Here is a 61,588-nt window from a genome sequence, read left to right as displayed (position 1 = left end):
ATATTATATTTGTGTATATATATAATATACACAAATATAATATCACGGTACCTGCATGTCGCAATTAAGATGAGTTCGCACATTACAGATATGCAATGGCCTGAACAAATGCATATAAGTTTGGTTGCTTCCTAGACGCACGCAATACACTGCAGCAAAGAGCCACTGTCTTTGTCGTTAAAAAGTCGAAGTGTCGTCGATCGAAATCTTTTATCGGAGTTGCTCTTTTGAAGTCGATTAGACCTCACTATGGTTAAAGCACATCTACGAAGTGAATATGAGAGCTCGCAGCACAGCTAGTACTTTAAGGATATGTTGCGCACTATGCGCAACTTGAGTATGCGTTATTATTATTATTAGAACGTATCTCCGTAAGCAAGATGTATCATAAATCGTTCGAAGCCACAGAGGTCGTTTACCGATTTCAAGTTAAGTTAACTTCTCTGGACAGGGGAAGCCTTACTCGGGGAATCTGAACTACAAGAAAACGAATCTTTCTTCTTCTTTGTACTTGATGCAGCTTTCTGGATAGAGACTATATTTGCATTTTTCAGATGTCGTCGCTTAACTATGTTAGAGGTCGATTCTATAATAGTAAAACCTCTCCCAGCGAGACGAGAAACGAGCGAAAACTCCTGCGTTCCAATGTTATCTATAAAGGTCGCCACTTTGTCGTCACCGCTTCTCTGGTCTCAATTTTGTAGCTACTGCTGCTGTGACGAAGAGCTCTAACCGTTACAAGTGGAACGAAAACTTCAAGAGTCAGTGATGAAAGCTACTGCTGAATGGAAGACAGACGCGTATTGTTAAATCAGCCGCTGTATGTTTTATCTGTTTCGTTGCTGATTTTCCTGCAGTTCCAGTGAACAGGAATTATCTCTGATTTGAGGCAGTACTGAAGCCGTTGCTACTGCTATTGCCTTTCTGGTCGCTATCGCCAACTTCGTCCTCCTGCATCTCGTGTATCTGCCTCACGAATCCTTGACTCAAGACCGCAGACGAGTGCTTACCTTGTGGCTAGAGATTACACCAAGATGTAAATGTGTCGATTTGTAGAAACCACAAGAGTCAGAGTTGTGGCCTCGTAGGCTATTTACCTACAAAGTAGATAGATAGCCAGATGTAGCAAACAGACGTGCTGAACCAGATGCCTTTGGTAGATTATACTGTATACTGAGCGATCAGAAAAAACACTGTACAGGCATTATTACATCTTGAACCGTGAACAGAAGCGGTTTTCGGTGCGAGCACGAGGGCCAACCACTATAGCGAATTATAGTTTCCTTCCATTGTTGCGAACTAGCTACTACTGACCGTAGCGATTGCTACCTTCAAGGCGGCGCAACGTACTAAACATACAAAGACTCACTTACAGACAAAGACACATACAAACATGGTCTCAAGTGTATACAAATACTGGCGGCGAGACACGCAAAGAGACCTGCTGAGAGCATAGAAATTCAAGCTGGCCGTAATAACCATAGCTGCTGTTGTAGTTGCAAAATCCTAGCAGAATCAAAAGTAAGAGCAGTCCCGTGGCGAGAGAACAATGCTTGCCTGATTTGTTCGAGTATAAGCTGCTCCGTCGCCCCGGCTGCGAGCAATCGTGATGGCGGGCCGATAAAAGGACTTTGTCGTCTACTTCATTGTAGTGCATATAGCCGTATCTGTCCTTTGCAACTGTGCGTATGTATGACTTGTTAAAAGCAAGCCTAACACCCACATTAATCGTACGAGATTGCAAATGTCGTTTTCTTATGACTGGTCACTGTGGAATCGTGTCGTATGTGCTACATGATTATTTTACACATGACGGGAGAAGTGACTAGCAAAATCTGCAGGGTCTTCTAGCTGATCGGCAGCAATTCGAGCAAGCCTATAAATGTGTGTATAGACAAAAAGTAACGAGCGATATGACAGAATAGAAGACAGGACGAGAAAACTGGCAGGATACAGATGGCCAGTTGAAAATTGTTTAATTCATTTTTAATTTGAAGTTATTTGTCGTCGCCTTGGGATCTTGCAATGAAAGGGGAACAAGGCTCGATTCTCTGCTGTCTTCAAGATACAGAACCCACGGTAATAGCTGACAGCAGACCCAGATGGTGAACCCTGTGAGCACCTTTCGAATCTGTCGAACATGTCGGCAAATGAAGCAGTTCGCTGTTCACTGGAAAAGGATTGCTAGTCAATTTAGGACCTACCTCTATTCGGGCTTCCGGTACTGCTCGAATAGGTCCAAAGCTTTAAAGGATGCTCCGCAAAAACAGTCAAGCTCACGATTGATTATATCCGTATCAATAGATTCTTGCGCCCTGTGCCTAAAGCCAAACAAAGACGTTGGTCTTGATGTGGACTAGACTTTAGGCCAAGAAGCAGAGATGATCGCGGCTTACGGCTATGAATAGAATGTTATTCAATGCCGATCAACAATCGCTTTTACGATAGAACGAATTAGGTCAAGTAGTCAAATTTGGCTCTGCGTCATAATCCATCCTTGGTTTAATTATCTGTGTCGCGTCGCACGCCGCGATCAATATCAATACTGAATTTTTCCATAAGTTTTGTACAATAAGCACAAATATACGATCGCGACCTGATTTAGACAATGTTGTAGGCCGTAATGCAGTTTAATAACAATTATTAGTAATAGCAATAAACTTGTACTGTGATCAAGCGACCGGCGGATATAGCATCATTGCGTGCCCTGACCAATACAATCCACGTAGTCTGTCTCTTGCGCCTTTCTAATTGTTGTGACCACATAATCGATATCGGCTTCTATTGTAGGTGGCTAACGTGAGGCTATAAACTCATCATCTATAAGTTTGCAAATGTAATAGCTTGCCATTAGGTAGCAACCCTGTGAAGGGCCTAGACCGAAATTGTTGCGTACGACGCAAGCCGCCAGTTAAAATTTATTTCTATAGCTGTGAGCCCTCGCTCGATGACTCGCAAATGATTAAATTCGTAGCTTTCATGGGATTCGAACATACCACGCGCATTACGTGCCGTGCTGCAAAAGAATCAGAGATCTCTAACCTCAAGGGATCCACTTCACAGAAGTCTTTGAAGTTATTTATGCAGCGAATTCTTTGAATAATCCACAAACGGGTAAAAGTAAACAGAGAAAGGTATGAGGAACGTCTCATAGGGCAAACCTGGACGGCGTTTATAGCCATGGTTATTTGTAGCAGTTTCAATTATTTCTAATAAATGGATCTTGTAACAAATGCAGCTAGAACACATAAACCTATACAGAGAGAACATGTACATATCATGTAGCGTAGTAGTATGTTTTTATTTTATAATTATGTATACGATATATCATTGAAGTATGAATTCGAACAAGTGCGTTGCACCGTTCCACAAATCTCTGTTTTCTATTTTCGACGGTACTTTAAACAAACTATACAATTGTAAGTTACCACATCGCTCTATGATAGCTGGTTCTTGGGGGATCTGCATGCGCTCACCTTTCTGAATAACTACAAAGCGGGAGTCGTCGTGCCGGCCATCGAACGCGGGGTTGCTATTGAGGGCTGTCTGCAGATTCATCTATTTTCAGTTTTGCTTCTGTTCTGTATTCTGCTCCTGCAACGATTGTGCTGACAATAACATTAAGATTGTATGGTGTTACTGGAGTCGGCATAAAGTCAACGGCTGCAGCCAGCTCTAAAGCCGGCAGATAAAGCGCTCAAGATGTTTACACCTTAAGTGGAATGGCTTGAAAACTTTTAGAAGCCACAGTGTTTCGCCAAATCGATGGCAGCAGCTAAGGGGCAGGCTCTGTCGTTGCCTCTACAGCCGGTCCAAGAGAGCAACAATCTTTGCATGAAAGAAAAGAAAAAGCCTCAATCGCGCTTGTACCGCTCATTTCTCTCAGAGCAGTCACGCAATCACTAGTGATGTTGGCACACACGGCACTATTCTTAGTTGGGCTGGAATCTTCGAGTGCTTCGCTGCGTCGGCTGGGGCTGTTCTGCAATCTATATCTGATGAAAAAAAGCTAGAAAACCCTTTACGCGAAACAGTAGCTCTTCCTACGCTGCCAAGCATCCCCTTATGTGCACGGCATAAGATGACGCTGCAGCTTCTACGACAGCTAAGAAGACTCGCGTTTTGGATGTTTGAAGCTTGGAATCAGGAATTATGGCTGAAATGGGACCAGTGAAAAAAGGGTGAAGCGAGGTGAATAAGGTGCGCAGCCGTTGAAATAGCCAAGAAAAGGTGAAAGCTAGGAAAGGGCCTAACGACATAGCAGACGTCAGGAAAAAAGTAGAACTAAGGATAGAGGCAAAGTGACTGAAACGATAGGTCTGCCGTCTGATTTATTGGAATTTGAACGCAGGTCTCCGTATAGCGTTCTCCTTGTTTACTTGCTACTGGCGAAAGCAAAGCCACAAAAAACGTAACGTATGGAGAAAATACTGCCGCCGCTATTACCGCTTCTGACTGAAAGGCCGTCACCGTCTTGACGCAGACGAAAACGAGGAGAGAAAAGGAGTCGTCGGCAACGGCGCCGCGCAAATAAGGGTGAATAGAACGAAGCTCGGAAAGGCAAAAACGAAACTAGAAAAATAGAGAGAACCTGTTATACGCAACACGGGCAAAGGGAGGTGGCAGATAGGTATAGATGAACTGGAGCGACGTGTACAGAACGAACGAGAAATATGAAGAAACGTGGGGCAGAGAGAGCGCGCGTCATTTTTAAAAGATCGCGCTGGCAACTACGCTAGACAAATTCCACCAAACAAACGAAGAGCGAAGGGAATTACTCCCTGAGCACTGGATAGGGAATTGGTAGGCAGTGAAAGGGGAACAATTGGGTACAACAGGCACGGATTAAGGGACTACAAATGGACTTATTTGAAACGGTACCAAGCCGAGGTGGAGCTGACTGACGGAGCTGGAAGCGATTACTAGATGTGGTCTTGCTACTGGTATTTAGGTTCGGACGACGACAAAGATGGCGGAAAGTATTAGACGGTACTACCTCTCATTATCCTGCTGCTTCTAAACGATGCAGACGAGCGACCGCATTTGTGACTATATTTGGTGCGGCGACGTGCAGGACGGCGAAATGGCTGAGCAAGGTCGGCATTGGAACTGGAGTAGAACAACAGAAAGAACTGAAAGAACTGTGCATTTTCATACGTTTGTTATATGGCTGTATGCTGCCAGCGGAAGGGCGCTGGTAGAGGGAATCAGGGACATTGGGAAGGATAGAACGCAGCCATTACTTCCCCGCTCTCTATGGGTAGAGAGTTTTGCTTTCACGGTAGATGAACTAGTGCCAGGAGTTACTTGGGAGTAACGTAACGTAGGACGAACTACAAACGCCACTGGATTGGCAGTCGGCTGCTGTTGCTGCCCGCTTGCCAGCAGTAGCAATACGGCGCGGAAGAGGCGGCAGTTATGGCGGCGACAATAGAAACAAAGGCGTAGCTGAGCACCAAGAGTACACGGTAACCATTGAGCGCAGCTTGACGCTATTTTTGCTGTTGCTGTTACTGTTGATGCCGGTTGTGGCGTCGAATGGGACTGAAGGCAGTGAACAGCTTGAACCGCTAGACGCGGTGGTGCACAACAGAAAGAAACAGAGCAGGAAAAGAAGAGAGGAAGCAACGTGGGGAGAAGAGACAGGGCGGGCGGGTGGGTGTCGCTAAGGGAGCGGGGCTACAGGGTGGGCATGACGGGCAGTATCGTAGACTGGAAGAGAGTGATTAACGGATTCTCCCGAGGGACCACCTAAGCACACGACACGAAACGGCAAGTGACGGGGTTAAGTTACCGTTAGTGCTGTCGGATAGGAACGCGACTGAACCGTGACTTCCGCCCCTGCCGGTTAAGAGCCAACTAGGTTGGGGTTGCCAGGGTTAGGCGAGGCAGGAAAGGGGCCATGCGTAGGCGTACTGGTAGCAGCAGCAGCAACTCGCTAGGAGTGCTGCTATTGCTAGCGCTATTGCTGCTAAACCTATGAGGCTGTCTCCTCCTTCCAGGATACGCCAGTGGTATCCTAGACTTGCATTACACTCGGGACGGCGGCTTGGTTCGTCGTTTGCTTTATCGTTGTACTATCGTGTGGCGCCCGCTGCTTGTCGGTCTCTGAAGAGCGGTATCGGTTACAAAGGGGCTGCTCTGTTGGGCTGCAGAGCATCTCTCAGCTGCTGCCGAGGGCCAATGGACCGAGAGCGACAGGAACAACGACGACTACAGACGTTGCACGCTGATAGTGCAAGTTGCCGCCGGGTTGCGGGCTGATTTGAGCACTTCATCGAAGTGGCTTCATGTTTTCGTAGTCCGACTCGAGGTGAAGCCCGACTGGCTTCAACTGAGCACGGCCCAACCGGTCGAAGCCGGGGACAGGCACCATTTGTCCGCGACAGCGGCCGGCCAAATGGACTACATTAACTAACGTAGTAACGTGGCGTAGTCTGCCTTACCGTTGCCCGGCATCACTCAGCAGCCATTCAGGCCCAAGGCAAGGTCTTTAAGACCTTTAGTGTTGTAGCTTGGGAGCTTTTACGTGATGCTCCTGCTGCTGCTCGCCACTGTAGGCCCAAAGGTCTACGTTTCGAATGATTAAGCTGGAAGTGAGTATTAAATGGTCATTACGGAATACTGCGTACCGCATCATGGGTGCTGCATGTGTGTGAATAATATGTGCCCAATATATAATCAGTTCGTTCAATTTTTTAGTATAAAAGGAAACAGTTACTTACGAATCTATGGAAATGTCAGCCTATTCTCGATCAAACATTTTAAGCAAAAACACTTTACGCTGACGATACGAAGGCGTAGGTTCCTCTGGTAAGCTAAAAAAGGAACTGCTTTAAATAGAGTAGGTACTTATTAGTATTACTGATTTATTCCGTGTTCAAAAATTCATCTAATAATCGCATATATAATTCCCTAAATACGATTGTTTAGGTTGAAGATGGCAAAAATTTATCGATACTGTAGTCTGGACGGGTGTGCTCACAACATTTCATTATTCTAAGTTAGGTAGAGTGTTACGTTCGTATGTCTCTATTTGGCGTAATAGTAAATGCCAACCGTAAACGAAATAGTTTTTTTGTTATGTGATTATAACAACGGTATATCGGGCATGGATGGGATAAAACGGGCTGCATACAGGTTCGAGGAGCCAGTACTATAGAGAGAAATATATTCAGAGGGAGCGTATTTCTTTAGTATTGCTATAGCAAGCAGAAATTTTCTTACGGTAAGCCTAGATACAGCAAGTTTTTCATAGATAAGGCTAACACCAAATGACAGAATGAACGACGTCGCATCTGATGATAAAATGTTCAGGATACACTTTCTCTGTGAATCTACGGGTCAGTGTACTTGGGTAGTATTTAGTATGAAGAGTATCTAAGAAAAAGTAGCACGATAGAGTGGCGGGAGTTTCGAACGTTTGTTAACGGTGCATTGTGCCCGCTGTATACTTTGTTTTGCTCATACTTTCAAGAAGCTTTGCCTAGGAAGTAATTGCGTTCGAAAAGGTTACTGGTCGAGAAGCCTTTTTTTTTCCTGTTAAGAATAGTAGCAGGGTCATAATTGTTTCAATGATGGGCTATTTTACACGTTTCAGCATGTGTGGGCTTCCTCGGCAGTGAGTCGGCTCCGACATGGTCATCGCCTTTACATCACCCCCTACAAATTCAAAATTTTCATCCGCCAAACAATATAAGGATAGAGAACATTTCTTCGAGAGTATCATATATACGCTATGCATCTATTTTTGAATATTTTTTATTATTTGAATAGCCCCCACAGGATGGCCACTCGTTCGACACTAGAATTTCGGTAGTATCAGAAACGTAGTCCGTATCGTGTACAGTACATCACCGTTAACCATTATACTGTCACGGCCTAATAGGGAGAGCAGCTAGTCCTGCTACTATTTCAAACTACGGGTATACGAATGTTGGTCTCGATCTATTACTATATTACTTGACGCCAGACACGTTATATGATCGACAAATCAACGATCCGCCGTAAGACCCACTTGTTCATTGCCTGATAGTTATTAAATAATAGAACCATTACTAATCGTGCCCTCTTCCCTAAAACGCGGAACCATACAATAATCGTAAAGATAATGCATTTCGACCGGTGGTCGTAACACCCGAAAGCGAGCGCGGGGAATAGAGGCAAATAAAGCATTACAAATAACACGATGATAATGGCCGCAACCACTACTGTGCGTACCCGACAGCCGCTGGGCATCGCTTGCACAGAAGGGCTAAGCTGTAGCTAGCAACAGATCTAAATGAATGATGCCCAACGACTGCTGGATTCGGTTGGCTGAACGCTGAATACTAAGTAACGCAGTGACGAACGAGCGCGTCCTAGGGCTGGTGCCGCTCAAAACAACTAGCTTGCTCTATAAATCGATGGATAGACAAAAGACAAAGGCCGATGGCAGGGTAACGCTACTGGTGGCAAAGCCGGAAGCAGCTGTTAGAGATGAATCAGAGGAGGAGAAAGGTAGAGGATAAGAAATAAAGGGCAGAGATTCATCGACGGATAGACAGGCGGAGTGAAATGGTTCTAAAATTGAAATCCAGCTGCGTCGCTCACCGTTAAATCGTTGACAAACTGTGGTTAAGCATAGCGGGCGAGCGGTGAGCCACGGCATGGACAAGAGCCTGGCAGGCTCGCAGGAGTCGCCTTTGTTCCACTGACGTGAAGAATAGGAGCGCAATGAAAGAAAGTGAATACGATGGGGTTGCCGCGGCTGGTATTGCCGTCTCTGCGGCGTATTGAAAATATAAAATAGGCTGATTCTTTGGCTCTGATGAAGTCGAAAAGTTTTCAAACAAAAGGCGAGATTGAAGGGAGAGTGAGGAAAATATATGAAGCTGAAGGATGCGCCGAACATGCGTTGTCGTTGCTCATGGGCAGGTACAGCCGGTAGCGATGGCTGGCCTTCAACAACGGGATTGCAGCTTTGCCGTTCGGCTTCCAGGCGAAAAGCGGGCGAGAAGACCATGTTGATAATGAAAACGGAGTCCTGTTCCTAAAGCGATTTCTTCTAAAACGGCTTCTTGTAATGGCAAACGATTGTCAACTTGCTTCAAATCGAGAACTAGCATAGAAACGGCATTGAATGCAGATGGACGGCATCTACCGCTGACCATGCGCTCCCCAATCCATGTGAGTGACATTCAATGGTAGCACAAAGACTCAATTTGAAATAAATACAAGAACAGATAAGTACAACCACAAGCGTTATTCACCGATATGGAAAGTCTGCATGGACATATTTCTTGGCCGGCTAGTTGGATACACAGGGCGGGTCAATACGGCCAGCGGACGTAGCAACGGTCAGTGAAGTTAGACAATCAACCAGCCAAGCAAACGACTTCTTAATCTCTTACGCGTTCGACATTTCCCCTAGGTGCTTTTATAATGCCTATTATATGTCACTGCTAGACAATGATCGGTCCCTGGACAAAGTTCCAAAAAGCGTGACGCTGCATCGTAAAACGGTAGTTAGAAAAAGCTGTAAAGGCCGTTACTAGCGGCGGCGCCATGCGTCGCGACAGAGCTCTCATTTCGTTCGTGATTTTACCGACAGCCACATCGTGCGGTTTCTTGTTCACACATATCCACGACGCTGATTCGTTTCGAGACGAAGAAACCTTAATAACGACTGAGATCGTGCTGGTTACGCCAAAAGGTCTTCGGCGATTGTGCCTTCATCGTACACACAATACTTCACACGACTACGACCATATTAACTATCAGACGTTGGATATTGCACTCAAGGGACAGCGCAGTGCAGACGAGCTGCTGCCGCTGCCCCTGCCCCTGCCGCCACCGCTGCTGCTACCAGTAGATTTGTGAAGGTATACGAACGGGGCGCTCCTATAGCTACTATTGTATAGCAAATGCACTTGGCAGTCAATCAGATGCAAAGGTGACACCATATTTGTATGCGGCAAGTTATACATATACTTATCTCTTTCCGCCTTATTTTCTCCCCCGCCCCCTTCCTTTCCTCCTCTGCAAATAGCTTTAATGAAGATGGATCGGCTATCGGTTGGTTAGGTTCACATTAGCGCACCAGAGGCTGATGGCGAAATGGGTGACGACATGGTGACTAGCTTCGAATATTTCGAGCTGTGCGCAGCCGACTGTGAAGAACAGAAGGTTCAGGCTAGAGGCCCTGGCAACCGAAGCTAGTTCTAGTTTGGCGGCAGACTGAAGATCCGACTTAGCTGAACTTAACAGAAAAACGATAGTGACTATAGAGCGGAACCAAAGGCTAAATGAAATGGTGACACAGTTGCCGAAATCAAGCTGCAGATACACTAGTACGCTTGGAATGAAAAACAGGCAGGGTGACAGCAAGAATGAAAGAGGCTGAGGTTATCGAGATGCGGCCAAAAGCTGCTGGCGATTGGCGTATCATCGGTCAATGAAACGCGCTCGACTGGAAGGACCAGATACTGGTGAGATAGGCTGGTAGACAAGCAATGCATTCTGACCACTTCGTTTCGAACATTCTGCCCGGAGATAGACCAGTAGTAATCTAGATAGAGTTTGCGCTGTGAAGTACAACAATTCTCATAGAAGAGCGTACTCTTGTTTGCTGTTAGAACGTGTAGGGTCCGTCCGTTTGCTGATAGAGCTATCTGGCTTTTAACATTAGCTTAAGGTGAAGATTACGTATGCGAGTTAAATCTATGTTGGTACGCTTATTGTAAAAATGCTGTAAGATTTTTCTTATATATTTAAGAAGAGTTTGTAACCAAATGTGTCGAGTGAGATGCTCGCTTTTTCGAACACAATCGTCGTATACAAAGGACACAGAACTTATAGAGTTTCAAGAAAGACCCCCTTACAGAAGAAAAGTAGGACAGTTACAGGGGGTAGTGTCACCTTATCTGAAGTGCAAAGCCGTACAGAAGTGAAACTACTAGGCAGAAGACGCTGGGCGTGGTTGCGCACGACGAGATGATGGCAGACTTTGTGGTTGTGATAATGGGGCCGCGTAACAATGCTATCCTATAGGCTATAAGCTACAACCTAGAAAGTACTAACAATACCTCCGAAAATATCGACAGGCGCTAAAAACCTCGGCAGCTGTAACTGCCACAAAACATTGCAGTGGTTGCCCTGCTTAGCGGTTACGATCACGAGAGAAAATTGAGTTACTTTTCAAATTGCATAGTTGGTAGTGGCTACCGCGTCAGTTGAGCTGACGTATGTGATGGATACTTTTATTATAAATAGTTACTCGGATACCGGCGTAGACCAAGTAAAAGGCGGAATGTAACTATTTGCGTCTTTATATCAATCTTTTGTCGACTTGTGACTAGACAGTAAGCGTTTAGAGGTTCGAACAGTTTAAAAAAAACACAGGTGGGGAAATCGTAATGCTTAACCAAGGCGAAATTGTTCCAAGCTGATACCTCCCAGCTTCTGGTTGTTGTTCAGTTTATATTCTAAGGACAAGATAAACGTTTTGGAGCTGAATGATAATTGATAGGATGTTATGACCCGGAACTTCCCTGTTGGCCGATTTCAAGCTGGGCTCGTCGACGCATGCGGTTGCTCGGCATACTTGTACAATCACTTCTGCTTTTTCTAAATCGAGTAAAATACGATCTATCCTTTCAATAATGGCAAATATACGCAGATGAAACAAGTACTATCAATGGACAATGGAACCCATCAATCGTTCCAGCGCACAGCTATCTGTCTCAATGAATATAAAACAGATTTCTCCTAGTTTCATGAAATAGAATCGAGCATTGAATATGCTAGTCCACCACTGTTCCGTTAACTGCGCGTCCACATCAGTCGTCCCGCAATCAGCTAACCGCCGTTGGTTTACAAACTGGTCGGCAGAAAACTAGCAGGCCTTTTGAAAAAAGAAGAAGAGAGAAAGAGGACTGTACATTGCGAAAACGGCTTTCATAGGGTCTTCCTATCGTGCCGTTGGCGGTTCTTTTGAATCTTAATCATAATCCTAGTGGGGACAAGATTGCTGCAGTCTAGGTAATTGTTTCTTTCGGACCACGATGGCTGTTGTCGCTGATAATATCTGCTTGATGATACGCTCGAATGATGTCGCGTTCTTTCCGCCATAACTCTTCTTAGCTCGAGCCACGTAAGGACGAATTGACGCCACTTTCTGATCTATGCGATATAGAAAAGTATGATATAATGAAGTACACACAACAAGACGTTCAGGGCTCAACCGGACAGCTTCATTATGATACGTTAATCACTATATTTCGTGTATATTATGCCAATATACTTCATATTGCTTCACAGTGTTGTACGACTACACACGACATTCGGAAGCTCTGATGAGAAACGTGAAAGATGTGATTGTTATTCTATTTCTAGTCAAAGGAGCTTCCTGTAGTGCAGGGCGAGGATAATCTTCGTCGTTATGAGAATCCTAATTGAGGAGAACATAGTTGGGAAAAAACCTCAGAAAAAATCGATAATATGCTTGTGACAGTCAGAGAAAGACTGAATTCAACAGAGTAGCAGATTTAATGGGAAACATTAGCTTATTTTTTTCTATATTTATGTGCTCTTCTATACTTATGAAGCCGCAATCAAATCGTAGCAGGGTGTTAGTGCTGAACAGATTCGTATTTGACGCAAATATAAAGATAAAAAAGGGACCAGAGACGTACTGGTCGTCATCGTCAGTTGCATCAGTCGTATTTAGGTAGCTCCAATATATATCTGTCCCATACGATAAGGAGGCCTCGTTTGCTCTAAAACCAGTATAGACAGGGGAACATGGATTCAACAAGTTTTACCTTAATATTCATCAGATGTATTTACATCTGTGGTATCCAAACACAAACCCCTTACGGCGAGACTATTTATTTACTGTGGACGCTTAAGTGGTACCAGGTTATAGCTCGGAAACAAACACCAATATCACCCTAGGCTCACAGTCGGGTTATGTACGCAAAACATCGTAGCCATATTTCCTGCTACAAGATATGGCGGCCTTGAAGATTATATTATACGTAATGCTATGTCCCTGTATATGTACCTTTGGAAATTGTAAGAAAATTGTAAAAAAAAAAAAAAAAAATGTTAAATAGAATATCTTGCAATTATAATACGACAGGTTATAACCACCTATAAAAAATTTTCCTATTCTGACGAGAAATGATTACTCCCGACCAGCATATAATATATGGATAGTTTGAAAAGGACAATCTAGATAATAATTTAATCAAGCAACTCACAGATTCAGTGCAAATTCAAACGAGTGAAGGTCCAGTTTTACTTTTCGCAAATATAAATATACGAGTAGCAAATTCTCTCCTGAGTATGTGGCATAAGGTCATGACGTTGACAGGACCCAGCTCTGTATTTATATTTTTTTCTCTCTTGGCGTAACTTCGAATCATCCACGATCCTATCTTCGAATACGTAAAAAGGTACGTGATATTGATACGCTTTGACAAACGGCTCTTTGAAACATCCAAAGCACTTTGCTATCAGCTGTCGCTGTTTTTTCAGTGGCAAACACAATCAACCAGGATGACCACAGCAATTCCATTCCGCTAACGTACGTCAGATGCTGATAAAAAGATCAGCATTTTGATTTTTCAACGTAAACCTAACTGTAATCCCGACTGTGCTTGATTTTATCGCTGTATTGTTAATAGACTGTATTTTTACCATAATCCCTTTCATAGAAAAAAAAAACTAGCATAGCGTATATTCGAGAACTATCTAATTCTATTTATCTATGACTATGATAGAATTTCATATGCCCAAGAGGTTATTTCCGCCCTGTGAGACTATGTTTATTCTGCCTTTTCGCACATGTTTCATTGACGTATATATATATACATATATCTTTATATAAATTTTTTTACATGTTGTTCTACAAACCGCTTAAACGAAAAAAGAATTGATATATATATCAGCGAATTTTTTTACTGCTCTGAAAAGTCATTCCTAAATATCATGGTTAATAATTCACCGTGATTTCGTCTTCGTTTCAGGACCTAAACCATCATCGTCATCGATAGTAATTTTTATTTGTTCCCTGATCCGCAACCCTTTAGTAACAACCCAGCGTCAGTGATATTGGTAAGTGATCCACTGTTTGTGTCGTTTAATGAAATCTCCGGATGACAGTAGAGCGAAGGTTTTTAAAAAATGCGCGGAAAATCTTCAAAAGAGTCACTGTTGGAGCTTGTCTAGATGACCCAATTAGAAATGAGTATTTTGCTCCTTGAAAGTGCCGTTAATATCAATATAAAAAACTTCAGGGGGGTCAAAAATGGCGTTTGGGGGCATTGTGGTAAATTTTCAAGCCCTTTAAATGTAGACTCTTCCTGCATTTTTCGTTTTCCCTCTTTAGAGACGTCCTTCAGATCCTCCAGAAGCCGCATAAAAACTGATATACATTTCGGAAATAAAGGGAAGTTTATAACTTCGGTGTGGGGGGGGGGGGTACACGTTACGCTGCGTAATGACAGATGATTCGCACTGAAACTTCAAAAAAAATGCGCCGCGTTTGCGAAAAACTGACTTCACTCTGACACCAAGAATGGCATGTTCGCTGCGTTTTAACGGTCAGCCAAATGAATCTATTATTGCGAAAAGTAATGCTGTTACCAGTGAACCAATTCAATCGGGTTCACGCAGCGTTTTATACACTTCATTTACCTAGAAGTTATTAATATTCCCATCGCGCATTTCAACATTAAGCATAGCCATCGGAATATGTTTCTCAAGATACTCCGATATACCTTTATCGTTCACGGTAAACTGCCGGCTGCGATTCAGTTTCAGATCACTCGGCTCATGATAGTAAATGATCCGTGGTAACGCAGCTGCAACTTCTTGGAAAATCACGGTGTTGCCCGTCCTTGATTTCCTGCGGGGCAGACGCGCCCTACTCGAACTGTGCTTTCATGTAACATTGTCGATTCCTGGGCTCTCGGTGCGCACTTCTGCGCGCTCTACGGCATACCGTCCTCGGCGTTTTTACAGCCGGAAAACTCCTCGGCCCGTACAATCTAATAGACTAAGAATAACCCGAATGGTGTCCTCCCCGGGTTTTCGCTTGCGAATGTATTGTGCGAAAACGCTATCCAAGGCAGCAACCACTGGAGTAAGCTGCGTCCTTCTATAGCGAAAACTCAGCCGCTTCGTGACCGCTTGAATCGTACGCTTGACCATCGCGTTGCATGGAGAGTATCTGACAGCCATCTGAATGTGTCCGATGTGGTTTCGCCCAGAGTAGTCTAGTAGGGTGCACTGCCGTCACGACGGCGCCAAAACTTTGGAAGGAGCATTGTGCAGCTTCCAACGTCCGGATCGAGGCATTTGACCGTAATCCCAATGTTTGATCGGCTGGCGAAGTTCATGATTTCCAGTTCTTCTTGCTGGTGCGTCGTGCAAGTGTTGAAATCAGATGAGTAGACTAACCTTATCGAGAAGGACGAGCGCCATCTGGTACTTCGGAGCATCAACGGCTTTGTTTGTCAATTTCTGAAATGTTGCGGGGGCATTAGCGAAGCCGAATAGCATGCAAAGCAGAATGCCGTCCTCTCTTCGCCGTGTGGTAGCATACTGATCTGGCAATACCTGCTGATCAGGTCTAGGATGTTAGTAGTAGCAGACGGCGGCGGGGGCGTCCATAACATCATCAAGTCAATTGATCGGATATATAAATTGTTTGCAAAGGCGTTAAGGCTAAGAATAAAATGAAAACATTACGAATAATCCACTGCAACAGTACGGCTTGTGCTGTCCTAATTGCTAAAAACTGTTCGTTTCGCGTTCGACTAACATAGCTAGCACATATATACCACTCATATTTTGTCTCTACTGAACGCTTTATAAAGTTTTCTTATATGAGCTGCTTGTATGAGAATTAAACAAACCGCCTTTTATGAACAGCGAAACTGATTAGCTATGATAGGCCGACATTTTTTCGTTAGTGCTCTAGCAGGCCCTGAGATGAGCAAACAAAATCCTAAGCTAACAATATAAGCTTAGAGTTATGAATACCAGCGCAAACAGCGAAGTTGGACCTGCTTTTACATGCTTTGTATGTCGCGGCTTGTTCGACGTAATAATGGCACTCAAAACCAATGATCATCATAGTAGCTATAGGCGTCACTTGTGTGGTTAGTTAGGCTGGCTAAGCCGACTAAGTCCTGGTTAGCGCCTGATCGTGCTCTCTGAGGATGGTCTTTGGTGTCGAGAAGCTACGAGATACAGGCACGTCCTTCATATCGAGGGTCAAAGCGTAGCCTGATTTCGCTCGCTCGCTACCCTCTGAGCTTTCTGAATCGGAGGACATTATGGACAAGGTGCTACCGACTTCTAGCTCCTCATGATGTCACGCGGAATCGCACCATCCAATGAATAGCCGCGTTTGCTTGCTGAGACTTTAATCCAAATGAATGGCCGGCCTTCCGGCATCTGGCACCTTTATATCGTATGTAGTCGGCCCGGTCTGCTTGTTCCTAGGTCTCAGGTATTGAAGTAAACCAACATAGCCATCGTTCGTGGCGTACCGTTCAGCGGTGTAGCAATCTACATCCATGAGACAGTGAGATGACGTAGACAACCAGATGAAACGGACATGAAAAGGGCGATCATCGGCAAGACAGCCGATCAAAATCGCCGTCACTACTATTGTAATACTTACACTTCGGCAGATATTTGAAGTTGAATATATATGGTATCGGTTGAGAGAGGCGCTGTCCTGTAAATGCGATTGGACACGCTTAGGCTGCGTGAAACAGCACTACCGGACAAGCCAATATACGACAGACGACCCATCGTTATGGAGAAGATGTTCCGACCGAGATTTCATGCTCTTCTGTACGGCCTCGATTACACAGTGGTATTCAGTAGGATTCACTCAGCATTTGAGTGAGACTGGCCTCGATTTGCTAGGCAAAAGCACATTCTGAATCAGCAGATATAACAAGCATATCAGTAGTTGAAGGGGTCGTCTAGAACAAAGCGCATGCGATATGATGTTAAAGACTGCATACCCCATCTGGCTACTAAATTTCTATTTATTGAAAACGTGAAAGAATGACAGATATTCGTAACCTTTACAATGCAGCCGAGTGTCAACTGGGAAAGCCTGCAGAAACACTGTTTCTACTTCTATTTCAGACAGCGCGGTGCAGACTATTATACATGCCATCGCCATGCTCTCGTATCGAGCCTTGAAACGAACAAAATTGCCTTCTGTCATGCAATAATTCTTTTTGCTGTATTTAGTTGGTTAGGGGTAAGGCACCCGATACGCGCTGTCCATTCGTGTTTCCCGGCTGGACGTTCCTAGATGATATGGGGATCGCTCTGTAAACTAATTTCTCCCGCTGTCACACCACAGCAGTGCCCAGAAAGGCAGTTAAACGCAGGCCGTCTGTGCGCAACACTGGATAGCACCCGCCGTCGTTGCCGAAGCCAACAACGAGGCGCTGAGCCAGCCACAAACGCCTACTGCTATTATTACTGGCAGCAGTCCTACAAGATTAAGACGCAAGTAAAAGTGAGGAAAACGAGGTCGGTCATCGTGTCGAAAACTTTTCATACATTCAACTCAGATATGCAAATTTGCTGAGTCGAGAAATTGACGTCTCACGTCGGCCTGAGTTTCTACTTGCCCTGTCAGTATTTAGCCAATAGACGTGCCGCCAGCAAATTTTGCCAGCAGAGTGGCCTCGAAGGAAAACTAAAACGGGAAAGCCATTGGGGGGACTAGGTCTGCGTATGGTTCGAGGCAGAGAAACACGGAGAAAATGTAGCCAGTGGCTAAGCAATCCATGATCTTCAGAAGCAGCAGAAAAGAAAGAAGACCATAATGGTAATAAATACATACGACTAAGAGTAGAACGAGGCTGGCACATACGAAAGGAGGCGAATAAATGTGAAGGTATCGTCATTTTACTGTGCTATCAGCGATATCTAGCGTATCCTATGTTTTTGGTGTGGTTTATCACAGGTTTTTATATTTATTTATTGTACATTGTGTTTTTTGAACGAATAGTATATTTATGATATTCACTAATAAAATTGCTCTCAGGTCTATACATAATAGATGGTCAAGTGAAAATAGTGTTTGTGAGCTGTAGCGTACTTTTGTCGAAATTATTGATATTGTATTAAAAGCATATTAGAAAAACGTAGCTTTTACTATAAACCTTTCCTACCTTCCGCCAAGTACACTTCTAAATTGTCCGCTAGATACCTCAGCCCAATTCAGCGTTAGTTGAACCAGTAATTTTATCTATATCTAAAAGGACTTGTGCTTATCGCATGAGAATAGACTAAGCAGGGCGAAAGATAAAGCGAACCAGGGTTACAGCAAATTTTTATATGAAATTATACTTCAAACCTTTCCCTGTAGGTGTCGTGCCCAAAATTTTTCCAACTGGCCAAATTGCATTCGGTCTTTTACATCGACGTAGCCAGTAAAAATGGAAAAAAAAACGAAAAAAAAAAAAACGAAAAGACATAATCCTTACCCAGTTTACGTAACATGCATTTCTATTGCTCTCATACACATAAAATTTTAGAAAACATCAATACGGCCTGTTTTTTGCTGCTCACTACATCACTTTGGTACCTTATAGAGATGTGTGTATGCTCAATCGTTTTCAAGGTCTCTGATATTGATATCTTTCGTTATTGGACTAAATAGTTCGCTCTGCGTTTATTCCCGTTACCCGTAATAATATTTTCGTGTTTTATGTCGGGTGCTACCGCTAAGGATTCTTCCAGTTGGCTGACACCTTCCAGCGTTAAGCTAATCATGTGCTCATACCCGATTTCAAATCTAAACCGCCACGGATGTGCCTAAATTTCGTTATCAATGCGCTACTGCCCTACTGCTAGTACGCTGTCTGCTTTGCCAGACGCGACCACTGGACCAACAGGAAAAAGCTTCGTTTGTTTTTTTGCAATGCTTTTCCCCTTGTTTGCAACTAACGTGCCCTTTCTATTGGCAATTATCTCAAGCGATTAACTAAATAGAATGTGGTGACCCTGCCTTGAAACTAATACTTCGGCGAGTAACGTTACTGTTATCCTTATTATATGTATATTGTAAGCGCGTAGGCTGGTTGACAGTACGCAGTCCTCTACGAAAGCTCCTTCTGCTCCATATCAGCCTAACTCCTCTACTCTTCGACATTTGCATTAATAATACTTGATTCAGGTTATGGCTGTTATTGCTTCTGCTACTGCGACCAGCAAGTCGAGTGGCCAGTGCGTTTTTCAGTAGCGTTATACCATTCTCTATATTATCACCTCGACTGATGCCAATTCACCCGTCCATCACGGTCGTAATACTCAACCACACGAAGACCCATCAGTAGATATATCTATAAGACTCTTCGTACTAGCTCACAAAGCCTCCCTCGTCAGCCATTTGGTTGCATTCGCCAAACCTTTATGGCAACTCGACGCATGGAGACGTTTATATAAAAATTACTGCCGGTTACGTTCAGCTGTGGCCTATCAACCGGACGGCCCTCCGTCTTAGGTAGCTAATAGGTTATCGGTAAGCGTTTTGGTCAGTATGTAGGTAGCATTGCTAGACCTAGCTGCGTTCGAAAGCCACAGCAATAGCAACAATTTAAGACGAACACCTCTTTTTGGCTACTGGTTACGAAGACAACCTTGGCGACGGTTCGTGGCGGACGGATTAATATTCTGTAAATGAGACTAGCGGTAGCTCACGATCATTTGGCGTCGTTGGATCGTCGGCAATATTGGCTTTTTCTGCCCCAACGTTCCCATCTCGTCGTAGCGTAGTTTAATCATTAGTTGTCCACTTTCAGCTACGTCACCGTTCTTCGTTCGCTGTCCTTTCATTGTTATCTCACTCGTCGTATCTGTTATCAATACGAATCGTTCATTAACATGGAACGCAAGAGCGGTGGATAACGCGAGAGCCGGCACTGGAGACAGCAATAAGAGCGCACACACAAATCAGGAAAAAACAGAATTTCAATTAGAAAAAAAGGAGCTAATATTCAGAGCATATGTTTCTCAAGGCTGTTGCTTAATCTACACTGATAGCAGCACGAAGCGCAGGTACTGGCCGAGACCATATTTATATAATAGTCAATGAAAACCTTCGCGTACAGCCATTGAGAAATTGTATTAGTCAACTGGCACAAGTCACAGAAAACCTCTGTCTGTGCCTGCATGTTTATGTGTCTGTATGAAAAAGAGGAATTAATAGAAACAGCTTTTTTGGGTCACTACGATGATGCGCTCTGCTGCGATGGTCGGGCTCAGATCAATGTCCGTAGTGGTGAAACGGTACGTTAATTGTGCTACGGTCAAGGCAAGACTATAAGCTAGGTCTAATCTTCAAGCGGTCCTTTCGGTCAATTTGATTCTACTCGTTCGCTGAACATGCAGGTCTTCATCTTTGCGTCTGCGGCGATTGCAGCGACTGCGCTAAGCGGAAGCAGCCCGACGGACCCCGAGCGCGAATAACAGAGGCCAGAGGTGATGAGATGTGGACGTATTTCTACTGCACTACAATGTATCGTACAATCATGTACGTACCTATCGTGCAGCGAACAACTGACTATACCATTTTAGCTTTCCCCTCACTTCAACCCACCGTAACGTGCAGGTGAAGGATCTTGAAGATTTTCTCATCAAGGAAAAGTCGACATATGTGCGCATGTCTGCTAGCTAGCCATAGAGAGCCTGTATAGTCAGGAAGTTAGCCAACTCTGGCAATAACAGTGGCGGCAGCAGCAGCAGCAGCTATGACGGTATCTCTAACAACGGAAACGATAGAGACGAAACTTAATGTCTCATGTTAAACGCTTAAGAAAAGCGCGAACGCACTATTATTGCTAAAGAGCCTTTTCGCATTACTGCGATGTGACCCCCTGATGCCACTATCACTACTAGAACTACTGCTGCCGCTGGCATTTACGCGATGTCTGTGGCCTGCGTGAAGTATCGCTACCGTCGTCTGCACTGTAAAGAAGATAAGTCAGACGACGGCTGCGAAGATCATGCGATGAAAGCCAACAACAACAACAGCAACAGTTACAGCGAGGGCCGCAGCGATCGAACGAGTGCCCTAGCAGCGGCGAGGACTAGACCACCCCAGAGTTTCGTGAGCTATTAGCAGACTACGGTAGTGGCGATAGAAGTTAAAATAATCGAAGCAGTAGAGCAGCAGTACGGTAGCAGGAATAAAATCAGCGTGACCCTCGCAAAGTCTAAGAACACCAGAAAGCTGAATGTAGCTAGTGGTCAGCGTAGCGTTAGTGCTAATACGGCGAGAGTTATAGCGGGAGCAGCAGCAGTAGCAGCAGCAGCTGTATAGAGACGCACAAATGCTTTTGTTGTTATTGCCTTCGGTGGCTGGTGGCCAAAAAGGTGCCGATAATGCTTTCTGCTTTGCCTTCTACTGCAGCGACAGTGGCAATAGCAAAAGCAGCAGTAACATTAGCAGCGGCTACTGATGGCGATTCAGTAGCCGTGTAACAACGGAAAAGTACAATTTGCTAGCTACGAGCGCGAGCTTAGAGATAACTGAGATTTCGTGCAGAAGTGAATGGCCGACCCGGAGCACTACCTAGGGGGGTAACGCATTGAGAGACTGGGTAGTCGGTTACTGTGGCCAGAGGTGCTACGTTCGTTTTTATTATGATATCAACATTTCAAGAGAGGCTGGTTCGTTCACCGTTGGCCAGCGCCTTTTTGTGAGGGTAGACGACGTGAGGCAACTCAAATAAAATGCCCCTTAGTTACTATGGACTGGTCAGCCACACACAGACAGGCCACAGTGGTAGTGACACGCCAGTTATAGTGGATAGAGTAGCCTGCAAGAGAAAAAGGAGGTGATGAGGAAAACGCTATCGAAAACAACTAGCGTTCAGCCGCATCCGATCAAACATAGACGCACGACAGACGGTTGTTCACACGCACGTTCGAGCCCTTTTATAAGTGATGCGTTGGTCGCGAGCACGCTGCCATCAGACGTCATAGAGTAGCACGCCTAACCGGTTATAGCCACAGCCCTCTTCCGTAGTATCCTGTAATAGTACTAGTGGGGATAGAGAAATCAACGCGTTGATTCTGTTCGAGCTGCAGCTCGGATTGAGGGTTGCGTGTCTATAAAAGGCAGTTAGCCAACATCCAGTCGGACCTCCGTTGTGGCCAATCGGTGGATCATAACGAGCATCGACGGCGACAAAGTGCACACACGGCTCGACATTGCTAGGAAATAGTCACCAAACTGTGACGCTTTCACGCATGGACAGCTCCGACATTGGTCCACTCCAACGTTCATCCCTTCGTTGCTTTGTCTACATGTCTGTCTGTCTGCCTTAAGATGTTACAACATACTCAATGCGTCCTGTATGAAGATCTGCAGATTCGCGTAAAACAAGAGAATAGAACATTGAAGATGGTTGACCAAAACAAAAAAATCAGCCTTAAGATTTTTATCTGAACCAAACCGAAACTAGACAGAAAAATAGAGTAACACATAGAGGAAAAGAGAGAGTCCGAAAAATACAAGCTGATCGATATAGTAACGGTCCGCTGTCTTACCTCGTATGGGTACTTGAGATGTGAGTCGGTAAACTGGAGTGTTTAAATCTAGCGATGTTGAGGGGTGGTCCGGCCATTGCTAGATCCCAGGTTGATTCCGTTTTAACTCTCTGTGTTAACATTCCTCGGTGTTCGCAGTCAGTCGTTCCGCAGTGCAAGCGGCGTGATCGTTGAAAGTCTTATACCGATAAACTGAGGTAGGGAAGAATGCCGCTAGCACATTTAGTAGTTCGAGCCGCCCTATCATTTGGAGCTGGACGGCCTGCGTATTCAGTGATTAGTTCGTTCACTTTTTGTCGATGGGGTTGCTTCATTTCTACCGCGGCATGATATGCGAGTTTTCATTTGACATTGAATGAACGAAGTGGTGGACAACCTCGTAGCGCATCCACGCACAGAATATAATGAGTGAAGTACTAGCAGCGGTCTAAGACGACGACGAGGGCGGCAACTGCCCAGAGCTACAGCTAGAGCAGGCCCTCAACAAACGCCAACTGAACGGTGCCGCTCTTGAAGTAAGGTGCGCAATAAAGCGAAAAAATAAGACAAGCAAAAAGAGGGAAAGGGAAAAAACGTACAAATATATGGCTACAAATGAAATATAAAAATAAGTAACGAGTGAGCCACGGCGGCATAGGCAACTCGCTTTGTTCGTAAACGGCATCGATAAGCGAAGCCGATCTTATCTTTTTTACTTCAAACAGTACCTCCGTACCTCGACATGTCTCAATCGATACGGAGATGCCTTGGATAACAAAGAATTTAGTGATAGTAGTTAGTCCACTGATCTGCTTACAAACACATTGTTTCAGCTTAGGACCGACGCAGAAGAAATTTTCAAGGCGTTGCCAAATGCGGACCTATGGAAAAAAGTAGGACGCTGAAACGAAAAATTGCCTTTTAAATTGTCTCTTTCTACCCTATATAATCACTGCTAAATTATGCGTAGAAAGTAGATAGAGCTATAACCAGGATAGAGCGTTTGCATGCAAACTAATATGGATACATTTTCTATAGGAGTTTTCATAGACCTCAATATGCGCAGACGAGGATGTGCTGTATGTTCGAAAAGTTCATTTCCGGTACGTCCACCGATCTACAACATCTTCGATAGGGTCAATTGACAGACATACATGCATTCACATGCGCCATATACGTTTTTGTACTTATATAGAGGCTCATTAGGCAAGTATCTGGGTGCGACAAACACAACACTTTGCCCCAGGAGAGCAGGCATCGCGCAGTGCAAACATGCATATCGTTTGGCTTAGCCGTTGTCCTTGCGAGGCCGTCAACGCTACCGTACACGTATAATAAAAATTGACTGATTAAGTCAGTTTTATACGTAGATAAAATCAAGCAGTAACGACAACAACAGCAACAACACGACCACCACCAACGACAACAGAAAAAGGTCTGGGTCGCGAGCCTTGCGAATGGACCCTTATCCGTAACTGCTCGCACGGAGCATGGGGCTATATGCGTCCACATACGCCGTCTACGTACATACGTGGAAGTATCATCTGTGTAATGACTTGATGAAGGGGATTGGCTCCGCTATTGGTAGGTCAGGTCGGGCCAGTCGACCGCTTTTTCCGGCTGGCCACAGCGAATTCCTCCACTCGCATGGCCTACGACAGCAGCTGATGGCGAAATCCGTAAGCGAAGTAACCTAAGTACCGCATGAGACGCAGGCATGTGAGATCAGGGTCCTCCCGCGATATTCCTCCCCAATGCGTACGTCATCGCCATCTCCCGAACCTTTCAGAAGTCAGATTGCAAAGCGCAGTCTTGCGTAATAACATGTGACAATATGCATGCAATGTGGTTTGTTTCTAATGTATATCGGGTTTGTTCGTTGTGGCACGCTTGCTTTTTTATTCTCTCGTCCGTGACTATTAACTGAAGGGGCAGACAATATGACCGGCGTCCATGACGGAACGATTGACGAAGAGGCACATCAACATGATCACGTCTTGCCGGTATTATCACTGCAGCACTACTCTAATAGAACAGCACAAAATTCTGAATTTCAGTACAGGATTATCTGTACGACAAAAGGAGCCATTAGTTGAGTTTACCAAATAAGCTTGGCTAGAGTAGATAATAGAAAGATCAGAGAAATAGATGGTAGAATATTCATTTTATGTTAAATTATAATATTGAGCAAACGCTCTAGGATTCGTAATTTTCGTTTTGTATTCTTGGTATATCCCTTGTTGCCTTCTAAGTAAATGAAACATGATTGACGAATTGCATATACAAGACTACATCAATCTGTAATATATTTCAAAAGATTCATTTATAATAGATATATATATATATATATCGTATGGCCTTATTACTAAAATGGTAGGCGTATGAAAAATATCAGAACATTACACCAATCTGCACACCTGAAAGTGCGCACGCGTCCACATCCGTAAAGCATGGCAACCTGAATTGACGTTGATCTGGCGTTTCACCGATTAGTCATACTGATCTCTTTGAATTGTGTACCTATAACGATAAGATCTCCTTTAGTTAAACTGTCTTATCTTTCTCTGATCGACCTTAATTATTGCTTACTTCAATCGTTTTCCATTTCGTGTACAGGTACATGCCGGTGTGCGCATGCGCCTCTATGTAGGTCGACACATCTGCCGCCTCACTCGCGCTACCCTGGAATGTTCTTTTTACTCGGGTTACAAATCATTTCGATCCGTTTTCAAATTCAACCACTACGAACCCCTTGATCGAGAAGTTAGCTCCAAGCTACGGTGGTACTAGCTTATAGGTAGGGTATTGAGAAAAATAATCTCCGCAGCTCTCACTTGATCGAACCCTGAGTAGTTGGCGTACGTTCCAGCGAAGCCACTGTTAACGTATTCCCGCCTGCGTGCGTCGATGTGTAAGCGTGCACCGGAGGCAAATAGAGAAAATCTTGCTTCAATGAGATAAAATAGGGCAGTTCATTCGACTAAAAGCCTAAGGGATTTCGCGACCCAAAGACGGCTCAATAGCTTGACGACAATCAGGCAGCGATTTACTGTGCGATTCTAGAGTCAGTCGTAGAAAGGGAAACGACATTAGAAGGAAGACATTAGAATTTTGTGATTTGAGTGCCGTTGCACCGGTATGTTCGTAAGATTCGAATCTAAAATCAACAAGCGTTAATCCATAACAGGCTTTTGTTCCATTATCTTTCTTTTTTAGGCTTTCCTTACCGCGGGCGGCTGATTTGACCATTTTGTCGGCTTGCCCCTTGTCGTTCTTACGCCTACTCGCCTACAATCATTTGTGTCTATAATCGCTGGTAGCGCCTGTACGCAGCTGGGCCTAGATATAGCTGGAGGTGGTCGCCGTACAAACCGGAATGAAAAGACATCGAACGAATAGGGAACGAGATGCGAATTAGTAGCAGTCGACAGAACATGTAAGTTTGTACATCGAACGCGGTGAGTGCTTTCTCGTGCGCATGAAACTATCCGATACGGTCAAAAAGGAGGAAGAAATGAGCAGACACAGGAACACGGGGGATGGTAGGGGTATGTAGCGTAGAGCGCCGCGCTGCGAGCTCCCGAAGTTCTACAAACGCGACTGGGGAGGTACACTCAGTTGAAAGAAGATGGAAAACCTTCGGATAAGGAAGGCGGCACCCCTGCAAAGAGTGGGCCTTCGCCTAGTGAGGCTGTGTGGCCACGTTCGTTTCTCAAGCCATCGCCGTCCAAATCGTACAAAGAGATGGAGAATCATTGGAGAAACAAGCGTCGAGGAAACGAAGCCGACCTATCAACCAACCAACCAACCAAAATAGCTACTGCTAGATCAACAGCGTCTGACCCGTGAGAGTCATCTCACCCCCTTGAAACAGGCAGAGGCTGTTCTAGAAACAAAACGCTCTTTCCTACACGATCGGTACAAAAATCGTCACCTTTGACTGAGAATGCGACGACGAAGAAGAGGATGAAATGCGAACAGAGAATGCTAGGAAAGGAAAAAGAATTCGAATAGTCGAAGTTGGTTTGCCAATAGTGACTATAGCAGCAATCTTAAGCCTGCAGTGCTTTGTTACAGCGATCAGTCCACCGTCCACAGTAGATGAGAGTCCGCCAACAGCGCGCGTCGCTCTGCCGTTACGCCATTGTGGTACGTTTGCGGTATTCCTCAGTTTTAAGTCTGAAATCAAACGGTACATGGCGAAGAATCGCTCGTATCGCTCCTATCGCTTCGGCGCAGGAGAAGGGCGGGGTCGGTTACTTCAGTATGACCATCCGCCCTTTCGGTTCCGTTTAGCTTGTAATGCGATGAACGAGCTGCTTCTTTCTTTCCCTTTGACTTCATCTCTTTAGTATCTTTCTCGGTTCCATCAGAGATCTTTCTCTCAATTTGGCTATTGAACCGATAGTCTATCTTCATGTTGTTACAGAAGCTGTAAAGTCGAAAATGATCGCTGCTTTGTTTGTCTACGACTGCTAGCGCCATTTAAAACGCCCGTTAAGGTCTTTATGCTCCTTCTGAACGTAACTGTTAGGTGGTGTGTCTGCACAGATAGCAGTAGATACGCTGTAGATAATGTCTTACCAATAGAGCTGATAATAGAAGCCGCTGGGATAGAATTTGTATTACAGTTGTATCAACGGGCGAGTATCGTGAGGCTGTGACGATTCATACAATATATATATATATATATATATATATATATATATATATATATTAGCAGGTACATATTAGGCAGCACGCGTAAAATAGGCATATTTCAGCTGTGTGACAATCGTGGAAGGCTGTTTTGAATAACGAGAACTACGTAAACCGATAGGTAACGACTTTATTTACCATTCGTTGTGACACAGTTCTGCGCGGATTTTTTTAAAAAAAAAATCCATATATATGTGTCGATATAGATTTTATGAACAGCAAAAGGGCATGTCTTTCAGTATATATCGCATAGGATTTTCTCGGTTGATATTTTCTTCTGTTTCTGGTCCTGGGTCGAACCCGATTATACTGAAGCTCTGACGGTGAATCTGCGCATTTTGACATAGAGCTTGTCTCCATTTTAGCGTATGCAAAAAAAATTGCCAGATGTCCTATCCCATCACAATTTGATTTCGGAAATACTACCAATTTTAAGTCAAGCTTTTTCCATTCAAACATGACAAGTGACAATGGCTTTAGCAAATCGCAATAAAAGAAATTACGGTAAGAAAAGTCAACACTTGTGATGCAAATAAAAATAATCGAATAACTAACCATCTAAGTAATAACAGAGAGAACTCTCCTTATCTTACGCCAGCCTTTCGACATGTGTCGACCCCTCTCGGATCGTAGCTTTCTAATGGTAATTATATATTATATAATTGCAACAGCAATGTAACACATCACACGCCGCGAAGTCACAGGCCCATGTAGAAGGAACTGTTCTTTCATCTGTTTCAGGAGTACTTAACAAACTTCAGACAGTAGCTATATTTCATTTCATTCCTTGCCCACTTGAACAACGAGTAGTTTGATGCTGGTACTTGATACGCGCTGGGGGTTGGTGGCGTCGTAGGCGCTCCAGTGTCTACGTTTTTTCGTAACCGGCGACCGGCCTGTCCGCCGTCACAACGACCCTCGACGATCATTGTCGTCGTTGTCATCCTCGCAGCGTGTTTTTTTGTCGCTTTCTATTTCTTCATTTCATCTCAAAGTTCTTTTCGAGAAAAAATAAGTCGATGTCACTAGTCGTGCCAATGACAACAGGACGAGCGCCTCGAAAGGTCAGTCGGCATACAGCAGTAGCAGTGACAACTAGACATCCCAGGTGTCCATCTCATCTTTCTGCTTGTTGAGGTTGTCCGACGCTTGATGCCTGCTTACGTGGCCCGCAAACTGACACGTAGAGAAGATGCCCGCCCCCAGTTTTTACGTAATGCGTGGTTAGCTGTTTGGTTATGCTGCTGCTGCTGCTGCTGCTGCTGCTGCTGCTGCTGCTGCTGCTGCTGCTGCTGCTGCTGCTGCTGCGGTTACTGTGGCCGCTAACGCTGTTGCTGTTGTTGTCTGCCAACAGTAGGCACTCAAATGTGCACCATTGTATCGGCCTCGCCCGCCCGCTCCCACCCGCTTCTTTTCGTCGGGTGGTAACGTCAAGCATTGTACAAAGGCTGGGCAACAACAGAACTATCGTAAGTCTGGCCGAGCCGCTTGCCCCAATTTCTCATTCTGCTTCTTCGGTTGAAATCATCTGGGCTGGCTGTGCTGCTTTCGCAGGTTTCGCGGTCAAAGCAAAGCGGTCGTAGCTGAAGCTGCTGCTGAAAATACTGCTGCTTTCGGTGTACGCGTTGAGGAAGCTGAAACCTCGCTGAAGGCTCTACTACTATGAGGTTTGTCGCAGATGATGGACGGACGAACGCTGGCGAGTGTTCACTGTGGCCGACAACTCTTAGGTAGCAGTATTGACATCTTGGCAGATTCGTCAAGGGTCAGTCCGGTCAGCGGCTGCTCCGTTGATGTGAGAGACAGCACTATAACCGTTCGTCTCTCCTGGCACTGACTGGCTGATGGATAAAATGGAAGGCATGCAGTGTCGATGCCACCGTGCGCTGGGCATTTTGTAGTTAGATGCTACTCTTGTGAAGGTGACTAGGTAGCTAAGCGGACTGCAATAGCTGCCAATGGACAGTGAGTCGTCTCCGCCGTCATGAGCCCGACAACAATGACTCTCACAGCAAGAGTGTAAAGACAGCACGTAGCAGAGGGCAGAATTAGCAAAAGTCAAATCATGTTATAATGCGATGATGTTATTGGTCAAAAGTGTTAGGGACAGAAAGAGAAAAGGACCTCCTGAAGGGCGCGATACTCGCCAGTCAGAACGGATCGTCTCGCCCTATACGTGCGTCGCGACATATGATATTTGTGCAATTGATGGTAAGAAACGTTATTCACGGCGGTTCTTGGCTAGCGCCGACCACGTCCAACATGAACGTAATTCAGAACTTGACAGTAAAGAACTACCAAGAAACTTCGGTCCCTTTTAGCATGTGGGCTGGCAAGCGTCAGCTAATGCAAACAGGTAAAATAGTACAGTTATTAGTGGATAGTGATCTCGGTAGAAGCACGCCATTAGGGTCGAATCCCATACTTGCCGATCCGCACTAGATGGACTGGTAGTGTTTGATGGTCTACTTCGGTATAATGCTTTTGTAGTATTTGATTACGGCTAAGCCACATTACTGATATGAAAAAAAATATCATTAACGTCGAGTTCCTACCGCTCTTCGCGTTTTATAACCGCCACTGTGCGATGATCATGATGATTTTACGTTGTTTGTTTTCGCTGATAACGATGCTGTTGCTATTAATTCAGCTGCTGGGCTACTTGGGGTATTAGTGCTCAAACCGCGCGGGCAGTGGAGATCTCTGAACACCGGTCTCTACCCGACGGTTTGCTTGGACAACAAAGCTCCAGGATTAGGACGACAGGATCGCTATCGATGTCATTTCGGTGCAAAGGAGCAGTGCATCTAAGCAAGCCACGCCACAAGTGGCGTAGTACTGCTGCCTAGCCTTAAGCTCATCGTTTCACTGTCTGCGTTTTTTTTTTGCTGTTGGCTGGTCATAGGGTGGCTCAGTTATGTCTCTTTTACTAAAGCCCACTTCATGTTGTCTTCTGCCTTTTAGCCGACCCACACCGAGCCAACACTTAGAAGCTCTTGGTGACTCTTTTGCTCGCCCGGTCAAGTGGACAAGCTGATCTGAAAATACAATGAGGATAACATCTCCCTATTGTCTCTGCCGATATATCTTTTCTTCAGTAGAGATTCGCTTCGCACCATTCATTAAAAGAGCGGACAGAACGGAACGCTTTCCGACGGATTGCCCATAGATCCACTTTGACGCGATGCCTCAGTTTGATCTTGTCCACAGCTTTAAGTTGTCCTGCCAAGAAAGCAGAAAGCGGCCAACTAACTACCAGCTGTGAAACGCAGCTATTACAAATCATTGTCCTTAATAGCTAATGCCACCCTATACCTGTGCTTGTTATCCGCTTGAACGTTTTGTAACGAAAATGATCGGAATATCTCGAATAAATGAACGACATGATTGCGCATTAATTAGGAAAAAATCGAGTTTGTTTGAATAAATATACAGGGCTACGGATAAAGACAATATAAAAAAATGACCGATTCATTTTAATTAAAAAATCCAGTGATCTCAAGCAGGTGGTAATGTTCTTCATTGTGGCCTACTGCTAAAGCTGCTAGATCCATTATAGGGCTAGTAACTTAAGGACGGTTACATTTGTTTTTGAAAAAGTAATTCAAGTCGCATTTTATCCTAAACGAAAGCCCGTCCAGGCGTCATCACTTACCTGCATACGTTTTCAATATCTACCAAGTAATAGAGTCAAGCTAAATTTAATTAATCAAAAATGGTTGCCCCTTTGTTTTTTTTTTTATTTTTTAACAGCGGATCGTATGAACAACTGAGGCTACTCTCTTGGCCACATATACTTATGTCCGAACCGTCTAAGCGGAATTAATAAATACTCATAATACTGCACCATGTGCTGTTAGTGCGCACCTTCGACCTATACGAACGACGTGGTACCGTCTCATAACGGTCAAGTCTGTAATGATCCTTTCTGGTATTTTATTATTTGGTAATGCGCCCTGCTCCGAAAACGCTGACAGGGGCCAATAAGGCACGAATACCTGCGGCAACCGTGCGAACTGGTCCAAATGCGAAGCTACCATTAACGGCCTGGGAGGAAAACCACTGCGACAGAAATGACGAGAAGAAGTCACATAGGCATAAATTTAGAAAAAAAAAAAACAATAAATTCATCATTGGTAAATAGAATGATCATACCGACCAAAATGACGAAACAGCAATAATTTGAATAGAGCTATCATAGTTCTAATTGATCCTTGCTTGAAGCAAGTGTTTGTAAACTACCTATTGACTGATATAATTACTTATAGGCTATATATTTATCGATACTATATTATGTAGGGATAATTGTTATACATCATAATATAGTTTGATGAACATGGATTACTGTCTATGGTACTACAATAGTTTTTTTTAAATTTATTATTATAACTAAGCATATTATATGTTTTCTACGTACATAGTATGTAGATTTTAGGCGAGTGTCTGCTGGAAAAATACACTTGAATTTTTTTTTATCTAATCGTCGTCGCTAACTAACTAAAGTTGCGGTGTATCTTTTTTTTGTTGTATCTATCTATCTATCTATCTATGATATTTTCCGGATTTCGGGCTGTTCGGGTTCGCGTTAACTAAAACCGCTGCATCTGTGAACAAATTTTGATGATTTAAGTATTACAGTATATCCGTGAATAGAAAATTCGTGAAATTTTTAACTACGCTCACCTGACAACTAGGTACTCATAGGTGCAGTATCTAGCAATAGTTCTCAAATGGCATAATGACAGTGAATTTACTTCCTTATCTTGGAGTTCGTGACGTCTTGAAGCTAAGGACCCTAGAGGGAGCACGCCTCTAAACCACTCCGACAGACTTCAAAACCTCACCATGATTGCCGACTGAAACAATCACGATTTGGCGTTCTACTCACAGCTAGCCCGTCGGAATCACGAGTTTCAATTATATCGTCTGAAAATTCGATTAAAAAACAACTTTACGATGACTTGGTATATAAAACCTCTTCTTATCTGTTGTTTTTTTCGTATAACTGTACGAGGTAAGGAAAACTGCACAAAAACATGGTCAACCTTTGTCGCTCAGTGACCCCATTAATTCTATAGAAGATTGCAGCACGCTCAAGCGAAAGCTTTCATCGGTGCCATCCTGCTGTATTATGGCCTTTTGACAATGTGGGCGATCTTATTGAAACAGTATAATAATAATAACAACAGACAGAAAGAAAGGCAACACCAACATAAGGACAAATAATGCAGACACGAAAGTGAAGCGAAACAAGACCGAAAATGAAAAAAATGACGCCAATTTTTGCGAAGTTAATTCATGACACCCCGATAATAATGACGCGGCGTAGTCGAGTCATGGTTGTGGTCATGGGCTGAGGGAACCGACTGGAGGAAACGCGACCTGCTCGCGGTTGAGCGCTTCGTTGAGTTCGACGCTGCGCTGGTCCGCCATCATCCTTGTTGTCTCCGTTGCGGATGCCTGTCGAAAAAAGACCAACTGCCCGCTTATTATCTACGGCACGATTCAACTGTAGTGACATGCAGACAAACGTAGCGGCCGAAGTCACCCAGAAGTGTTATAGTCAGGTAGCCACAGCAGTGACCCATCAATGAGCACCCGTTCTAATTCATTTTCTCTCCACTGTTCCCTTTGAACTTTCTCTTATTTTCCGTTTCAAACTTTTCATCTTGCTGACTCTTCGTGTTCTCCGTCTAGCAGTAACGGCGGGCATTTGCCCACGTTTCGGTCGACAGAGCACGCAACCTATCCATCGTTAATGCCACACCAGCAAGAGCCGTCTTAGCGTCCGTGCCACACAGTTACGTACCCAACGTCCCGCTACGGCTCCCTGCAAAGAGCGGGACAGGCTACCTTTTTGACGAGGCAGCTAGCGGCTGCGGACGCTTCTTAGGCGTCTAGCTATTTCTGTGCTTACGAGAAATCACTCAGCGCGACCGAGATATACGGAACGTTGATAATAATAATAGTAATCTGACAGGAAAAAAATAAGTACTGATGAGGTAGAATTGGCGCGTCATTGGCGTGCAACCATAATAGCATAACATGACTGGTTTCGGCTATAGACGTGATTTTACTGACGTTTTGAATTTCCGATAAATGTGGATGGACTTCGTTTGGGATCGGATCGTTAACGCTATTGATACGGATCATAATGACACGGCTGTATATTGATGTAAGGTAGAGCCATAAAATTATTGATCTGCATTGACGAATAATGCATTTACTACGCGTTCGCTGATTGCAGAAAATAGCTTAAAGCGTTATTTGAGTAAGCTACACATCTGGATGGTGATAGCGACTGTCTCCCGATTTCTAGCTTGAAGAGGATACTTGTTTGCCTCTAAAAACGATAACTTTTTACACGGTCTCTGCATACGAACTTTGTGTGGAAATTTAGAAGGCCATAAAAAAAGAGCTAGTTAAACATAATTTTTTTCAAACCGATATCAGCGCAGATATAACGAAATGGTAAATACTAAGGTGTGTGCAGGGTGCGTCCTTTCTCTGGTTAATTTTATCGTGCATATCCTATTTTTAGACTGTTAATTTCACCTTACACACTAGACTCTACGACTGGCGAGTGTGAAACACGAAGATACGTTGTTTCCTCGCTTCATACATAACTTATACAGCTCTCATAGACGTTCAGTTAGCTTTTCTAGGCTTCTATCAGTCGCCTGTTAAGTTAACAGCTATACCCAAGGACACACTCCTATATTTTTCGTCTCAGAGTTCTCCCCAACACATATCGTAATTTGAATCACTGCAAATTTCGCACCGGCAGAGACCCAGAGGCAGCGTTACGACTTCTGTCATTTAGTTTAGCGTTCTGCCAGAGACGCCGAAGTCGAAGCCAGCTTGCCAATATCTATGTCCATCATCTGACGCTAACGACACGATGTCATATCTCAAGTGTGCGGGTACCTTGGAATTCTCTCATCGTGTATTTGACTCTTCTGACAAACAGAAAAGCAGTCCTTTCTGTCACAGCACCAGTAGAAAAATGTTCTCGCCGACCTGCTCACGTCGGTCATGGACAAGGACAAGTGTTTCTGTTGTTTAGAAACCAAAGTACCTATACGGCATACGGGACATTGTGTAGACCGTCCTTCAAGGGAAGCGAGAAACTCCATCAAGGCAAATTATCCGATGCTCAATAAAAAAATTGACTGACTGTCTGCCTATAGGCTTCTGCTAGAAAATCAGGCGAAACGGCCTCTATGATATAGTCAACTCGTACCACATACACTTACATTGGACCGGCTCAACGGCCTACTAAAGAGGACCAAATCTATTTTGGCGCGCTCGAGATTAACTGGACCCACCTTTTGTATCTACCTATCTATCTGTACAACTGCTAGACAATGCTAGACAAGAAGATTTGAAATTCAGAAATAGTAAAAATAGGTATTAGCGTACTCTTTTCTCAACACTCTAACGAGAGTCCAATCTAATATGGTTTAATGTGAAGTTGATAAAAGTATAAGTTCGCCGCTAGGAATAACGTCCAATTCGCTAATAGGAACGTAATTGGAATCATTTCAGACTTAACTCGGTGTTACTGGAACTTCATTCCAAGACTAAGAAAACCGTGATACATTAAATCATCCCGTACAATAGTGTCATATGATTACGTAAAAATAATCGCGCCATACAGTGTAATAAAAACAACATACAAACGAAATCCGCCATTTTATTATAGTTGTGTTTTTCATGCTGGTAGTCACGACTACGATAAACTGGGCATCTTAAAGTATCGACGGCCACTGCAAAAGTTAACAGCCAAAAAAAGGCTCATTAATGCAAAAGATGACAACTAATAACAGCGGTATTTCGTAGTACTATGAACTACGTACGGCCATCATTCAAGTTGAAGTTGTTCGGTATTTTCACTGAAATCGGTCTAGAAATACGGAATTCGAAATTAACAGCAATAATAAAATTACAGCAGGCTATTTGGTTATTATTACATATATTTAAGTACTATCCAACAATTCACAGTAACGCCTAGAGGCAGCTGTAGATTACGATGCTATGGTAACTTTACCATTTAGCGGCATCTGTTCTAGTAACTTCTCAACTATCGTACATAGTAAAAGTCAAAAAGGCTTCTGTGCTGCATGTACGAAGTAACTGCAGCAAACTTTATATGACAATTTCAAGTTAAGCTCTGCTTTTTTAGGGCCGGTACTTTCGATATATTCGTTCGGCTGATAAAAATATCAATCCGGGAAAAGTAGCATCTCGAATTCTGTCTCACTGTAAAACTTATAGATAAGTTCTAATATATATACACTAGGTAATGGTATACAGATGAGGATTACTGTTTTCAAGTCGTTAATGTGGTATTGATGTATGACATAACACAGCACTGCGTGATGTTTCAAAGTTGATCTCATGCTTTCCTCGTGCTGCTATTCGTGACCGTTGTCTCTATAAAATGAATATACTATTTATGCATAATAAAAATATAGAGTTCTATGGGAACTTCTCAGGTACCGGCGTAAAAAATCTCGCGGAATAGATGTTCTCACCCACAAGAGGCATCTATGGCGCGCGGGACAGGACGTTGTAGGTTAGAAACGCCTATCAATTTTCCCGAAAGGACCCGCCGCGTTTCTCGAGGAAAAGTATAGCCAGTTGTAAGTTGCGCTCGAATCTACTACATGATATTTTCGTTATTTATAAAAACAGAACAAGCCTAGGAAGGAGCACCTTGCACAGAAGTATTGCTATGATTGTTTTTGAAAATTTTCTGCGTTTTCGCATTTTTCATTTATATTTTACGATCAAATCTCTCAAAACCCAAACTTTTTTCTATAGTCGAACAAGTGATAATCATTGATACAATAAATATATAATAACAGGAACTGGACCTTGGCCGAACTCGTTGTCGCTCGTATCGGTTGTAACGAATGAGTGATGAAACGAAGCGCAAAACCCAATTAGCATAATACAAGCTTGTATCTAAAATACAGATACATTAGCAGTATTAATGGTTATTAAATTGAAAGTAGGATATTGTTATGGATTGGAGCACGATCAAATACGTATAGTCTCGCAGTGTTCGCGTATTTCTTTTTAGAGGATGACCATCATTAGTTGCCTCTGGGCATCCCAAACGGGTCAGGTGAACGTTCGTCTTGTTTTAAACTACGTATTACGGTTGACTATATGAACTGCACACTTCATATTTCATTGTGGTTTTGATTAGGCTTCCTAAAGCACATCTAGCCATGTGCTTTACTCAGCCCAATCTCAGATCGTATTTGGAACTGTTGCAGAACCTGCAGCTCGGCGGAGGCAACGCGGATATCAGATCAGATCTGACCGCGTGTTGTTTTTTTTGTTCTATTAATCACCTAGTGTGCTTCATCGCTGTGCCCCGAAGAACAATGCTGCGTCTATCCCTTCATGATAGCTTGGAATCGCTTTAACTAAACGTACGAATACGGGTATGCACAGGAAACTAATGCCCGCTACAACCATGTCGCGTTCCGTTGTACAATCCGCCTCTATCCGCTGTTAACAGAACATGATGCTATGCCAGATGTAAGTTTGAAACCCGGTTTCCGCTTATGTTTACGACGCTACGGGGTCAGCGAGCTCAACGACGATCATATCTTGTCTGTTGTTTCGCTAACTGAATAAAGCTGAATAAAGTTCGGTGCTATAGCACGTTGATCTATATATAAAAAGTGTAAGTGTATCAATTATTTTTTGCCTATTATAATGAAATTTCGGGTCCTTTTCATCTAAATTTCATTGAGGATTCTCCGATTTGTTTCCTGGGAAATTTCTCTTAATTCCTTAGAAACCACCTGAAAACCCGTAACAACGTCGATCGTTCATCTTTTTTTCGGTAGAGGTTCGTCCCGCGTGAACACAATGGATAATAGCTGACCTTCAAATTTTTCTCAAATTCAAAAAACGACGCACTATTTTTCGTCATTATGACTTCGCTGTTTTATTCCATAAAAAAAACTGGCCCTCTTCCGGTATCAAAGATGGCGAATGAGCACAGGCCCGCTGGACGAACAACCCGCCAAGGCCTGGCCTAATTTAAACGTCCCACGTTGTATATGGTGCATAATAAATAACAAATAAGAGAAGAATACGTGTTCTATGAGATCTTATAAGGCTTAGAAAAAAAAAAAGTGTTACCTATAAAAATTTTGTTTTCCTTTCATTTAGATTTTTTGTAAAAACATTTTATCAATTTATCTTATATTAAACTTTCTATGCATAAAATATTTTCAATTTTTTTATTATTGAACCTACTCTAAATAGCAGTTTCATATTTACAGACCTTAATTTTTATATTATCCTTGATTGATATTTATATTTATTATTTATTTTATTTCTAATATAGTTCACTATTGTAAAAATTATTTAATCAGTAATAATAAGAAAAATATCTTAATTCTAATCATTAGCTTTATTCTTTTAAGCTTATAATTATGTTATTAGGCTGAGATCTATTAGAATTACTATGTTATTATCTAATTTTCTACTATAATAATGAAACTTTCGATTCTGTCGAAACAAAGACTGTGCTGAAGTTGAGTAAATGGTGAGTAAAGCACTTGTGAAGCAATAACAGCAGATTCTATAACCGGTAATCAATAATTAGGAGTCTTTTGTCGCCAGAGTTGTTTTTATTATTTTTTACGCACATCGTTCTATATCTATATTTTCTCTTTATTTTCAGTCATGCACGAGTACCCGTTCCTGTGATCATCACTAATCAATATCATTGCTAATCTTTCACCTCAATGTACCACCCTACGCTGTGTTTTGTCAAGTATAATCCTCAAGGGCGTGCAAAAATCTCTTAACATAAATATACTATAAACAGACAAAAAAAATAATACACAGATTTCATGCGACTGTACAAGAAATATCTTCCTTGTCATAGTCGTCATAGTTACTGAACAGTATTACGTGTATTTGGAACGGTCGATTCCAATTCTGTTTACGACATCCACACACTGATATATCTCATGAACGTCACGCATCAGCACTCGTTCATCATCATCAAAACTAGAAAATAAGATAGAACTCGAACTGCTGAAAGCAAGCTAACTATTATGCATTCTGCATATCACCGCCCCTTTAAATAACAAAAGAAAAGGACGATAAAGATGTCCTTAGGAAATCCTTCACGAACGGGTGTGGCATTCGCTGCCACTTCTGCTCCCACAGTTACGTGAGTTGACGTTGTTCAACCAATGTCACATATCTCTGTCAAGTGAAGTAGACGACACTGCTGTGTTAGCCGTTGTTACTGTTACTGATGCAGGCTCTGCCGGTCAGGCCAATCCGATCGCATAGATATCTGCGTGAGGAATGACATAACCATGTTGAACCGAGAGAGAAAGGGTGAGAGAGAGATTCTTCTCTAGGCGAGATAGGGTGGTATAGAATGAAAGAAGGCAAGCACGCACGCACGCTCAGTTAGCAAACCTATTCAGTCGTCAACGATCGATGCACAATAGTTAGCAGACACCGGACCCGCTAACGGACACACGACAGAGAACTGCCTTAGCAGTGAAGAAGAGGTCCGTTGACGCCAAATTGAGTCATCTGAAGTTGACTGAACGCCGATTCGTTCTCACTCATCCGTGGCCGCCGCGTGGGGATAGTTATCTATCGGAAGCACTAGACACCAGATTCAAATAGTCGTCGTAACAAACACGGGTCGTCGTCATATTTGTTAACTATACATAAATCTTCGACTAGCAGTTGATTGTTAGTGCTTCCTCTGCTTTCGTTTGATTTACTAGTTTTCGTTCGATCTGACTAGAACGTAAGAGATATAGGAGGGCGTGGGGGGTTTAAAGCGACGTCGAGGGGTCGAAGGGAGAGAGCGACAGACAGCATCAGCGTAGCCGACCAACATTTTTGTGATGATCCATCTACAGCAAGATCTAACTACTCGTTTATTCTTTATCCGTCAAGAGAGCAATGGCTGCAGCAGAGTTGGGGATAGTCAACGGACAGTCACACAGTCAATGAGCAGCCTGTTGATGTAAAGTTTCTGTGGCTAGACATGTCGCAATAATATCACTCTATAGCGAACCGACCCTGAAATCAATACAGCGGAACACCGAGACACCCGTATTGCTTACGAAGTCCACCCGTGCTGGTGTTGTTGATGCCAATGTAAATTGTGACCGCACATTTACACAGCCGAAGCACGAATTTTGCCGGCATCCGCCTGAAGCTAAAAGCAACTACAAGCAACGATCGATTCGATCGGCAGTTCCGTGGATGGATGACCCTCTGCTTCTAGCAGTCATAGCGCCACAGCAACAGTAGGAATACACAGAAAAGTTGAAATAACCGAGAAAGAGATGGTGGCTTGGCATAGTTCTCGCTCGCCAATTTTGGCCTCTGATATGTCGTTGTGCCTTCTGGTGCCATCACCGATTCTTATCCTGGAACAGGTCCAGCGTCGGAGGACCCGGGGCAAAATCTAATAATGAGCAACACAACGAGAAATGGATAGGGAAAATCAAAGGAGAAAATTACTCGAGGTGAAACAGCACAGGTCGTCGCTCAAAGCGGCCACAGAAGCATCTCAATTACCTATTTATGAATGTTCTCTGTTCTGTCGCTTTTTAGTATCCCGCCTTTGCCTTTTTGCCCCCACTTTTTTGCCACAAAAAACGAAAAAGTAAGAGGTTTCCAGAGGTAGTAGATGTTACTCTGGACACATATTCATATTCAGCAATTGTATGAAATTGACTAAGTAAACGATCTTATTGGGTGAAAAGCGGTGCAGGGCTGCGTCGCATGCAGACGAGTTTTTGGCATTTTCTAACAACGGAAAAAGACCAAGAGTTTCACATATTTACTAGAAGATACCTTCGTCATGAGTGATGACTTCTCGTCTCACAGAAGCAGAGACGATAATGATCAAAAGCAAAAAGAATCGAAATAAAAACGAAGCGTCAAACTGGTATATACATGTATGTAAATAGGTGAGAGTTATCTTTTTAGCTTTGACCTGTGTGATTACTGGTTACTGTCGTATCATGAACACCCGTGAAACCCTCGTAAGGAGAAGACAGCACGCGCCGCTTGCGGGTATAGTCTCGGTAATAGTCGATGTGAGGCACAAATAGGGTAGGTGTGGACACATCGGACAAGCCTGCGCTCAGTGGTTGCCATAGATAGACATAGGACTGGTTAGACTATGTTACTTAAAGAGGCAAAATTGATGAAATCATCAATATAGTCAACCAACAGGCGTTGTCATCGCATTGTTGGCCATGGGATTTCCGCACGCGGAAACGTGTTCAGTAAGTACACCAGAAAAGTTTCGACGTATGATATGGTGTCGATTATGGTATAAGCTGTGTTTCGATTCTGTCCGAAGAAATATTAAAGTTAGCTTTTGCTTTCCCCATACAGAAAAAGCAAATTCTGATCTTGTTAAGCTCTTCCGATATAAAAGTAGTCAGCGATTACGGCTATAGTCACAGTGATAAAATGGTCCATAAACGGTGGTTTCGCTCTCTAGAATTTTCATAGGAGTAGTGTTTTTTTCTTATGAGAGAAATAGAAGAAAATTCTTATGCTACATTGTCAAAGTTATTGAAACGACAGCAATTATAAATGAATCATTTACTGAATGTATATAGGGCATAACTAAAAGGCATTCGTGCGGCTCGCATTCAAAGCTAAATGACAATGTCTTGGACGTAAAAGTAAAAGCCCCTGCCTGTGTACTGCTTTTATAACTTACTACACCCCATGTACAATGCTTGCGATAATCTAATTGTTCGATGAATGACAGAGTTTCATTCCGCGTTTTATAATTGATCAGGTAGTCTTTTAGCCACCGATTGGCCTAGCGGTAATTTTACACAGACTGATCATTGCCCGGTAACCGCTACCGGTAAAAGATATAAGACCTATTTCTTTCTCAAAATTCAATCAAGGATCGTTCACATTTCACTATTGAAAAATATAGCTGTGCCGAAGTTGCTGATAATAAGTAAAGTTTGTCTTGTTTGGTTTTATTTTATTTACGCCTATCCGGATAGAACAATACCTCGGCTTAAATCGTGGGTCAAAACACACCGGATACTGCTATCCGATGATGTAGTATTCATATCTATCCACTTATTATCGCGTGAGGATATAGACAATTCTTCAGAAGGTTGTCGTGGTTCTGTGGAGAGAAAAACAGGTACGACCGGTTTTTTAGGTACTTCTCACTGCGGAAATAAGTATAAAGAGGCTTACTTAAAGATACACTTAATATATTGAACCGGTTGCTCCATACTCTTTAAAACCTGTAGGAGTTTCCAGCTGAAACATCTAAAGCCTGAAGTCAGTGGAACTTGTGTAAACGACTCAAACCACTGACCTTATGGAAACACATTTAGAAAAGGTATGTAATCGTGGGTGTAACATGTTAAACTACGAAAGCCCCTCCATACGTGTGGAGACGTAAAGCAATCGAATAGAATGCTCTGCATATCTGATAGCGGGAGACATTATTAAGAACTGCATGATTTTACCAAGTTAATATGTTAGTAGGACATAAGTGCTTTAAGTTGGCCTACCCAGCAGGGATTCCCTTAATGGAATCACTGCTTATCTAGATGCTAGATAGCAAACTGCTAAGAGAACTTGCCATAGATTGCTATTCTACTACATTATACCAGCATTTTTTAGTTTTATTTGTGCTGACAAAGTGCTAAAACTGAGTTGCTCAGTTGAACTCTGTTTAACTTGTTTTGTGAAGGACGACACTGCGGTGTTTTTAAGTGAGGAACGCAGCTCTGTAAAAGGCTTCTCTATAGTCGCCTGCGTCTTATGCAAAGATGTACGTTCGGTTCTAAAAACAGTGCAAAAACTTATCAAACATATATACTTAGGATTGAAAATAAAACATGGACTGTTCGCCTGCCCGAGGAAAAAAGGACGTCACCGCACGGAGCTAATGAGATCAGCGCTAAGAGCGTTCTCCGAGAAAGCTTTAGACGAAATTCCCGTTTATGGCAAAGAGTTTTACTGGCAGCAATGAAAAGTCTCTGTCAAGTTAAGGACCGCAGCAGGCTTTAATAAGACATAATATAGAATGTAATAAATACAACTAGTTTCGTCTTATTAAATAACGGCTTCTCGACCACCACGGCATGGATTTTCGTATAAAAATAAGCCAGACGGCTTAAAAAAGGAGAGCTGAGCTGTATAGATATGGTGTTAAATAGAAAAAAAAAACTAAGCAATCGAAGTCAGAGAGGGAATTGTCGTATGTCCGAATGTTAGGTACGATATCAGCGAGTCAAATTCATTTAGCCAAGCGGAAAAAGAAGCGAAAAGATGGAAAGCTAGCCAAGGGATCATTCTACTTTCTCTCTAATGCCCCTCACGTGTATCACGTTTATCCATTTATCCAAAAAACTTCCGGACGCTAACTTCGAATCCTACCAGCATAGCATGGAATACGCAGTATTCATTGATATCATCGAATCGCAGTTGTTTCGCCGAACTATCCAATGTCAGCTGACTAATATAAAGATCGAGCGTATCTGCTAATGGCACAAAACCATTGGACAAGCGTCCTTCATGTTTATTTGCACAAAACGACAACGACTGAAGTCTATAAATGGGGAAAGCCAACTTCGTGCGGTAACCATCGGTCACGTGCTTCCTCTATCTGGTAAATCTTTTGCTTGTCCAGCCAGCCAGCCAGCCAACCAAGCAGGAAAGTTATAGGCGTATCGAATTTTCAATTTTCCGTACATATTTAATTCAGCCGTATATAACCAGTTTAGATTAATGTCTCAATTTCTGTTTTTGTATCACTTTCGTCTAAGGCGGAGCTGAACGAGGGAAACTCTGTTGAGGTGTCTGACCGTCCACGTGTATGTTCGTGGGTGTAAGTGCGTCCGCTATCACGATTAGAACAATAACGTAGAGTATCGTAAGATGGCACCAATTGCATGCATGTATTGAGGCATACACGATAGAAATGATGACCACAGTCGAGCCAATGGCACAGTTCGAAAGGACTGAACACCCAGGATAAATGTCCTTTGTTGCAATAGTTCTGGCCGTTAGTTACTTTTGCGGTTTCACGTATTGCGGACGATGATAACAGCAACAACAACAACAACAACAGCAGTGGTTCTGCAAACAACAAAGATAACCCGATTTTTTCTCTTAGGTTAAGTATGAATGGGTAAGCTATAGGAGGCCTGTGGTCGAAGTAAGGATGTTCCCATGATGAACGTTCTTTGAATTGGAGCTGCAAGCCGTCATTGTGCCTACCACTTGATCCGGAATGCCGTCTCGTCCTATCGGCCTGCTTTGCTGTTTGCATAACTGAGTATGTGCACTAGACAAATATAAGCAAACAAGTCCGCAAGCACATAATCGTTAGACTTTTGCTGAAGTGCTTGAACATTCGTAAGGCGGGCGCTGTTTATATAGAAAGTATAGTTTACGTGGGTTTGCAGCACCCTGTAGCTGCGTGTGTAGACGCACGCGTGTCTTCGTGTATATGGGTTGCTGTATGTACGTAACGATGGCACGAAAACGTCACCAGAAATAGGTAGATCGTCCGATTATGCTACAGAAGCTACTGTCCGGACGAGACGCTATAGAGAGTTACTAGCCAGTCGGTGAGAAGTGATGCAAAAGAGTCGGGTCTAAATCATAATGACCTTTATATAGACATAATTAACAGATAGTGACATATACTCGTATACATTGTCTAGGATTGTCTGTCCACTTGTTACGGATCGACATTACGGATCGACAACGTTTGCATCATTACTTATTGTCACAGTTATCAACAACAACAACAACAACAATAGCTATCTTCAGCACCTATTTTGCCGTTTGTCCAATATTAGTTCGTCATGAATGGATTCCAAATTAAATCGTTATTTTATGAGTATGGATATATATAATAAGATTTAAGTGCACTGCTTTCATAGAGAGATTTCTGGCAGGAAAATCATGCAGGTAAGGTTTTGAGCATATAAAAACACGCATAGGCTTTACAGGACATGTAATAGATCCAGATATTACCCAGGCAGCGTCCAGCACATCGAAGTAATTCACTAGAATGAGCCCAGCTATAAGTCCAGTACACCACTTGAGTAGTATCGAAGACGACCAGATACCCGAAATAAGCTTTATGCAGATCACCGCCTATCTATTACCTGAAGGCATATCCAAACGACGTTTTCCGCAATGCACTATTCTGGGTGCCTAAGACTCAACTTCTTTATTTCCTAATAAAAGCATTATGCACCTGGGACAGGTAAGATATAGAACGAAGGAAAGAAACTGGGCAATGAAGCTTTTCCGTTACAATGAAGGACTTGATGGAGGCGCTCTAAACTTTCATGATGGCTTTTCACTAGTCTTCTCTAACAAAAAAACAGCGGCATCGCCTGATTACTCAGTTAAAGCTTATCTCATTTCTACCATAGTTGCTTTATCAGCTATTAATTGGATTTAGAGGAGTATATGGCAACAAAGTAGTAAGACACACAAATTATATAATTGAAGCATACTTTTATAGGTCAAAGTGCAAAATGATGTTAACAACACAGGACATCATCGAATATATCCACTTAATTACGTCCAGTTCCTTCATAGAAAAATAACAAATTCTTTTACATTTACAAGACTGAGCAATAAGATAAACGATATCTGATTGTCATATCATTATTGCTATGACAATGGTAATATGTCTAATAGGTAAACTTATCTAAATATATTTGTGGTTAGTTACGTCAGCATATCAATGGACCACAAGCATTACCTATTGCGCTCAAACCATAATGGCTATTACGGGGTATTAGTGAAATGGGGTTAGTCGTGCCGTTACCGTATGTATTTCAAGTCCACAAATAGCAGCACAACAGTCCTCGAAACCAACAATCTCCTGTGTTTCTATGAATGGCGATCCGTCCGTTCCAAGATATTCTTATATTCTAGTGACATAGGAACAGCTTACGGTTAAAGCCTCCGTTTCTCGCGCTTGAGTTCCCGTGCCCTCACCGGTGCTGCCACATCCCTCCATGTCTCTAGCGCTGCTACACTCCAGAGTTTCGATTAGGTTCACATCGCAAGTGCCTGAGCGCATTGCAGGAGGCGAAGTGGCGCGAAGCCACGACTGTACAACACCGAAGGGTCCATAGCGGCGGTGAAAGAGCACCGTGCTAATCCTGTTCGTCGCGCAGGCGTATTTCGTGAGTTGAGCTCCCCTTGTGGGGCTCCCATTTCGTGGATCTCAGTTTCAGTCGGCCGTTGCCATTTACCCCCCTTTAGGTCCTCGGCAGGCCTTAACGCTGTGCTACTGCGGCGTCAGGCCCTCGTCGGCGGCTCTGGTCCTTAAGCAGTAGTAGTGGTGATGGCTGCTTGTGAAGGCCTCTCCTCACGCGTCGCCAGTGTAATCTTGCGCCATCCCGTCGTTCTAGGACCAGGTGGGTGCCATCACTTTGGAGCAGTAGCATATTTAACGCCTCGTTACCCACACATTAAACTCGTCCTCCCCAGTCCCCTTTGACGGGTTTTATCGACTTCGCTCTTACGTTCTCAGCTGCACCTATTTCACGCCAGGCGGGGGGGGGGGGGGGGTCAGTACGCCCTCATCACGGCAGCTATAGAGGGGCGTTTGTGGGCTTTGTACACTATAGTATATGTGCTGTGGTTTGCCGTTGTTACCATAGGCTTCTAAGCCAAGCGCAAGGTAAGCTAGTTGCCTTACAGGGTAGTCGCTACCCACCTCATTGAAAGCGGAGGGTTAGGCATTCACTGAGAACTTGAAAACCAACGAAAATGAAAGGGCGAGCGATCCAAAGAACTAAAGTCCGACCATGCCAGCACCATTATCCAGCCCGGGCTGAGTAGTCTAATACGAATATTGAGTGGTTATCTGTTCTTCGTGTTGGGTAATGCAGACTTTTCTCCGCGTAGGACTATCGAGTGTGTACCCTAGCTATAAAAGAAAGGTCTATATGAAAGTACGCCTGCTTTACTTACATATATGGAAAGAAACGATGCTTAATATTAAACTGGTATAACAGCTCTAACGTATAATACGATGCTAAGCTGTGTAGTAACTGCGAAAACATTGTTCCTCGTGTTCTCTACTGGGAGTAATTGGAATAGGATGTCATTTTTCTCTTAAGATTCAATCTAGTGGGCACTAGGCGTGCTTTGGCTCGATCGACTACTTCTTACTCCATTTTGTTGTTATTTAAAGGCGCATTTCGTTCACAGTAGCCCAATATATGAGCTCTTTCCCCTAGGAGGGTATACACGGCGCATATATACGCGGAGATTGCGTAGCTGGCCCATCCAAAAACAAATGTTACTTATGCACATCGATCATTTAATCTACCTTAAATATTGCCACACTTCCTTGTCTACTGTTGGTGTTAGTCGACAGTTACTGATTTTGCTTGTCCATCGCCTGTGTCCCTTCGTGAACCTGAATAGTAGTTCTTGAATTTACCCACACACAGGTGTGCACCTAAATGTAATAGACCTGTCATCGAACTCTTATAGCCTGGTTAGTCGCATGTTGATCTTACCGTTTGCGCACATATTTCTGTCGCGTTTGTCTATGTACATATACCTGGTTCACTTGTGCCACCTCGAATAGCGAGCGAAAATAGCGTTACAGCTGGTGTGTAACACTTGTTTGTTGGCAAAAATGCCATTGTATCATTGTTTCTTCTTATGACCCTTTGTAGCTGGCTGGCTGGCTCGCTCGCTCCTGCTACTGATAATAATTGCATGAAAAGGATAAGAGAAAAGATCATGTTTAATACCTCAGCGTGAATATGTTATATCTGAGTATGAAAGCCTTGCCGCCATCTTATTTTTCTTCCTGTTCTCAGCGGTTTCTGTGAGGCTTAACCGATCTGTGCCTGTCTTCTGCTTGTTACGCGACGCTTCAACTGTGGAACAAATGGCATTAAATGGCAGGCTGGCAATTGTGTGTGTGTGTGTGTGTGTGCACGACGTCTGAACAACACACGATTAGTTTACCCGTTCCATTTCTCTGACGTCGTCGTTGCTGTTATTACGGTGGTAACGGTGCTATAATTGTTGCTATACCATTTATATTATCCAGTCGAGCTAATGTTTTACGTTCACCGTTATACTACAATATAATACACAGAATGGATTGTATCAGCTACTACTTCTGTTATTAGTACTGGTAGTGTTATTATCATTGTATTGTTGTTCTTGAGTTGTTTTATTACAACTATGCCTATTACCAAAATGCTAGCTATTGCCCGAAGCCTGGCTTAATTCGGTTGCCGTATTTCTGAGCACCTAAGAAAGGGTAGTACCAAAATCATAGAAGACACGAATTACACTGGTAATAGCAGTGTAATATAGAAGACAGCCTCGCTGTCATCTGGAATCGGGATGTTTCTCATTCTGCGGTCGACGGCCAGTTTGTCTGTCTGTTTCTATGCGTGAGTTGGCATCCTCGCACGTTTTCGTTGCTTAGTTTATGTCTGCAGTTTCTTTGTTTTCGTTCTTTTCGTCTCTTCCTGTCCTTCGTTCTCCGACCAGGCCTTTTCCTCCTATCCCCTCCACGCTTGCTCTCAATGTGAATTTGGGCATGTACCGTAGAATGCTACAGTGGTACAGGCGTAAGTGTCAGTCGGCTGGCTGAATGCTGGTTGAATAGGTTGAACGATTTCCATCAGTTAGTACGCGCACTACTTCTAAACTGATGTAACCATTGTTGTTAATGTCACACTGTAGTCTGTCAGCTATTTCTGACCGAAAAAACATGGAGAGGGACAAGCAAAAGATATAGATTTTAGCTTGTTCAACAATAATTCCTTGTTTTATGCCAACCTTCCGTTCCTCCTGCATTTGCGAGACGCTATTCCTTCGTTTTCCCTTAATTTGATATTGTTACATCGAATATAATAATGGATGTCGCTTGCTTGTTGCTCCTGGCGGCGTTGTTGCGCGTTCTGTATCGCCCGTTTCTTTCTCGTCTACACTAGGCAAATGGCCCGCAGTTGGCCTCACAATGACAGCTTTAACTATTACATGTATATAAAACGATTGATCTACAATGACGCTTGTGAGACAACCAGCAACCTATCCTGGACGGAATAGAAGTTGGTGCTGTCTTTCCCTCGCTATAAACCTAATTAGGTGAAACTTGGTAAAATATATTATTGTTATATGGTTATTAACGACCTTCCTGGACAGAGGTCGACACAAATTGCAGTATGAAGAACGAATGTCCCGTAAAGAGAAAAGAATGTATCAAGCGATCCAGATCAGCCGAAAGTATGCTCTGTTCTAGAAGACCATACCTTCAAGACGTACATCTTACGCATTTATTTGTCATACATGCGTTTAGGTGGAAAAAAGAGTCTAAAAACGATAACGTGCTTTAATGCTCTTTAATAATAATAATAGAAGAAATAATGCTTTAATATTGGAGCCGTTACCCCCCTTGACCTTCCCTCACGATCAGCGTTGATAGTGACATGTCGATAGTCAGTGCTATATAATAACACAATTGTTCTTCATATAGTACGATATGTGGTGAATTCTCTATTATCCTTGTAAAAATAATTGCGCGACGTAATTAAGGAAAAGCCATGGCAAGACTGATCTATTGAAAGTTGTATAGAAGTCATGCATATGCTGAGCTTATTAAAATGTTTTATTTGTCAAAATATAATCTACCATGTTGGTTCTATTGCTGGAAAGATTACCTTCGTTTAGGACCGACAACTATATTATTAGTAAATGCATGCAATTTTTACTACCCACAAGATGGCCTTTTACGCCGCTCCTTTATAATCTGCCAAATAAGTTCGGCTTGATAAATTGACCTTAAATGTAAGAACACAACAGAGCCGAAATGGACGAGACAATACGATATGTGATAGACTATACAAAATGCTGAATTCAACAGAATACGTATAACTTCAACTTCTTCTCTGGAGTATTTTGAAGCTTCTGAGAGCACCGATTATAGATATGACTGCATGCAGGTCCCGATAAACGTTGGCCATTTTAAAAGTTCACTGGGAAATAGATAGCAATTTAACGATAGGTGTAAATTTTAAAACGTCGAAAATATTAGAAATAGTGCGGATAATTTAACTTACTTTCAAACTAATCACTAGTTAGCATCAATGTTTGATGAGTAAAATAACTTGAACGTTAACGCCTTTACATATATATGTATATATCTATCTAGACGAAGCGTTCCATTTATAAGCGAAAACATGCTTTGAATCATCCTTCTTTTTTTAATTACGAGCCAGACGCAGTATTTAAATTGAAAGCGGTCAAATAATAAGAATTCTTATTATATCCTATGTGATCTATTTATACAGCATTATCAGTCAAGGTTAGTCAAATTCGTATTTGCTTTTATCACGCTCTCAGAGCCGGTTAGATAGATTGGCTAAACATTTCACGCACCACTAAATTGTTCCATGTTTAATGTCGAAATCTCAGACGCTCTAATCGTTTCGGCTAAACACCAAGCAGAAGACGCGATCCGAAGGGCCGCACGGATTTCACTAAGTAAGTTAAACAGATTTTCGCCATTAAATCAAAGATGAAGCCAAACTAAATTAGAAACACTGGCTTCGGGGCGAGTAAACTGCATTATGCAGAAAATTTTATGTACTTTTCTTCGGCACACTTCAAGGTCTAAAGGCCTTGTGCTTGATTTTTGCAGGCGTTGTAAGAGGTTCGAAAATAATCACGTAGAGACATTAACGCAGTGCAGCGTATATATTAGACCGAGGTTTACATGTTTTCTAACCTGGTCAACGTACAATTGATCAATGCGACTGAAGCCTTGGCAAGTTGGTGGATGACGGTTATGTTCCTTCCGTCACTTGTTCGAAGTGGACTATAAATCAAGGAAACCATTGTTTAGTGTGATGAGGCATACACGATCGAGACTACACAGAGGAACTCTCTCGTGGCGTCCAGCCAATTTAACAATTGCTTTACTCACCCAAATTTAAAACAGGGATTGTATGCATTTTATCTGGCGTTAATATTTCCCAAAAAATTCTACCATCCTACTAGAAGCACAGAGTTCGACGGGTGATAGTTTCATATATATTTATGAGACCAAAAAAACACAGATGCACGTAGCCCGCCTTAGTCATGCTACCGTCTACAAGTTCCGCTTCGATCTCTCACTAGATGCAGCATGAACGATTTATACATGCTAACGAATTCAATTTCACGGACAGGCATACGAATCCAATCGGGTTTCCTGCTAAAACCATCAATGAAAGTTGGAAGTCATGCATAGAAATAGGCATCTGGGTTCCCTTGTGTATTGTAAGTATCAAAACAAAGAAAAAGATTAACCCGATGGGTCCGGTCGAACGAAGAGGGCGAGCTCGACACAAGCAGTAATTTAAAAATCAGAAAGGCAATTAGTTTAAGAGTCTGTGTAGTTAGTGATTGTATTTGTTGGTGCTCTAAATGTTTTTTGCGGGCTGGCCATGTTTGTTTGCGTTTGATATACTTTTCCTATTCACAGCTGAAGCTTATAATTGGAACAACATTGGCGGGCGCGATAGGCAGTGGTGCCGAATACTTGAAGCAGGTCTCCGGTCAGTTCTGATTGCGTGCATACAAGTTCTTGAGACCTTGTATTTGCGAATTGGTTTGTCGTACTAGATTTCTGACACGAACTCGTACTTTTCGCCTTTGTCCTTAAATTTTAAAGCAATTTCTTTTTTCTTTGCTGAAACACACAAACAGCAAACTTAAATAATGACTGTTTCTCTTTTTACTGCGGCCATAACGGCCAACGCCACATAAAATCACGCCTTAAATTTGGTGCCCAACTATCTAATCTTATTCCCTCTAGCTTTTATTATAGGGTATAAGTATAATCGACTTTATTATTCATTTTGTCATACACGCGATCGTTTTTGTTTTTCCTTTGTTTAACACATCTGGTAGTCAGAAGGTTTCTTGCAATGGTCCCGCTCATGGGGCCGCCTCCACCGCCTTCAGTACCGCCTTCACCGCTTCTGCCACTGACAAAGCGCTATCTGACCTATTGGTTCACGAAAAGTTCAACGGTCGGTTGATACTGAACAGCATTCGCGTGGGACCGACTTTAGAGCTAGTCCTATGAAGATAATGAAACGTGGTGGACTAGCAGGCGTAACGCGCAACGTACGTACGGCAATCGACCGTGATCCGCATAGCTTCCCTCCGCCTTCACTTGTCTAAGAAATAACGGCGGCAATAATAAGCAGGACGCTGATGTAGCGTTAGTTGTAGTGAAGACTGAAGTTGAAGATGCTGCTGGCTGCAGCCGTCGTGTCGCCGTCAACCAGTTGTTGCTACATGATAAAATCAACAACAGCGGCCTGGGCGCAGCGGCGGCAGGGCTTGTAGTAACAATAGCGCACACAGCAGCAGCAGCGTCGGCAGTAGTGTTACTAAAGCGTGACATCATTCGTATCCAGATGTTGTTCGCAAGAGTGCAGTACCGTTCGCTAGACTCGGTGTTGCCCGTGTTGTTGCTGCTGGTCCCGCTGATACCGGTATCGTTGTTGTTGTTGTTGTCGGTACCGAAGTCGTTGTTAAGGCTTATGGTCTTGCTATAGCGCCACTGTTTGGTTGCCTCGTCCTGCTAACGACAGCTCAAGGGCCTGTGACGTCTGCCCTAACGATATGGCTGTTATGAGAGTTATCGACATTCAAGCCAAGTAGTTATCACAGAAATGGCGGGATAGCCATCGGCAACGCCAGCGGCATTGTCCGCAGGGTTATTCTGGCGCTAGCAAAGAAAATGCCTCTAACCGTAATGACAGCAGAAGTGAGAAAAAGGGGAAGTGACATGTAATAAAGACGAAGATAACGAAGGCCGTATTTAAAACGATCTAACGTATTAAAAATTAACCATTCAAAGGATATCACTATCTATTTAGCATTTATGCAGCCCCCTATTTATTTCTGTTGCTGGCATTTTCTCTCTTTCTGTTGCTACTACCTTGAATCATTAATGTTAAGCATGGCTGCCCATTGCTCACACATCGTTAGATGTTGTTTTAAGTACTTAAGCGGTTCGCGCCATAATGTCTGAATATCTTACGCTTGGCGTACGAAAACACAGATAAGTAACTCAACCTTAGTCGTCTGCTAGTATGTACTAGATGAACTGTCTAATAGTTAGCTAGTAGAGGGTTAAATGCTTTTCTTTGTCTGGAGCTCTGAGCGATGGAGCGGCGGCTCCACCCTCATTCCTGGCTGACCTAGTCCAGCTACTTCCCAGCCAATGATCAGCAACGGTGATGTGCTGTCAGCACACAAACTAGTCGCGCCTGAGCTATCAGCAGCACATAGGGTGATGCACATACGGTGTTTCTACTCATAATACTGATGATGACGTGGATGATGCTTCACTCCGTCGCGCAGCTTCCACTGATCAAAAACCTGACATGTACTCACATAGGGTGTCGCTCATAGGACATCCAGTTAGCAGCTGGCCTGCGGTGGGCCGAGATCTGTTCCACCTTATGTAATGTGTAACAAAGCAGAAAAGCGGCGAATCAATATTAATAGGGCGCACATCCAGACTTACTCTACATATGTTCATTTTAGCCATTGTGTATTTAGACCAACTGAGTGAGTGTAAATATCTGTTGATCGAGAGCAGCTAGCTAACTGACTATCTGGAGTTACTTCGGCAGAGGCTTTGGCACAAATTACTCTCTTTCTGCAGTCTATCATGCTTTGAGGTGGGTGTACTGATGATGTCAACTACTCAACTGCTTCTCTATAGCGACTCACGAGTCAACTCCTCGCTAGCGATCAGCCCACCTCATCGACTCGGAGGCGGCACAGTCACTTCCGCATAAGTCACGGCAATCGCAATGCCAGCATGAGTAACCTTCACTGTCGTTGTTCGGGGTATATCGGACTTCGCCGTAGAACAAGAAATAGATTGAACAAAATGGCGGAAAAAAAGGAAACTGCGACGGGAAAATCTGTATATGAAAGAATGTTGCATGACCCATTAGTAACAGGCTAAAATTGGGTGGTGTGTCTGGTGGTCGACACAAATGGGTAGTGGTCAAGAACACAATTGTTAGTTAACGCGACTCGAAGGACTAAGTGACGTTAGTTCTACCATGTCCTATTCACAGGAAAGCAGTTTCCTCCCTGATATAGCACACATGTTTAATTGTGTACTCGTGCCTACTTTCCGTCAGGGACAATTAAGAATAGGGCACGGTTTTAACCTTAGTTTGCTGTAGGTCATGAAGTTGAGGTGTTGATGCCTGCCAATGTTATTGAGTTTTGCGGAATACGGGTGCGAAGAGGGAAAGACAGTTGTGATATGATGAGACACCGGCGAGCCACCACAGACTTAAATCTAAACTGACGCATGTGCCAAGAGAGTGAATGGCAGGCGAAAAAGTTTGTTTGTACAGATACAAAAGCTGCACGTAGTTTAGCCAACCGCTCGATAGCGTACCCATTTCATTCCATCGAATAAGTTTGTCTTCAAATAAGTAAACAACTTACCGTACGGGGAGACAGGCACGATACAGTACGTACGTGTTCTTTCACAAAAGTGTGTTTATCTGGTATTACGTATTTAAGTAATTGCTAGATATGGAGTACGCATTCAAGTTAGGTCAAGATAGGTAATCCTTTTAGGTGATCATTTTCAGATTGTCTCTTATTTTCCTATTGCCTAACTTTGTGTTAATGAGCGTAAGACGAATTTTACACAACACATCTTGATTAAAAATTAACAGTTTAAGATTAATTTGCTAGATTGTTTTATTTAGATGGATATATCGTAAATTCTATTGCGTTGCATTTTAGGGATTACCACATATCGTCTGAAGCACAGGATATGGGCAGAACCAGACGGAAAGTTCGAAGCACACGCTTCCATAAAAGCTAGCACACACATATTTTAGATTTATTATTTTCGTTATAGAAAACGTAGAAGTAATAAATAAAAGAAGTCAAAATAATAAAGATACAAACATGTGATAAACTCGTATTGGGTTTTATTTCTTTCATTAAGGCAGCCGCGACCTGAAAAGACCTTTAATCATATTAGAGCAATACGTTCTAATGCGCCTTTCGTTTACGCTAAAAGAACATATCAGTCTCGATTCCCTCTTATTTAAAGAATCACCTAAAGATTGACCTGAATTTCGTGAGCGTTCGGTCATATTGCTGCTGAATCTGTGCCCTAATTGAACAAAAGCAAAATCATACAAAAAAAAGAATTGTCTGTATCAACAGTTTCAGGTAAATCCGTTAAGGATAACGCCGTGCCATGTCAATCACATAATGAAGCAAAAAAAGATTACTAGCAACATTTACTATCCTCTCACATTGGCGAAGACGTCTATACCGAACCTTCCATGTACGCTCTTTCTAATAGCAAGCATGGAAACAAGCGGGAAAGTAGATAATATCCTACTATATTTAATCTCATTAGTACAGCATACATGTCTACGCAAAACAGTGTCAATTCCGAGTATGCGTGGTCCCGCAATACACAACTCCACCGAGCGAAACGTTGTCTTGGCTTTCGGGTCATTGTCCCAATAAAATACTGCTTTGTTAGAAGTTCTATTCACATCCTTTTGTCACTTCCAACTTTATCAACTGCATCATTCACGTCGTTACGAAAGAAGTGACAATTGGTAAAGAAACAGAAACCAATATCTGATTTTAAGACTATATACAACCTCTGGCTGGGTCTACTTTTCTAGATAGTAGGCTATGATTTTTTTCATCGCCTAGGATTTATAGGAGAAAACTGCCTAAGCCTCAGAAAGCTAAGTTAACAACAAGTTATCATATGCTAAAAGGGCTGTGTTGTTTCGGTATCGTTTGTTGTATGTGCAATATGAGGTTTCATGCATGCGTACCGTTGTTGACCAGCGGGTTATAGTTAAAAGGTAGATTTGAGGTTGGCCGACCAAGTGGGCGATCAAACTGAGGTGCTGCAAATTGCAGGCTTTAGGGTACCAAGCTTCGTCGAGGGTCACGAGAAGGCATGCGTCGTGTCGGCAGGGGATGATGTTCGAACAACCATTAGAGGAACGATCTGCCAGGCCCATGGTGGTGGCCGCTGGCCTCACAAAATAGAGTCTTGGCACTCCCACGTCGCCCACCTCTTTCCTTTCTGCGAATGTTCCGATAGTTTCCTGCATGCTCTTGGTCTGCGTTCACGTTCCTTTGAGCGTGTTCTTTGTAGGAATAGCCCGCCGACCACACCAAGTGCGTGGATGCCACTAGCGTCTATATATTCTATAGACTACAATGTTTAGATGGGTTGGCATAGTCCACGCACGCGGGCCTGTCGATTGTCCGCGCTCCCACCACCGCTACATCTCGGAAACATCGCCAGGACAGCTTGAGGCAGGGGAACTAACCAGGTTCAGATCGAAATACGAACTATGTTGAGGCGCTAGGAGCTATTAGGTCAATGTAGCTCCTCACGTAGGCCCAAGGGGAATCAGCTGCCTGTTCTCCGGTGAGGCACACAAACCCGTCTTTAGGGCAGTGAATGCCAGCCGGCCGGTCAGTAGACGCGAATAGTGTGTTAAAGGCTCGCTTGGTAGCATGGCTTGCGCGACTAGGACGTTAAGGGCACGGAAGGTTCGTAAGAGACACAAAAAGGTCGTCGACGCCTCCCTAATGGACAAATAGGGAGGAAAAGGTTCGACTGCCCCGGGCGTGAACGCCGCCTTGGCGGCTGAGAGGCACGCTGACCTCACTCAGATTCCTTTTCGGTCCTGAATGTCTTGGTGCAAACGCAGTCAATGAAGACAGCAAAACATTGTAGGTAACAAACAGCAAACGGCCAATAGGACGATAACATCTTTGCAGGTAGTGCATAAAACACCGGATTTTATGCCGACAAATGGAAAATAAAGGGACTGATTCCTGCTAAAAGAAAAGAAGGGCCTATTGCATACAGGACACGTGTCCTCGCAAACTGTACTGAACTATCAGATAACATTTATTTAATAACCTATACCATCTTTTTAACTTGAGCCCTGCGATCCTCCACGTTTTTATATATCACCTACGTTCTGTGCCCAGCAGTTGCTGTACGTCAAACTGTGTTAGGCGATGCCGCTACGTATTGAGGGACAGATCTGGACGTTTCAACAGATAATATTTCCTGTAATACATATATAGAAAACGCTCGCTAACAATTAGACAACATCTAAGGTTTAAGGAAATGGGCAGATGGTATTAAAATGCTGGAAATACAAAACAGCTGATCCATGATCCTTTACTGCCTTTCACATTGACATAGCGCAAAAATCGCATACATTTGAGGCATTTAAAAAGATTAGCATGGAATTAAACGTTTTGGACCTTCTAAAGGAAACAGCCAACAATCGTATGGATGACAACGTTGATTTGTCAATAGAAAGTTACATATTATAAAGCATTTGTAACACACAGCTGGTAAATGTCAAGATGCTATACACGTACAGTAGACGTACTTCTCCATGATTGTTAGAGTTAACAAAAATGAGGTTTAATGTTTTCTTCTATACAGTTGAGTATAAAACAGTTGAGAAATATCTGACACATTCAATTACAATGATAATTTATGGTGGTTGGTCTCAATGTATGGCACTGAAGTATACTTGATGGGAATGAAGAGAGATTAATCGAAACAGGACTTATCAAGCCATGCAATACTGAATTTTTTTTGTGGAAAGCAAAAGCCACCATTCAGTTTTTAATCATAATAGTATTCATTGACACCTTTGTCAAATGAACCTGGCCATACAAGCGACGCACAGGTATAACTTCACCGAACGGTCTAAATAATCGTTTCTGTCAGCATCAGTAAAAGCAAATTAGGAAGCAAAACATATATACAGGTGTGCGCGTATTGCCTTCAAATACCATCATTTTACTGATAACTATTGTTATCCGAATCGAAGACCCCTAACGACTTGACGATTGACGCAGAAACGACATCGCATAGAGCTGCCATGCTACTCGTCATATTGAAGTCGATTGCTTGTCGTCGGTCAACAGCCATGTGCCAGATATGGCGTTGTCACAAACGTACGCATGTCGAAGCCTGGTTTAGGGTTTAGCTAAAGCTCAGGCGACTCGTACGAGTAGCTATCCTCGATTTCGGCTTCGTTTCTCCATTCGTACGCTGTCTGAAGTGTTTACGGCACTAAAATGGCTAAGTCCTAATCAGAGACAGGCCGCGAATCCTTTCCGCCACAGGCGATTAGCGTGTGTTGTTAGAACAGCAGACAGACAGACAGACAGACATTTCTCCATCACTGGCATTTGTCATTCAACCGTTTCAGTCTCGCCAGCTGCTTTCAAGGAACGTCTAGCCATACTGGCAACGTTTTAATGTCTTATTGAAATTTTCCTTCGACCAAAGCTAGAGCGACAAGGAATGACAGCCTTTTCAACCAACTAAATAGCTAGAAATTAATTCTAATATAGATGTGCCTATGTATCTACCAAACGATGCCCGGAACGAACTGATTGAAGAAGCGCGACAATTCGCAAGTCGGCAAACTGACAGAGCTGCTGGTTAAAGCAAATGGCATAAGCTATTAGTTAATAGCGTAATCCCGCTAAAGCGTCCACAGCAACAAAACAGGGGGATCATCGCCCAGAGTTTGCATAAACGCTAACTGAGCGCACGGCGAACGATCGACGAACTTATCGCGTCGTCCATAAGTTGTGTGGTTATCTGTGATGGCGTGGGGATGAACACGTAGGACAAGTGGTTCGTCTGAGAAAAGGAAAATGGCTTCAAACAAAACTGACGTCATCTGTGGCATTAAGCACAAAGGCAAAAGCGAAATTCTCCGCGCGCTCTTTTAAAAAGCGTCATTATCATCCAGAGAACTAAGTAGACCGAATAAATGAATGAATAAAAGGCCGCAACGCGCCCGATCACGCTACGGATGCGTGAAATGAGAGGGGAAAGAACGTGGTACTTTATGCCCAATTGGGTCGCGATGATGTAAACATATTAACGTAGGTGAGCCGTTGCTCGGTTTTCTTTTTTTCTCCCTGTTACTGGGGCAACGCCCCAACGTATATATAGCAGCCGTGCTATAATGGGCAAAGCGGCGATAATAACGTGATTTGTGTATGAAAAAACGCTTATGCTATCTATTCGCATCTGCGAATATCGTGCCATATACAGCGACAGCTGATGAGCTGATGCGACCACACGTAAGAAGTAATCGGAATGGGCCTCTTTGGTCAACAAAAAGCTTTGCTTTTAAAAAATATCATTGACCGAGCTTTCCGTCTCATACTGTACTGTGAACGCTGCTCAATGATGTTTATCTAGTGAAGATTATTCTGTATGGGGTGCAAGAATAGTGGAAAACGCATAGGAGTATAGTTTGTTTGCATGCTGCGGTTTTGGTGATGCCAAATCTGCTTGAGGGTCTTGCCTCGTAGCGTAAAAACACTTTATTTCGGTATATGGTGATAGATAACACCGCTGCTCACGTGATTTGGGTCGCTCTTTTATAAACGTAGCGGCTACTGTCGTTCATTGTTATGTACGGTTAAGACATCCAGCGTCGCCTGCCATTTCGGCTTCATTTGACGAATGTTCTATCGCGACTGATACCTGCCCTGACTGCTTCCTAGAGGTCCATTTGGATCATTGTGGACGACTTAAGGACAGGGTTGTGCCATGCGCGAGTGAGTTACACAAGACGAAAAATGGCGACCATCATTGAGTCGCGTATTTGTGCTAGTCAGATCATATTTTAGATTAGGGTTGCTTGCGCGGTTAACTTTTGCCTTAAATTGTGCTTAAAGAACCCAAAAAAATACATTGTGCTATTTCTAGGTCCACTACTACTGCGAACGAAGTCGACGATGGACACCAGCCTTAGCAGAAACAGCCTATCTATCTTTGATAAGCAAAAGTAATGTAAAAATTCAACTAGATTATTTACAATAGTCATCGTATTTCTGATAACCATATAATATCTGTTGTTGCTATTGCCCCTCTAGGGGTAGGCGGTTATATCGAATTACCAGCTTGGAAAGATCGGAGGCGACACCGATTTACTGTGTGTATTCGCAATTTTTTATGCTATGACTAAATTTACTGTGCAAATTTGTAGTCCTAGCGTAGCTGCTCGCACAATCGACCCGTCACGCATTAGGATAACCATTAGGACATTTGTACAAAAAATACAAATCACGAAAATTCCGGAGTTTCTGAGCGATACTGTGAAGTGAACTCGAAGCTACTCCTTCTCCTTCATCCTATGATTATCCTACCACAACTGCGTGGGTCAAACGTTACATTTTGTCTATTCAGTAGGTAATAACGCAGGCTAAATTTTGTAGCACCACATTACTCATAGAAACAGCAGTCATATTCGGCGTAAAGCCACAGTCATCCTGAACTGTTTTTCTTTATTCCATTTGTTGGCCAACTAAATTCGCGCTGAGTCATCACCGTTTTTACCCTCAATCCTGTAAATCGTATCGATGTATCGACAAATCATCTGCTACAGCGTCAATACCAGCCCATATAGATAGACAAGAGATATTATAAATATACAAATAGATACCAGCCTATGGAGACTCGTGGACAAAGGCGTAAATGAACACATAATAAACCAATTAACCGTTTCGCCTAAGGGCCTTCTAAGGTTCTGTCTCACCCCCCGGCTGAGCTATCAGCTAGGCATAACTCCATCTCAGCCTGCTACTTCACCTGTTGACGCCCGCCAGCTCTTTGCCGCTGATACTATTGCCGCTTGCGGAGATCTCGGGTGGAGAAAAATTTATTCGCTGCTACTGAATCCCACGACTCACGAAAGTCTGATCGGCATAAATAGCGGTGGCAGCGGAAATAGAAATCCAAACGTTCGTGGCAGCGCCACCTGGTGGCGATGATGGTGGCGGACGCTTGGCGCAAGTCGTCATTTCATCAGGAGGCCTCCACAGACGGCAGGAGCACGCCGCGCCAGAATCAGTAGCCGACACTCGTAGAGGCCAGCGCTAGAAGAAGGACGTTGCATCAGTGCTGCAGCCATCTCAAAAGCGCCAGCAGCAGCAGCCCTCACCGTTCAATCGTTCAATAGAAGTCGACAAGTCGAAATTATCGGCAACAGCCGCCGCAATAACACAGGTAATAATCAGCAGCAGCGTGTCAAACTTGGCGAAGTTCATTAAATTTAGTCGAAATATCCATTTCGCGCTGGCAAGCGACCAGATAAACGAGCAAGAGCAAGTGAACGAATAACGCTGGAGTGAGGAATAAGCGTCCTTTTTTGGAAGGAGAGCAAGAGGAGACGAATAGTCGAAGATCCGCGATTCACTAAACAATAAACATATTCAGATAAATGAGGGTGCACAGCGCAAGGCTCTGTAGATTGCCTCTGTGGAGGCCGTCATTATCATCATCAAATATTCACGATTGGTCGTATATCTATTATAATATAATTATCATTATATTATAATACGTTTGCTGTAAGGGAAGTGCATCATTAACCTCGCATAATACGGCTACAAAAGGGCGGTTAAGGTTTTTTGCGAACATTTTTTTAAATCGTTAAGTCCACACCATAGCTATTCCTGATAATATGCGGGGCACATGAAGTATTTTTAAGATTGTAACTATAATTATTGGGTGTTTTTAATATTATTTCACTCGCTGTCTCCTGCCCTCGTTTACTAGCCGACGCAGACAACTCGTTGTCTGGTTACATTGTAGACAACGATTTTGTATTATTACTTTAAAGCATATGAAAGACCGCATGGCCGACAATAGGAGGAACGCTGTCAGGGGGTCCATTTGATAGAGCCTATCCTACAGCAGAAGAATGAGTGCGGGAAAGAAAGAAAAATGAAGACTGTGCGCCATTGGGGACGCAGACGAAAATTTCTAAAGCGCCACGGGTGGTTGTAAACCCCACACTCTCGAATAAATACTATAACCGTCAAAGCAGGGGTTAACGTATAAGGAATTTCATATATATTTTTTATAGGAGAGAAATGATGCATAGTTATCAAGATAGCTGAACCACGATGGCCTCCTGCACTTGATGAATTAGCCGTAATTGTATAGGTATGCAAAAGAATCAAACTGAAAAAGACAAAACCAGGCGTGCGTATATACGGATTTTCACTCTATGAGTACGTAACAAAATTGAACGTGCGTATCAGATCTAGTTTATAAGGCCGATCAATCGTTATAAACCTAATATGGGGATTTTACTTAAAGCAGAGATGACGCTCATGAGATGGTAAACAATAGCTCGTCAGGTCTATA

General features: G+C 43.2%; 2 long non-coding RNA genes across 9 annotated transcripts; one reads left to right on the top strand and one right to left on the bottom strand.

Annotated features, from left to right (window-relative positions):
* Positions 1-3,277: 3,277 nt before the first annotated feature.
* On the bottom strand, positions 3,278-5,224 carry LOC147753662 (uncharacterized). The gene is made up of 2 exons (XR_015310528.1): positions 4,997-5,224; positions 3,278-3,608 (listed from the first exon to the last, which is right to left on the bottom strand). It is a non-coding gene; the product is annotated as an uncharacterized LOC147753662 (long non-coding RNA).
* A 4,332-nt stretch (positions 5,225-9,556) lies between these two features.
* On the top strand, positions 9,557-37,424 carry LOC111259293 (uncharacterized). 8 transcript variants are annotated; one of them, XR_002679553.2, is made up of 7 exons: positions 9,561-9,863; positions 10,031-10,469; positions 14,013-14,100; positions 25,780-25,999; positions 35,760-35,906; positions 36,631-36,816; positions 37,079-37,424. It is a non-coding gene; the product is annotated as an uncharacterized LOC111259293 (long non-coding RNA). The 8 variants fall into 8 exon arrangements; XR_002679548.2 differs by lacking the exon at positions 37,079-37,424 and having other exon boundaries at positions 9,558-9,863; positions 36,549-36,968; XR_002679547.2 differs by lacking the exon at positions 37,079-37,424 and having other exon boundaries at positions 9,559-9,863; positions 36,631-36,968.
* Positions 37,425-61,588: the final 24,164 nt, after the last annotated feature.

Source organism: Varroa jacobsoni, unplaced genomic scaffold, assembly GCF_002532875.2.
Source record: "Varroa jacobsoni isolate VJ856 unplaced genomic scaffold, vjacob_1.0 scaffold_317, whole genome shotgun sequence".
NCBI classification, from domain to species: domain Eukaryota; kingdom Metazoa; phylum Arthropoda; class Arachnida; order Mesostigmata; family Varroidae; genus Varroa; species Varroa jacobsoni.
This window is presented reverse-complemented; position numbering and strand designations above follow the sequence as displayed.